The sequence below is a fragment of the Triturus cristatus genome, chromosome 10 (assembly GCF_964204655.1).
Source record: "Triturus cristatus chromosome 10, aTriCri1.1, whole genome shotgun sequence".
NCBI classification, from domain to species: Eukaryota; Metazoa; Chordata; class Amphibia; order Caudata; family Salamandridae; genus Triturus; species Triturus cristatus.
In genome coordinates, this window is record NC_140593.1 from 955,131,539 (window position 1) to 955,203,627 (window position 72,089).

Below are 72,089 nucleotides of genomic sequence, written 5' to 3' on the forward strand. Positions count from 1 at the left end.
CACACTGCCTCTGATGGAGTTTTTTTTTATTTCGTCTCAGGAACGCAGAGTCATTCTCTTCTGCAACACTGCCTCTGCTGGTCACTCAATATATTCTGCAGATGAAAGGCTGAGGAACGAGGTGTTTTTTTTTTTTGGTCTCAGGAACGCAGAGTCGTTCTCTTCTGCAACACTGCCTGCTGGTCATTCAATATATTCTGCAGATGAAAGGCTGATGAACAAGTTTTTTTTTTTTTTTTGGTCTCAGTAATGCACGGAAATTCTCTTCTGCACACTGCCTCTGCTGGTCACTCAATATATTCTGCAGATGAAAGGCTGAGGAACGAGGTTTTTTTTTTTGGGTCTCAGCAACGCAGGGAAATTCTCTTCTGCAAACTGCCTCAATATATTCTTTAGATGAAAGGCTGAGGAACGAGGTTCTTTTTTTTTTTTTTTGGTCTCAACAATGCAGGGAAATTCTCGTCTGCAAACTGCCTCTGCAGGTCACTAAATATATTCTGCAGATGAAAGGCTGAGGAACGAGGTTTTTTGGTCTCAGCAACGAAGGGAAATTCTCTTCTGCCCACTGCCTCTGCTGGTCACAATATAGTGTGCAGATGAAAGGCTGAGTAACAAGGTTTTTTTTGTTTTGTTTTTGGTCTCAGCAACGAAGGAAAATTCTCTTCTGCACACTGCCTCTGCTGGTCACTCAATATATTCTGCAGATGAAAGGCTGAGGAACGAGGTTTTTTTTTTTTTTGGTCTCAGGAACGCAGAGTCATTCTCTTCTGCAACACTGCCTGCTGGTCATTCAATATATTCTGCAGATGAAAGGCTGAGGAACGAGGTTCTTTTGTTTTTTTTTGGTCTCAGCAGCACATGGAAACTTGCTTCTGCACACTGCCTCTGCTGGTCATTCTATATATTCTGCAGATGGAAAAGTCCACTGTTAGTCAATTTTTAGAACTTGAATATTTCCAAAGTAATGTAACAACAAAAAACAGATCTTTATAAAGCATTGATAATTAATACTATGGAGTCTGTAATATTGTGAAAATCCACAGATCATTAAGAATTCTAAACTCAATTTTATTTTCCACCTAGCATACTCTCAATCCTAGGTCTTATTTGCTACCCCTCTCGAGACAACTCTAGCACCTATATTAGGACGTAGATAAAAAGATCTCATGGCCAGTCGAGTGACAGCATACCCTTCTCACTGAAAATCTTTTAGGTTATGGTACACCACTAGCAAATAAGTTATCTGATAAGTTGAGGTAGGAAGGTTTATGCTACGGTTAGTGGGAATAATAAAAACTATGAATAACAGATTCTAACATCTTCGTTTTTGCACATCCCTATCAGCTAACCTATAGAGAACTCAAGAATATTGGGATCGATCACACCTTCAAACAAATGTAGGAGCCTCAAATAATGCCCTAGTTTCTTTCATCTCAGAATGTTAATCTTCAGTTGGGCATCCTGTCTGGCCTGCTACCCATTTCAATACCATGATAAATATATTCCATTGTATGCTAGGCAATTGATTGTCCCTCATGTCAGATGACATCCTCCTGTAGCTTTATCGTGTTAGGGCACCACTTGACAAAGCGACCAGGGGGACGATTACGAAGGAGGATGAGACCTCAGCAATTACGCTCAATATATCTATCTAAAATAAACACTGCAAGGCAATTAGTAGGAGGTGTAATGGCAACGTCCTTTGCACCACTGAAAGCATTGGGCTCCTTTTGAAAGTTGGCTGGAGTTACAAGAACACAAGGTATCCTAAACAGAAATACATCTCTTGTACCAGAGTAACATGCAAAGTGCAGGGAACCACGTTAAATGAGCTTCCCTACATGTGAAACTAAGTCAATCGCTGTAACTTAAGAAAACTCATTCCAGCCTCAAAGAAAGTAATTTCCCCAGAGGAAATACTGCTAGCACAAGTCTCAAAAGAAAGTTTTCTTAGCCTTGTAGACATTCAAAGTGTTTGATAAACTATCATGACAATCATAGCGTCATACACATTGCTACAGTCTTCACAAATTCAATTTATACTGAAGACCCTACTAAAAGGTACTGAAAACCGTCAGATGCGATGAACTTCTTTTAATGACAAGCAAACTGAGTAAATCAGAGTTTGACTTACCATATAAATTGAAAACGGAGTAAAGAATGCTGATGGAGTTTTTTTTTTTTTGGTCTCAGGAACGCAGTCATTCTCTTCTGCAACACTGCCTGCTGGTCATTCAATATATTCTGCAGATGAAAGGCTGATGAACAAGTTTTTTTTTTTTTTTTGGTCTCAGTAATGCACGGAAATTCTCTTCTGCACACTGCCTCTGATGGAGTTTTTTTTTATTTCGTCTCAGGAACGCAGAGTCATTCTCTTCTGCAACACTGCCTCTGCTGGTCACTCAATATATTCTGCAGATGAAAGGCTGAGGAACGAGGTTTTTTTTTTTTTTGGTCTCAGGAACGCAGAGTCATTCTCTTCTGCAACACTGCCTGCTGGTCATTCAATATATTCTGCAGATGAAAGGCTGATGAACAAGTTTTTTTTTTTTTTTGGTCTCAGTAATGCACGGAAATTCTCTTCTGCACACTGCCTCTGCTGGTCACTCAATATATTCTGCAGATGAAAGGCTGAGGAACGAGGTTTTTTGGTCTCAGCAACGAAGGGAAATTCTCTTCTGCCCACTGCCTCTGCTGGTCACAATATAGTGTGCAGATGAAAGGCTGAGTAACAAGGTTTTTTTTGTTTTGTTTTTGGTCTCAGCAACGAAGGAAAATTCTCTTCTGCACACTGCCTCTGCTGGTCACTCAATATATTCTGCAGATGAAAGGCTGAGGAACGAGGTGTTTTTTATTTTTGGTCTCAGGAACGCAGAGTCGTTCTCTTCTGCAACACTGCCTGCTGGTCATTCAATATATTCTGCAGATGAAAGGCTGATGAACACGTTTTTTTTTTTTTTTTGGTCTCAGTAATGCACGGAAATTCTCTTCTGCACACTGCCTCTGCTGGTCACTCAATATATTCTGCAGATGAAAGGCTGAGGAACGAGGTTTTTTTTTTTGGGTCTCAGCAACGCAGGGAAATTCTCTTCTGCAAACTGCCTCAATATATTCTGCAGATGAAAGGCTGAGGAACGAGGTTCTTTTTTTTTTTTTGGTCTCAACAATGCAGGGAAATTCTCTTCTGCACACTGCCTCTGCTGGTCACTCAATATATTCTGCAGATGAAAGGCTGAGGAACGAGGTTCTTTTGTTTTTTTTTGGTCTCAGCAGCACATTGAAACTTGCTTCTGCACACTGCCTCTGCTGGTCATTCTATATATTCTGCAGATGGAAAAGTCCACTGTTAGTCAATTTTTAGAACTTGAATATTTCCAAAGTAATGTAACAACAAAAAACAGATCTTTATAAAGCATTGATAATTAATACTATGGAGTCTGTAATATTGTGAAAATCCACAGATCATTAAGAATTCTAAACTCAATTTTATTTTCCACCTAGCATACTCTCAATCCTAGGTCTTATTTGCTACCCCTCTCGAGACAACTCTAGCACCTATATTAGGACGTAGATAAAAAGATCTCATGGCCAGTCGAGTGACAGCATACCCTTCTCACTGAAAATCTTTTAGGTTATGGTACACCACTAGCAAATAAGTTATCTGATAAGTGGAGGTAGGAAGGTTTATGCTACGGTTAGTGGGAATAATAAAAACTATGAATAACAGATTCTAACATCTTCGTTTTTGCACATCCCTATCAGCTAACCTATAGAGAACTCAAGAATATTGGGATCGATCACACCTTCAAACAAATGTAGGAGCCTCAAATAATGCCCTAGTTTCTTTCATCTCAGAATGTTAATCTTCAGTTGGGCATCCTGTCTGGCCTGCTACCCATTTCAATACCATGATAAATATATTCCATTGTATGCTAGGCAATTGATTGTCCCTCATGTCAGATGACATCCTCCTGTAGCTTTATCGTGTTAGGGCACCACTTGACAAAGCGACCAGGGGGACGATTACGAAGGAGGATGAGACCTCAGCAATTACGCTCAATATATCTATCTAAAATAAACACTGCAAGGCAAGTAGTAGGAGGTGGAATGGCAACGTCCTTTGCACCACTGAAAGCATTGGGCTCCTTTTGAAAGTTGGCTGGAGTTACAAGAACACAAGGTATCCTAAACAGAAATACATCTCTTGTACCAGAGTAACATGCAAAGTGCAGGGAACCACGTTAAATGAGCTTCCCTACATGTGAAACTAAGTCAATCGCTGTAACTTAAGAAAACTCATTCCAGCCTCAAAGAAAGTAATTTCCCCAGAGGAAATACTGCTAGCACAAGTCTCAAAATAAAGTTTTCTTAGCCTTGTAGACATTCAAAGTGTTTGATAAACTATCATGACAATCATAGCGTCATACACATTGCTACAGTCTTCACAAATTCAATTTATACTGAAGACCCTTCTAAAAGGTACTGAAAACCGTCAGATGCGATGAACTTCTTTTAATGACAAGCAAACTGAGTAAATCAGAGTTTGACTTACCATATAAATTGAAAACGGAGTAAAGAATGCTGATGGAGTTTTTTTTTTTTTGGTCTCAGGAACGCAGTCATTCTCTTCTGCAACACTGCCTGCTGGTCATTCAATATATTCTGCAGATGAAAGGCTGATGAACAAGTTTCTTTTTTTTTTTTGGTCTCAGTAATGCACGGAATATCTCTTCTGCACACTGCCTCTGATGGAGTTTTTTTTTATTTCGTCTCAGGAACGCAGAGTCATTCTCTTCTGCAACACTGCCTCTGCTGGTCACTCAATATATTCTGCAGATGAAAGGCTGAGGAACGAGGTGTTTTTTTTTTTTGGTCTCAGGAACGCAGAGTCGTTCTCTTCTGCAACACTGCCTGCTGGTCATTCAATATATTCTGCAGATGAAAGGCTGATGAACAAGTTTTTTTTTTTTTTTTGGTCTCAGTAATGCACGGAAATTCTCTTCTGCACACTGCCTCTGCTGGTCACTCAATATATTCTGCAGATGAAAGGCTGAGGAACGAGGTTTTTTTTTTTGGGTCTCAGCAACGCAGGGAAATTCTCTTCTGCAAACTGCCTCAATATATTCTTTAGATGAAAGGCTGAGGAACGAGGTTCTTTTTTTTTTTTTTTGGTCTCAACAATGCAGGGAAATTCTCGTCTGCAAACTGCCTCTGCAGGTCACTAAATATATTCTGCAGATGAAAGGCTGAGGAACGAGGTTTTTTGGTCTCAGCAACGAAGGGAAATTCTCTTCTGCCCACTGCCTCTGCTGGTCACAATATAGTGTGCAGATGAAAGGCTGAGTAACAAGGTTTTTTTTGTTTTGTTTTTGGTCTCAGCAACGAAGGAAAATTCTCTTCTGCACACTGCCTCTGCTGGTCACTCAATATATTCTGCAGATGAAAGGCTGAGGAACGAGGTTTTTTTTTTTTTTGGTCTCAGGAACGCAGAGTCATTCTCTTCTGCAACACTGCCTGCTGGTCATTCAATATATTCTGCAGATGAAAGGCTGATGAACAAGTTTTTTTTTTTTTTTTTGGTCTCAGTAATGCACGGAAATTCTCTTCTGCACACTGCCTCTGCTGGTCACTCAATATATTCTGCAGATGAAAGGCTGAGGAACGAGGTTTTTTTTTTTGGGTCTCAGCAACGCAGGGAAAATTCTCTTCTGCAAACTGCCTCAATATATTCTGCAGATGAAAGGCTGAGGAACGAGGTTCTTTCTTTTTTTTTTGGTCTCAACAATGCAGGGAAATTCTCTTCTGCACACTGCCTCTGCTGGTCACTCAATATATTCTGCAGATGAAAGGCTGAGGAACGAGGTTCTTTTGTTTTTTTTTGGTCTCAGCAGCACATGGAAACTTGCTTCTGCACACTGCCTCTGCTGGTCATTTTATATATTCTGCAGATGGAAAAGTCCACTGTTAGTCAATTTTTAGAACTTGAATATTTCCAAAGTAATGTAACAACAAAAAACAGATCTTTATAAAGCATTGATAATTAATACTATGGAGTCTGTAAGATTGTGAAAATCCACAGATCATTAAGAATTCTAAACTCAATTTTATTTTCCACCTAGCATACTCTCAATCCTAGGTCTTATTTGCTACCCCTCTCGAGACAACTCTAGCACCTATATTAGGACGTAGATAAAAAGATCTCATGGCCAGTCGAGTGACAGCATACCCTTCTCACTGAAAATCTTTTAGGTTATGGTACACCACTAGCAAATAAGTTATCTGATAAGTTGAGGTAGGAAGGTTTATGCTACGGTTAGTGGGAATAATAAAAACTATGAATAACAGATTCTAACATCTTCGTTTTTGCACATCCCTATCAGCTAACCTATAGAGAACTCAAGAATATTGGGATCGATCACACCTTCAAACAAATGTAGGAGCCTCAAATAATGCCCTAGTTTCTTTCATCTCAGAATGTTAATCTTCAGTTGGGCATCCTGTCTGGCCTGCTACCCATTTCAATACCATGATAAATATATTCCATTGTATGCTAGGCAATTGATTGTCCCTCATGTCAGATGACATCCTCCTGTAGCTTTATCGTGTTAGGGCACCACTTGACAAAGCGACCAGGGGGACGATTACGAAGGAGGATGAGACCTCAGCAATTACGCTCAATATATCTATCTAAAATAAACACTGCAAGGCAAGTAGTAGGAGGTGTAATGGCAACGTCCTTTGCACCACTGAAAGCATTGGGCTCCTTTTGAAAGTTGGCTGGAGTTACAAGAACACAAGGTATCCTAAACAGAAATACATCTCTTGTACCAGAGTAACATGCAAAGTGCAGGGAACCACGTTAAATGAGCTTCCCTACATGTGAAACTAAGTCAATCGCTGTAACTTAAGAAAACTCATTCCAGCCTCAAAGAAAGTAATTTCCCCAGAGGAAATACTGCTAGCACAAGTCTCAAAAGAAAGTTTTCTTAGCCTTGTAGACATTCAAAGTGTTTGATAAACTATCATGACAATCATAGCGTCATACACATTGCTACAGTCTTCACAAATTCAATTTATACTGAAGACCCTACTAAAAGGTACTGAAAACCGTCAGATGCGATGAACTTCTTTTAATGACAAGCAAACTGAGTAAATCAGAGTTTGACTTACCATATAAATGGAAAACGGAGTAAAGAATGCTGATGGAGTTTTTTTTTTTTTGGTCTCAGGAAAGCAGTCATTCTCTTCTGCAACACTGCCTGCTGGTCATTCAATATATTCTGCAGATGAAAGGCTGATGAACAAGTTTTTTGTTTTTTTTTGGTCTCAGTAATGCACGGAAATTCTCTTCTGCACACTGCCTCTGATGGAGTTTTTTTTTATTTCGTCTCAGGAACGCAGAGTCATTCTCTTCTGCAACACTGCCTCTGCTGGTCACTCAATATATTCTGCAGATGAAAGGCTGAGGAACGAGGTGGTTTTTTTTTTGGTCTCAGGAACGCAGAGTCGTTCTCTTCTGCAACACTGCCTGCTGGTCATTCAATATATTCTGCAGATGAAAGGCTGATGAACAAGTTTTATTTGTTTTTTTGGTCTCAGTAATGCACGGAAATTCTCTTCTGCACACTGCCTCTGCTGGTCACTCAATATATTCTGCAGATGAAAGGCTGAGGAACGATGTTTTTTTTTTTGGGTCTCAGCAACGCAGGGAAATACTCTTCTGCAAACTGCCTCAATATATTCTTTAGATGAAAGGCTGAGGAACGAGGTTCTTTTTTTTTTTTTTTGGTCTCAACAATGCAGGGAAATTCTCGTCTGCAAACTGCCTCTGCAGGTCACTCAATATATTCTGCAGATGAAAGGCTGAGGAACGAGGTTTTTTGGTCTCAGCAACGAAGGGAAATTCTCTTCTGCCCACTGCCTCTGCTGGTCACAATATAGTGTGCAGATGAAAGGCTGAGTAACAAGGTTTTTTTTGTTTTGTTTTTGGTCTCAGCAACGAAGGAAAATTCTCTTCTGCCACTGCCTCTGCTGGTCACTCAATATATTCTGCAGATGAAAGGCTGAGGAACGAGGTTTTTTTTTTTTTTGGTCTCAGGAACGCAGAGTCATTCTCTTCTGCAACACTGCCTGCTGGTCATTCAATATATTCTGCAGATGAAAGGCTGAGGAACGAGGTTCTTTTGTTTTTTTTTGGTCTCAGCAGCACATGGAAACTTGCTTCTGCACACTGCCTCTGCTGGTCATTCTATATATTCTGCAGATGGAAAAGTCCACTGTTAGTCAATTTTTAGAACTTGAATATTTCCAAAGTAATGTAACAACAAAAAACAGATCTTTATAAAGCATTGATAATTAATACTATGGAGTCTGTAATATTGTGAAAATCCACAGATCATTAAGAATTCTAAACTCAATTTTATTTTCCACCTAGCATACTCTCAATCCTAGGTCTTATTTGCTACCCCTCTCGAGACAACTCTAGCACCTATATTAGGACGTAGATAAAAAGATCTCATGGCCAGTCGAGTGACAGCATACCCTTCTCACTGAAAATCTTTTAGGTTATGGTACACCACTAGCAAATAAGTTATCTGATAAGTTGAGGTAGGAAGGTTTATGCTACGGTTAGTGGGAATAATAAAAACTATGAATAACAGATTCTAACATCTTCGTTTTTGCACATCCCTATCAGCTAACCTATAGAGAACTCAAGAATATTGGGATCGATCACACCTTCAAACAAATGTAGGAGCCTCAAATAATGCCCTAGTTTCTTTCATCTCAGAATGTTAATCTTCAGTTGGGCATCCTGTCTGGCCTGCTACCCATTTCAATACCATGATAAATATATTCCATTGTATGCTAGGCAATTGATTGTCCCTCATGTCAGATGACATCCTCCTGTAGCTTTATCGTGTTAGGGCACCACTTGACAAAGCGACCAGGGGGACGATTACGAAGGAGGATGAGACCTCAGCAATTACGCTCAATATATCTATCTAAAATAAACACTGCAAGGCAAGTAGTAGGAGGTGTAATGGCAACGTCCTTTGCACCACTGAAAGCATTGGGCTCCTTTTGAAAGTTGGCTGGAGTTACAAGAACACAAGGTATCCTAAACAGAAATACATCTCTTGTACCAGAGTAACATGCAAAGTGCAGGGAACCACGTTAAATGAGCTTCCCTACATGTGAAACTAAGTCAATCGCTGTAACTTAAGAAAACTCATTCCAGCCTCAAAGAAAGTAATTTCCCCAGAGGAAATACTGCTAGCACAAGTCTCAAAAGAAAGTTTTCTTAGCCTTGTAGACATTCAAAGTGTTTGATAAACTATCATGACAATCATAGCGTCATACACATTGCTACAGTCTTCACAAATTCAATTTATACTGAAGACCCTACTAAAAGGTACTGAAAACCGTCAGATGCGATGAACTTCTTTTAATGACAAGCAAACTGAGTAAATCAGAGTTTGACTTACCATATAAATGGAAAACGGAGTAAAGAATGCTGATGGAGTTTTTTTTTTTTGGTCTCAGGAACGCAGTCATTCTCTTCTGCAACACTGCCTGCTGGTCATTCAATATATTCTGCAGATGAAAGGCTGATGAACAAGTTTTTTTTTTTTTTTTGGTCTCAGTAATGCACGGAAATTCTCTTCTGCACACTGCCTCTGATGGAGTTTTTTTTTATTTCGTCTCAGGAACGCAGAGTCATTCTCTTCTGCAACACTGCCTCTGCTGGTCACTCAATATATTCTGCAGATGAAAGGCTGAGGAACGAGGTGTTTTTTATTTTTGGTCTCAGGAACGCAGAGTCGTTCTCTTCTGCAACACTGCCTGCTGGTCATTCAATATATTCTGCAGATGAAAGGCTGATGAACAAGTTTTTTTTTTTTTTTTGGTCTCAGTAATGCACGGAAATTCTCTTCTGCACACTGCCTCTGCTGGTCACTCAATATATTCTGCAGATGAAAGGCTGAGGAACGAGGTTTTTTTTTTTGGGTCTCAGCAACGCAGGGAAATACTCTTCTGCAAACTGCCTCAATATATTCTTTAGATGAAAGGCTGAGGAACGAGGTTCTTTTTTTTTTTTTTTGGTCTCAACAATGCAGGGAAATTCTCGTCTGCAAACTGCCTCTGCAGGTCACTCAATATATTCTGCAGATGAAAGGCTGAGGAACAAGGTTTTTTGGTCTCAGCAACGAAGGGAAATTCTCTTCTGCCCACTGCCTCTGCTGGTCACAATATAGTGTGCAGATGAAAGGCTGAGTAACAAGGTTTTTTTTGTTTTGTTTTTGGTCTCAGCAACGAAGGAAAATTCTCTTCTGCACACTGCCTCTGCTGGTCACTCAATATATTCTGCAGATGAAAGGCTGAGGAACGAGGTTTTTTTTTTTGGGTCTCAGCAACGCAGGGAAAATTCTCTTCTGCAAACTGCCTCAATATATTCTGCAGATGAAAGGCTGAGGAACGAGGTTCTTTTTTTTTTTTTGGTCTCAACAATGCAGGGAAATTCTCTTCTGCACACTGCCTCTGCTGGTCACTCAATATATTCTGCAGATGAAAGGCTGAGGAACGAGGTTCTTTTGTTTTTTTTTGGTCTCAGCAGCACATTGAAACTTGCTTCTGCACACTGCCTCTGCTGGTCATTCTATATATTCTGCAGATGGAAAAGTCCACTGTTAGTCAATTTTTAGAACTTGAATATTTCCAAAGTAATGTAACAACAAAAAACAGATCTTTATAAAGCATTGATAATTAATACTATGGAGTCTGTAATATTGTGAAAATCCACAGATCATTAAGAATTCTAAACTCAATTTTATTTTCCACCTAGCATACTCTCAATCCTAGGTCTTATTTGCTACCCCTCTCGAGACAACTCTAGCACCTATATTAGGACGTAGATAAAAAGATCTCATGGCCAGTCGAGTGACAGCATACCCTTCTCACTGAAAATCTTTTAGGTTATGGTACACCACTAGCAAATAAGTTATCTGATAAGTTGAGGTAGGAAGGTTTATGCTACGGTTAGTGGGAATAATAAAAACTATGAATAACAGATTCTAACATCTTCGTTTTTGCACATCCCTATCAGCTAACCTATAGAGAACTCAAGAATATTGGGATCGATCACACCTTCAAACAAATGTAGGAGCCTCAAATAATGCCCTAGTTTCTTTCATCTCAGAATGTTAATCTTCAGTTGGGCATCCTGTCTGGCCTGCTACCCATTTCAATACCATGATAAATATATTCCATTGTATGCTAGGCAATTGATTGTCCCTCATGTCAGATGACATCCTCCTGTAGCTTTATCGTGTTAGGGCACCACTTGACAAAGCGACCAGGGGGACGATTACGAAGGAGGATGAGACCTCAGCAATTACGCTCAATATATCTATCTAAAATAAACACTGCAAGGCAATTAGTAGGAGGTGTAATGGCAACGTCCTTTGCACCACTGAAAGCATTGGGCTCCTTTTGAAAGTTGGCTGGAGTTACAAGAACACAAGGTATCCTAAACAGAAATACATCTCTTGTACAAGAGTAACATGCAAAGTGCAGGGAACCACGTTAAATGAGCTTCCCTACATGTGAAACTAAGTCAATCGCTGTAACTTAAGAAAACTCATTCCAGCCTCAAAGAAAGTAATTTCCCCAGAGGAAATACTGCTAGCACAAGTCTCAAAAGAAAGTTTTCTTAGCCTTGTAGACATTCAAAGTGTTTGATAAACTATCATGACAATCATAGCGTCATACACATTGCTACAGTCTTCACAAATTCAATTTATACTGAAGACCCTACTAAAAGGTACTGAAAACCGTCAGATGCGATGAACTTCTTTTAATGACAAGCAATCTGAGTAAATCAGAGTTTGACTTACCATATAAATTGAAAACGGAGTAAAGAATGCTGATGGAGTTTTTTTTTTTTTTGGTCTCAGGAACGCAGTCATTCTCTTCTGCAACACTGCCTGCTGGTCATTCAATATATTCTGCAGATGAAAGGCTGATGAACAAGTTTTTTTTTTTTTTTTGGTCTCAGTAATGCACGGAAATTCTCTTCTGCACACTGCCTCTGATGGAGTTTTTTTTTATTTCGTCTCAGGAACGCAGAGTCATTCTCTTCTGCAACACTGCCTCTGCTGGTCACTCAATATATTCTGCAGATGAAAGGCTGAGGAACGAGGTGTTTTTTATTTTTGGTCTCAGGAACGCAGAGTCGTTCTCTTCTGCAACACTGCCTGCTGGTCATTCAATATATTCTGCAGATGAAAGGCTGATGAACAAGTTTTTTTTTTTTTTTTGGTCTCAGTAATGCACGGAAATTCTCTTCTGCACACTGCCTCTGCTGGTCACTCAATATATTCTGCAGATGAAAGGCTGAGGAACGAGGTTTTTTGGTCTCAGCAACGAAGGGAAATTCTCTTCTGCCCACTGCCTCTGCTGGTCACAATATAGTGTGCAGATGAAAGGCTGAGTAACAAGGTTTTTTTTGTTTTGTTTTTGGTCTCAGCAACGAAGGAAAATTCTCTTCTGCACACTGCCTCTGCTGGTCACTCAATATATTCTGCAGATGAAAGGCTGAGGAACGAGGTTTTTTTTTTTTTTGGTCTCAGGAACGCAGAGTCATTCTCTTCTGCAACACTGCCTGCTGGTCATTCAATATATTCTGCAGATGAAAGGCTGATGAACAAGTTTTTTTTTTTTTTTTTGGTCTCAGTAATGCACGGAAATTCTCTTCTGCACACTGCCTCTGCTGGTCACTCAATATATTCTGCAGATGAAAGGCTGAGGAACGAGGTTTTTTTTTTTTGGGTCTCAGCAACGCAGGGAAAATTCTCTTCTGCAAACTGCCTCAATATATTCTGCAGATGAAAGGCTGAGGAACGAGGTTCTTTTTTTTTTTTTGGTCTCAACAATGCAGGGAAATTCTCTTCTGCACACTGCCTCTGCTGGTCACTCAATATATTCTGCAGATGAAAGGCTGAGGAACGAGGTTCTTTTGGTTTTTTTTTGGTCTCAGCAGCACATGGAAACTTGCTTCTGCACACTGCCTCTGCTGGTCATTCTATATATTCTGCAGATGGAAAAGTCCACTGTTAGTCAATTTTTAGAACTTGAATATTTCCAAATTAATGTAACAACAAAAAACAGATCTTTATAAAGCATTGATAATTAATACTATGGAGTCTGTAATATTGTGAAAATCCACAGATCATTAAGAATTCTAAACTCAATTTTATTTTCCACCTAGCATACTCTCAATCCTAGGTCTTATTTGCTACCCCTCTCGAGACAACTCTAGCACCTATATTAGGACGTAGATAAAAAGATCTCATGGCCAGTCGAGTGACAGCATACCCTTCTCACTGAAAATCTTTTAGGTTATGGTACGCCACTAGCAAATAAGTTATCTGATAAGTTGAGGTAGGAAGGTTTATGCTACGGTTAGTGGGAATAATAAAAACTATGAATAACAGATTCTAACATCTTCGTTTTTGCACATCCCTATCAGCTAACCTATAGAGAACTCAAGAATATTGGGATCGATCACACCTTCAAACAAATGTAGGAGCCTCAAATAATGCCCTAGTTTCTTTCATCTCAGAATGTTAATCTTCAGTTGGGCATCCTGTCTGGCCTGCTACCCATTTCAATACCATGATAAATATATTCCATTGTATGCTAGGCAATTGATTGTCCCTCATGTCAGATGACATCCTCCTGTAGCTTTATCGTGTTAGGGCACCACTTGACAAAGCGACCAGGGGGACGATTACGAAGGAGGATGAGACCTCAGCAATTACGCTCAATATATCTATCTAAAATAAACACTGCAAGGCAATTAGTAGGAGGTGTAATGGCAACGTCCTTTGCACCACTGAAAGCATTGGGCTCCTTTTGAAAGTTGGCTGGAGTTACAAGAACACAAGGTATCCTAAACAGAAATACATCTCTTGTACCAGAGTAACATGCAAAGTGCAGGGAACCACGTTAAATGAGCTTCCCTACATGTGAAACTAAGTCAATCGCTGTAACTTAAGAAAACTCATTCCAGCCTCAAAGAAAGTAATTTCCCCAGAGGAAATACTGCTAGCACAAGTCTCAAAAGAAAGTTTTCTTAGCCTTGTAGACATTCAAAGTGTTTGATAAACTATCATGACAATCATAGCGTCATACACATTGCTACAGTCTTCACAAATTCAATTTATACTGAAGACCCTACTAAAAGGTACTGAAAACCGTCAGATGCGATGAACTTCTTTTAATGACAAGCAAACTGAGTAAATCAGAGTTTGACTTACCATATAAATGGAAAACGGAGTAAAGAATGCTGATGGAGTTTTTTTTTTTTGGTCTCAGGAACGCAGTCATTCTCTTCTGCAACACTGCCTGCTGGTCATTCAATATATTCTGCAGATGAAAGGCTGATGAACAAGTTTTTTTTTTTTTTTGGTCTCAGTAATGCACGGAAATTCTCTTCTGCACACTGCCTCTGATGGAGTTTTTTTTTATTTCGTCTCAGGAACGCAGAGTCATTCTCTTCTGCAACACTGCCTCTGCTGGTCACTCAATATATTCTGCAGATGAAAGGCTGAGGAACGAGGTGGTTTTTTTTTTGGTCTCAGGAACGCAGAGTCGTTCTCTTCTGCAACACTGCCTGCTGGTCATTCAATATATTCTGCAGATGAAAGGCTGATGAACAAGTTTTTTTTTTTTTTTTGGTCTCAGTAATGCACGGAAATTCTCTTCTGCACACTGCCTCTGCTGGTCACTCAATATATTCTGCAGATGAAAGGCTGAGGAACGAGGTTTTTTTTTTTGGGTCTCAGCAACGCAGGGAAATTCTCTTCTGCAAACTGCCTCAATATATTCTTTAGATGAAAGGCTGAGGAACGAGGTTCTTTTTTTTTTTTTTTGGTCTCAACAATGCAGGGAAATTATCGTCTGCAAACTGCCTCTGCAGGTCACTAAATATATTCTGCAGATGAAAGGCTGAGGAACGAGGTTTTTTGGTCTCAGCAACGAAGGGAAATTCTCTTCTGCCCACTGCCTCTGCTGGACACAATATAATGTGCAGATGAAAGGCTGAGTAACAAGGTTTTTTTTGTTTTGTTTTTGGTCTCAGCAACGAAGGAAAATTCTCTTCTGCACACTGCCTCTGCTGGTCACTCAATATATTCTGCAGATGAAAGGCTGAGGAACGATGTTTTTTTTTTTTTGGTCTCAGGAACGCAGAGTCATTCTCTTCTGCAACACTGCCTGCTGGTCATTCAATATATTCTGCAGATGAAAGGCTGATGAACAAGTTTTTTTTTTTTTTTTTGGTCTCAGTAATGCACGGAAATTCTCTTCTGCACACTGCCTCTGCTGGTCACTCAATATATTCTGCAGATGAAAGGCTGAGGAACGAGGTTTTTTTTTTTGGGTCTCAGCAACGCAGGGAAAATTCTCTTCTGCAAACTGCCTCAATATATTCTGCAGATGAAAGGCTGAGGAACGAGGTTCTTTTTTTTTTTTTGGTCTCAACAATGCAGGGAAATTCTCTTCTGCACACTGCCTCTGCTGGTCACTCAATATATTCTGCAGATGAAAGGCTGAGGAACGAGGTTCTTTTGTTTTTTTTTGGTCTCAGCAGCACATGGAAACTTGCTTCTGCACACTGCCTCTGCTGGTCATTCTATATATTCTGCAGATGGAAAAGTCCACTGTTAGTCAATTTTTAGAACTTGAATATTTCCAAAGTAATGTAACAACAAAAAACAGATCTTTATAAAGCATTGATAATTAATACTATGGAGTCTGTAATATTGTGAAAATCCACAGATCATTAAGAATTCTAAACTCAATTTTATTTTCCACCTAGCATACTCTCAATCCTAGGTCTTATTTGCTACCCCTCTCGAGACAACTCTAGCACCTATATTAGGACGTAGATAAAAAGATCTCATGGCCAGTCGAGTGACAGCATACCCTTCTCACTGAAAATCTTTTAGGTTATGGTACACCACTAGCAAATAAGTTATCTGATAAGTTGAGGTAGGAAGGTTTATGCTACGGTTAGTGGGAATAATAAAAACTATGAATAACAGATTCTAACATCTTCGTTTTTGCACATCCCTATCAGCTAACCTATAGAGAACTCAAGAATATTGGGATCGATCACACCTTCAAACAAATGTAGGAGCCTCAAATAATGCCCTAGTTTCTTTCATCTCAGAATGTTAATCTTCAGTTGGGCATCCTGTCTGGCCTGCTACCCATTTCAATACCATGATAAATATATTCCATTGTATGCTAGGCAATTGATTGTCCCTCATGTCAGATGACATCCTCCTGTAGCTTTATCGTGTTAGGGCACCACTTGACAAAGCGACCAGGGGGACGATTGCGAAGGAGGATGAGACCTCAGCAATTACGCTCAATATATCTATCCAAAATAAACACTGCAAGGCAAGTAGTAGGAGGTGTAATGGCAACGTCCTTTGCACCACTGAAAGCATTGGGCTCCTTTTGAAAGTTGGCTGGAGTTACAAGAACACAAGGTATCCTAAACAGAAATACATCTCTTGTACCAGAGTAACATGCAAAGTGCAGGGAACCACGTTAAATGAGCTTCCCTACATGTGAAACTAAGTCAATCGCTGTAACTTAAGAAAACTCATTCCAGCCTCAAAGAAAGTAATTTCCCCAGAGGAAATACTGCTAGCACAAGTCTCAAAAGAAAGTTTTCTTAGCCTTGTAGACATTCAAAGTGTTTGATAAACTATCATGACAATCATAGCGTCATACACATTGCTACAGTCTTCACAAATTCAATTTATACTGAAGACCCTACTAAAAGGTACTGAAAACCGTCAGATGCGATGAACTTCTTTTAATGACAAGCAAACTGAGTAAATCAGAGTTTGACTTACCATATAAATTGAAAACGGAGTAAAGAATGCTGATGGAGTTTTTTTTAATTTTGTCTCAGGAACGCAGAGTCATTCTCTTCTGCAACACTGCCTCTGCTGGTCACTCAATATATTCTGCAGATGAAAGGCTGAGGAACGAGGTTCTTTCTTTTTTTTTTTGGTCTCAGCAATGCAGGGAAATTCTCGTCTGCAAACTGCCTCTGCTGGTCACTCAATATATTCTGCAGATGAAAGGCTGAGGAACGAGGTTTTTTGGTCTCAGCAACGCAGGGAAATTCTCTTCTGCCCACTGCCTCTGCTGGTCACAATATAGTGTGCAGATGAAAGGCTGAGTAACAAGGTTTTTTTTGTTTTGTTTTTGGTCTCAGCAACGAAGGAAAATTCTCTTCTGCACACTGCCTCTGCTGGTCACTCAATATATTCTGCAGATGAAAGGCTGAGGAACGAGGTTTTTTTTTTTTTGGTCTCAGGAACGCAGAGTCATTCTCTTCTGCAACACTGCCTGCTGGTCATTCAATATATTCTGCAGATGAAAGGCTGATGAACAAGTTTTTTTTTTTTTTGGTCTCAGTAATGCACGGAAATTCTCTTCTGCACACTGCCTCTGCTGGTCACTCAATATATTCTGCAGATGAAAGGCTGAGGAACGAGGTTTTTTTTTTTGGGTCTCAGCAACGCAGGGAAATTCTCTTCTGCAAACTGCCTCAATATATTCTGCAGATGAAAGGCTGAGGAACGAGGTTCTTTTTTTTTTTTTTTGGTCTCAACAATGCAGGGAAATTCTCTTCTGCACACTGCCTCTGCTGGTCACTCAATATATTCTGCAGATGGAAAAGTCCACTGTTAGTCAATTTTTAGAACTTGAATATTTCCAAAGTAATGTAACAACAAAAAACAGATCTTTATAAAGCATTGATAATTAATACTATGGAGTCTGTAATATTGTGAAAATCCACAGATCACTAAGAATTCTAAACTCAATTTTATTTTCCACCTAGCATACTCTCAATCCTAGGTCTTATTTGCTACCCCTCTCGAGACAACTCTAGCACCTATATTAGGACGTAGATAAAAAGATCTCATGGCCAGTCGAGTGACAGCATACCCTTCTCACTGAAAATCTTTTAGGTTATGGTACACCACTAGCAAATAAGTTATCTGATAAGTTGAGGTAGGAAGGTTTATGCTACGGTTAGTGGGAATAATAAAAACTATGAATAACAGATTCTAACATCTTCGTTTTTGCACATCCCTATCAGATAACCTATAGAGAACTCAAGAATATTATGATCGATCACACCTTCAAACAAATGTAGGAGCCTCAAATAATGCCCTAGTTTCTTTCATCTCAGAATGTTAATCTTCAGTTGGGCATCCTGTCTGGCCTGCTACCCATTTCAATACCATGATAAATATATTCCATTGTATGCTAGGCAATTGATTGTCCCCCATGTCAGATGACATCCTCCTGTAGCTTTATCGTGTTAGCGCACCACTTGACAAAGCGACCAGGGGGACGATTACGAAGGAGGATGAGACCTCAGCAATTACGCTCAATATATCTATCTAAAATAAACACTGCAAGGCAAGTAGTAGGAGGTGTAATGGCAACGTCCTTTGCACCACTGAAAGCATTGGGCTCCTTTTGAAAGTTGGCTGGAGTTACAAGAACACAAGGTATCCTAAACAGAAATACATCTCTTGTACCAGAGTAACATGCAAAGTGCAGGGAACCACGTTAAATGAGCTTCCCTACATGTGAAACTAAGTCAATCGCTCTAACTTATGAAAACTCATTCCAGCCTCAAAGAAAGTAATTTCCCCTGAGGAAATACTGCTAGCACAAGTCTCAAAAGAAAGTTTTCTCAGCCTTGCAGACATTCAAAGTGTTTGATAAACTATCATGACACTCATAGCATCATACACATTGCTACAGTCTACACAAATTCAATTTATACTGAAGACCCTACTAAAAGGTACTGAAAACCGTCAGATGCGACGAACTTATTTTAATGACAAGCAAACTGAGTAAATCATAGTTTGACTTACCATATAAATTGAAAACGGAGTAAAGAATGCTGATGGAGTTTTTTTTTATTTCGTCTCAGGAACGCAGTCATTCTCTTCTGCAGCACTGCCTGCTGGTCATTCAATATATTCTGCAGATGAAAGGCTGATGAACAAGTTTTTTTTTTTTTTTGGTCTCAGTAATGCACGGAAATTCTCTTCTGCACACTGCCTCTGCTGGTCACTCAATATATTCTGCAGATGAAAGGCTGAGGAACGAGGTTTTCTTTTTGGGTCTCAGCAACGCAGGGAAATTCTCTTCTGCAAACTGCCTCAATATATTCTGCAGATGAAAGGCTGAGGAACGAGGTTCTTTTTTTTTTTTTTGGTCTCAGCAATGCAGGGAAATTCTCGTCTGCAAACTGCCTCTGCTGGTCACTCAATATATTCTGCAGATGAAAGGCTGAGGAACGAGGTTTTTTGGTCTCAGCAACGCAGGGAAATTCTCTTCTGCACACTGCCTCTGCTGGTCATTCTATATATTCTGCAGATGGAAAAGTCCACTGTTAGTCAATTTTTAGAACTTGAATATTTTCAAAGTAATGTAACAACAAAAAACAGATCTTTATAAAGCATTGATAATTAATACTATGGAGTCTGTAATATTGTGAAAATCCACAGATCATTAAGAATTCTAAACTCAATTTTATTTTCCACCTAGCATACTCTCAATCCTAGGTCTTATTTGCTACCCCTCTTGAGACAACTCTAGCACCTATATTAGGACGTAGATAAAAAGATCTCATGGCCAGTCGAGTGACAGCATACCCTTCTCACTGAAAATCTTTTAGGTTATGGTACACCACTAGCAAATAAGTTATCTGATAAGTTGAGGTAGGAAGGTTTATGCTACGGTTAGTGGGAATAATAAAAACTATGAATAACAGATTCTAACATCTTCGTTTTTGCACATCCCTATCAGATAACCTATAGAGAACTCAAGAATATTAGGATCGATCACACCTTCAAACAAATGTAGGAGCCTCAAATAATGCCCTAGTTTCTTTCATCTCAGAATGTGAATCTTCAGTTGGGCATCCTGTCTGGCCTGCTACCCATTTCAATACCATGATAAATATATTCCATTGTATGCTAGGCAATTGATTGTCCCTCATGTCAGATGACATCCTCCTGTAGCTTTATCGTGTTAGGGCACCACTTGACAAAGCGACCAGGGGGACGATTACGAAGGAGGATGAGACCTCAGCAATTACGCTCAATATATCTATCTAAAATAAACACTGCAAGGCAAGTAGTAGGAGGTGTAATGGCAACGTCCTTTGCACCACTGAAAGCATTGGGCTCCTTTTGAAAGTTGGCTGGAGTTACAAGAACACAAGGTATCCTAAACAGAAATGCATCTCTTGTACCAGAGTAACATGCAAAGTGCAGGGAACCACGTTAAATGAGCTTCCCTACATGTGAAACTAAGTCAATCGCTCTAACTTATGAAAACTCATTCCAGCCTCAAAGAAAGTAATTTCCCCTGAGGAAATACTGCTAGCACAAGTCTCAAACGAAAGTTCTCAGCCTTGCAGACATTCAAAGTGTTTGATAAACTATCATGACACTCATAGCGTCATACACATTGCTACAGTCTTCACAAATTCAATTTATACTGAAGACCCTACTAAAAGGTACTGAAAACCGTCAGATGCGATGAACTTCTTTTAATGACAAGCAAACTGAGTAAAGAAGAGTTTGACTTACCATATAAATTGAAAACGGAGTAAAGAATGCTGATGGAGTTTTTTTTTATTTTGTCTCAGGAACGCAGAGTCATTCTCTTCTGCAACACTGCCTCTGCTGGTCACTCAATATATTCTGCAGATGAAAGGCTGATGAACAAGTTTATTTTTTTTTTTTGGTCTCAGTAATGCACGGAAATTCTCTTCTGCACACTGCCTCTGCTGGTCACTCAATATATTCTGCAGATGAAAGGCTGAGGAACGAGGTTTTTTTTTTGGGTCTCAGCAACGCAGGGAAATTCTCTTCTGCAAACTGCCTCAATATATTCTTTAGATGAAAGGCTGAGGAACGAGGTTCTTTTTTTTTTTTTTGGTCTCAGCAATGCAGGGAAATTCTCGTCTGCAAACTGCCTCTGCTGGTCACTCAATATATTCTGCAGATGAAAGGCTTAGGAACGAGGTTTTTTGGTCTCAGCAACGCAGGGAAATTCTCTTCTGCCCACTGCCTCTGCTGGTCACAATATAGTGTGCAGATGAAAGGCTGAGTAACAAGGTTTTTTTTGTTTTGTTTTTGGTCTCAGCAACGAAGGAAAATTCTCTTCTGCACACTGCCTCTGCTGGTCACTCAATATATTCTGCAGATGAAAGGCTGAGGAACGAGGTTTTTTTTTTTTTTGGTCTCAGGAACGCAGAGTCATTCTCTTCTGCAACACTGCCTGCTGGTCATTCAATATATTCTGCAGATGAAAGGCTGATGAACAAGTTTTTTTTTTTTTTTGGTCTCAGTAATGCACGGAAATTCTCTTCTGCACACTGCCTCTGCTGGTCACTCAATATATTCTGCAGATGAAAGGCTGAGGAACGAGGTTTTTTTTTTTGGGTCTCAGCAACGCAGGGAAATTCTCTTCTGCAAACTGCCTCAATATATTCTGCAGATGAAAGGCTGAGGAACGAGGTTCTTTTTTTTTTTTGGTCTCAACAATGCAGGGAAATTCTCTTCTGCACACTGCCTCTGCTGGTCACTCAATATATTCTGCAGATGAAAGGCTGAGGAACGAGGTTCTTTTGTTTTTTTTTTTGGTCTCAGCAGCACATGGAAACTTGCTTCTGCACACTGCCTCTGCTGGTCATTCTATATATTCTGCAGATGGAAAAGTCCACTGTTAGTCAATTTTTAGAACTTGAATATTTCCAAAGTAATGTAACAACAAAAAACAGATCTTTATAAAGCATTGATAATTAATACTATGGAGTCTGTAATATTGTGAAAATCCACAGATCATTAAGAATTCTAAACTCAATTTTATTTTCCACCTAGCATACTCTCAATCCTATGTCTTATTTGCTACCCCTCTCGAGACAACTCTAGCACCTATATTAGGACGTAGATAAAAAGATCTCATGGCCAGTCGAGTGACAGCATACCCTTCTCACTGAAAATCTTTTAGGTTATGGTACACCACTAGCAAATAAGTTATCTGATAAGTTGAGGTAGGAAGGTTTATGCTACGGTTAGTGGGAATAATAAAAACTATGAATAACAGATTCTAACATCTTCGTTTTTGCACATCCCTATCAGCTAACCTATAGAGAACTCAAGAATGTTAGGATCGATCACACCTTCAAACAAATGTAGGAGCCTCAAATAATGCCCTAGTTTCTTTCATCTCAGAATGTTAATCTTCAGTTGGGCATCCTGTCTGGCCTGCTACCCATTTCAATACCATGATAAATATATTCCATTGTATGCTAGGCAATTGATTGTCCCTCATGTCAGATGACATCCTCCTGTAGCTTTATCGTGTTAGGGCACCACTTGACAAAGCGACCAGGGGACGATTACGAAGGAGAATGAGACCTCAGCAATTACGCGCAATATATCTATCTAAAATAAACACTGCAAGGCAAGTAGTAGGAGGTGTAATGGCAATGTCCTTTGCACCACTGAAAGCATTGGGCTCCTTTTGAAAGTTGGCTGGAGTTACAAGAACACAAGGTATCCTAAACAGAAATACATCTCTAGTACCAGAGTAACATGCAAAGTGCAGGGAACCACGTTAAATGAGCTTCCCTACATGTGAAACTAAGTCAATCGCTCTAACTTAAGAAAACTCATTCCAGCCTCAAAGAAAGTAATTTCCCCTGAGGAAATACTGCTAGCACAAGTCTCAAAAGAAAGTTTTCTTAGCCTTGTAGACATTCAAAGTGTTTGATAAACTATCATGACACTCATAGCGTCATACACATTGCTACAGTCTTCACAAATTCAATTTATACTAAAGACCCTACTAAAAGGTACTGAAAACCGTCAGATGCGATGAACTTCTTTTAATGACAAGCAAACGGAGTAAATCATAGTTTGACTTACCATATAAATTGAAAACGGAGTAAAGAATGCTGATGGAGTTTTTTTTTATTTCGTCTCAGGAACGCAGAGTCATTCTCTTCTGCAACACTGCCTCTGCTGGTCACTCAATATATTCTGCAGATGAAAGGCTGAGGAACGAGGTGTTTTTTTTTTTGGTCTCAGGAACGCAGAGTCATTCTCTTCTGCAACACTGCCTGCTGGTCATTCAATATATTCTGCAGATGAAAGGCTGATGAACAAGTTTTTTTTTTTTTTTTGGTCTCAGTAATGCACGGAAATTCTCTTCTGCACACTGCCTCTGATGGAGTTTTTTTTTATTTTGTCTCAGGAACGCAGTCATTCTCTTCTGCAACACTGCCTGCTGGTCATTCAATATATTCTGCAGATGAAAGGCTGATGAACAAGTTTTTTTTTTTTTTGGTCTCAGTAATGCACGGAAATTCTCTTCTGCACACTGCCTCTGCTGGTCACTCAATATATTCTGCATAAAAGGCTGAGGAACGAGGTTTTTTTTTTGGGTCTCAGCAACGCGGGGAAATTCTCTTCTGCAAACTGCCTCAATATATTCTGCAGATGAAAGGCTGAGGAACGAGGTTCTTTTTTTTTTTTTTTTGGTCTCAGCAATGCAGGGAAATTCTCGTCTGCAAACTGCCTCTGCTGGTCACTCAATATATTCTGCAGATGAAAGGCTTAGGAACGAGTTTTTTTGGTCTCAGCAACGCAGGGAAATTCTCTTCTGCCCACTGCCTCTGCTGGTCACAATATAGTGTGCAGATGAAAGGCTGAGTAACAAGGTTTTTTTTGTTTTGTTTTTGGTCTCAGCAACGAAGGAAAATTCTCTTCTGCACACTGCCTCTGCTGGTCACTCAATATATTCTGCAGATGAAAGGCTGAGGAACGAGGTTTTTTTTTTTTTGGACTCAGGAACGCAGAGTCATTCTCTTCTGCAACACTGCCTGCTGGTCATTCAATATATTCTGCAGATGAAAGGCTGATGAACAAGTTTTTTTTTTTTTTTTGGTCTCAGTAATGCACGGAAATTCTCTTCTGCACACTGCCTCTGCTGGTCACTCAATATATTCTGCAGATGAAAGGCTGAGGAACTAGGTTTTTTTTTTGGGTCTCAGCAATGCAGGGAAATTCTCTTCTGCAAACTGCCTCAATATATTCTGCAGATGAAAGGCTGAGGAACGAGGTTCTTTTTTTTTTTTTGGTCTCAACAATGCAGGGAAATTGTCTTCTGCACACTGCCTCTGCTGGTCACTCAATATATTCTGCAGATGAAAGGCTGAGGAACGAGGTTCTTTTGTTTTTTTTTTTGGTCTCAGCAGCACATGGAAACTTGCTTCTGCACACTGCCTCTGCTGGTCATTCTATATATTCTGCAGATGGAAAAGTCCACTGTTAGTCAATTTTTAGAACTTGAATATTTCCAAAGTAATGTAACAAAAAAAAACAGATCTTTATAAAGCATTGATAATTAATACTATGGAGTCTGTAATATTGTGAAAATCCACAGATCATTAAGAATTCTAAACTCAATTTTATTTTCCACCTAGCATACTCTCAATCCTATGTCTTATTTGCTACCCCTCTCGAGACAACTCTAGCACCTATATTAGGACGTAGATAAAAAGATCTCATGGCCAGTCGAGTGACAGCATACCCTTCTCACTGAAAATCTTTTAGGTTATGGTACACCACTAGCAAATAAGTTATCTGATAAGTTGAGGTAGGAAGGTTTATGCTACGGTTAGTGGGAATAATAAAAACTATGAATAACAGATTCTAACATCTTCGTTTTTGCACATCCCTATCAGCTAACCTATAGAGAACTCAAGAATGTTAGGATCGATCACACCTTCAAACAAATGTAGGAGCCTCAAATAATGCCCTAGTTTCTTTCATCTCAGAATGTTAATCTTCAGTTGGGCATCCTGTCTGGCCTGCTACCCATTTCAATACCATGATAAATATATTCCATTGTATGCTAGGCAATTGATTGTCCCTCATGTCAGATGACATCCTCCTGTAGCTTTATCGTGTTAGGGCACCACTTGACAAAGCGACCAGGGGACGATTACGAAGGAGAATGAGACCTCAGCAATTACGCGCAATATATCTATCTAAAATAAACACTGCAAGGCAAGTAGTAGGAGGTGTAATGGCAATGTCCTTTGCACCACTGAAAGCATTGGGCTCCTTTTGAAAGTTGGCTGGAGTTACAAGAACACAAGGTATCCTAAACAGAAATACATCTCTAGTACCAGAGTAACATGCAAAGTGCAGGGAACCACGTTAAATGAGCTTCCCTACATGTGAAACTAAGTCAATCGCTCTAACTTAAGAAAACTCATTCCAGCCTCAAAGAAAGTAATTTCCCCTGAGGAAATACTGCTAGCACAAGTCTCAAAAGAAAGTTTTCTTAGCCTTGTAGACATTCAAAGTGTTTGATAAACTATCATGACACTCATAGCGTCATACACATTGCTACAGTCTTCACAAATTCAATTTATACTGAAGACCCTACTAAAAGGTACTGAAAACCGTCAGATGCGATGAACTTCTTTTAATGACAAGCAAACGGAGTAAATCAGAGTTTGACTTACCATATAAATTGAAAACGGAGTAAAGAATGCTGATGGAGTTTTTTTTTATTTCGTCTCAGGAACGCAGAGTCATTCTCTTCTGCAACACTGCCTCTGCTGGTCACTCAATATATTCTGCAGATGAAAGGCTGAGGAACGAGGTGTTTTTTTTTTTTGGTCTCAGAAACGCAGAGTCATTCTCTTCTGCAACACTGCCTGCTGGTCATTCAATATATTCTGCAGATGAAAGGCTGATGAACAAGTTTTTTTTTTTTTTTTGGTCTCAGTAATGCACGGAAATTCTCTTCTGCACACTGCCTCTGCTGGTCACTCAATATATTCTGCAGATGAAAGGCTGAGGAACGAGGTTTTTTTTTTGGGTCTCAGCAACGCAGGGAAATTCTCTTCTGCAAACTGCCTCAATATATTCTGCAGATGAAAGGCTGAGGAACGAGGTTCTTTTTTTTTTTTTGGTCTCAGCAATGCAGGGAAATTCTCGTCTGCAAACTGCCTCTGCTGGTCACTCAATATATTCTGCAGATGAAAGGCTTAGGAACGAGATTTTTTGGTCTCAGCAACGCAGGGAAATTCTCTTCTGCCCACTGCCTCTGCTGGTCACAATATAGTGTGCAGATGAAAGGCTGAGTAACAAGGTTTTTTTTGTTTTGTTTTTGGTCTCAGCAACGAAGGAAAATTCTCTTCTGCACACTGCCTCTGCTGGTCACTCAATATATTCTGCAGATGAAAGGCTGAGGAACGAGGTGTTTTTTTTTTTTGGTCTCAGAAACGCAGAGTCATTCTCTTCTGCAACACTGCCTGCTGGTCATTCAATATATTCTGCAGATGAAAGGCTGATGAACAAGTGTTTTTTTTTTTTTTGGTCTCAGTAATGCACGGAAATTCTCTTCTGCACACTGCCTCTGCTGGTCACTCAATATATTCTGCAGATGAAAGGCTGAGGAACGAGGTTTTTTTTTTTGGGTCTCAGCAATGCAGGGAAATTCTCTTCTGCAAACTGCCTCAATATATTCTGCAGATGAAAGGCTGAGGAACGAGGTTCTTTTTTTTTTTTTGGTCTCAACAATGCAGGGAAATTCTCTTCTGCACACTGCCTCTGCTGGTCACTCAATATATTCTGCAGATGAAAGGCTGAGGAACGAGGTTCTTTTGTTTTTTTTTTTGGTCTCAGCAGCACATGGAAACTTGCTTCTGCACACTGCCTCTGCTGGTCATTCTATATATTCTGCAGATGGAAAAGTCCTCTGTTAGTCAATTTTTAGAACTTGAATATTTCCAAAGTAATGTAACAACAAAAAACAGATCTTTATAAAGCATTGATAATTAATACTATGGAGTCTGTAATATTGTGAAAATCCACAGATCATTAAGAATTCTAAACTCAATTTTATTTTCCACCTAGCATACTCTCAATCCTATGTCTTATTTGCTACCCCTCTCGAGACAACTCTAGCACCTATATTAGGACGTAGATAAAAAGATCTCATGGCCAGTCGAGTGACAGCATACCCTTCTCACTGAAAATCTTTTAGGTTATGGTATACCACTAGCAAATAAGTTATCTGATAAGTTGAGGTAGGAAGGTTTATGCTACGGTTAGTGGGAATAATAAAAACTATGAATAACAGATTCTAACATCTTCGTTTTTGCACATCCCTATCAGCTAACCTATAGAGAACTCAAGAATATTGGGATCGATCACACCTTCAAACAAATGTAGGAGCCTCAAATAATGCCCTAGTTTCTTTCATCTCAGAATGTTAATCTTCAGTTGGGCATCCTGTCTGGCCTGCTACCCATTTCAATACCATGATAAATATATTCCATTGTATGCTAGGCAATTGATTGTCCCTCATGTCAGATGACATCCTCCTGTAGCTTTATCGTGTTAGGGCATCACTTGACAAAGCGACCAGGGGGACGATTACGAAGGAGGATGAGACCTCAGCAATTACGCGCAATATATCTATCTAAAATAAACACTGCAAGGCAAGTAGTAGGAGGTGTAATGGCAACGTCCTTTGCACCACTGAAAGCATTGGGCTCCTTTTGAAAGTTGGCTGGAGTTACAAGAACACAAGGTATCCTAAACAGAAATACATCTCTTGTACCAGAGTAACATGCAAAGTGCAGGGAACCACGTTAAATGAGCTTCCCTACATGTGAAACTAAGTCAATCGCTCTAACTTAAGAAAACTCATTCCAGCCTCAAAGAAAGTAATTTCCCCTGAGAAAATACTGCTAGCACAAGTCTCAAAAGAAAGCTTTCTCAGCCTTGCAGACATTCAAAGTGTTTGATAAACTATCATGACACTCATAGCATCATACATATTGCTACAGTCTACACAAATTCAATTTATACTGAAGACCCTACTAAAAGGTACTGAAAACCGTCAGATGGGATGAACTTATTTTAATGACAAGCAAACTGAGTAAATCATTGTTTGACTTACCATATAAATTGAAAACGGAGTAAAGAATGCTGATGGAGTTTTTTTTTATTTCGTCTCAGGAACGCAGTCATTCTCTTCTGCAACACTGCCTGCTGGTCATTCAATATATTCTGCAGATGAAAGGCTGATAAACAAGTTTTTTTTTTTTTTTTGGTCTCAGTAATGCACGGAAATTCTCTTCTGCACACTGCCTCTGCTGGTCACTCAATATATTCTGCAGATGAAAGGCTGAGGAACGAGGTTTTTTTTTTGGGTCTCAGCAACGCAGGGAAATTCTCTTCTGCAAACTGCCTCAATATATTCTGCAGATGAAAGGCTGAGGAACGAGGTTCTTTTTTTTTTTTTTGGTCTCAGCAATGCAGGGAAATTCTCGTCTGCAAACTGCCTCTGCTGGTCACTCAATATATTCTGCAGATGAAAGGCTTAGGAACGAGGTTTTTTGGTCTCAGCAACGCAGGGAAATTCTCTTCTGCCCACTGCCTCTGCTGGTCACAATATAGTGTGCAGATGAAAGGCTGAGTAACAAGGTTTTTTTTGTTTTGTTTTTGGTCTCAGCAACGAAGGAAAATTCTCTTCTGCACACTGCCTCTGCTGGTCACTCAATATATTCTGCAGATGAAAGGCTGAGGAACGAGGTTCTTTTGGTTTTTTTTTTGGTCTCAGGAACGCAGAGTCATTCTCTTCTGCAACACTGCCTGCTGGTCATTCAATATATTCTGCAGATGAAAGGCTGATGAACAAGTTTTTTTTTTTTTTTGGTCTCAGTAATGCACGGAAATTCTCTTCTGCACACTGCCTCTGCTGGTCACTCAATATATTCTGCAGATGAAAGGCTGAGGAACGAGGTTTTTTTTTTTGGGTCTCAGCAATGCAGGGAAATTCTCTTCTGCAAACTGCCTCTGCTGGTCACTCAATATTTTCTGCAGATGAAAGGCTTAGGAACGAGGTTTTTTGGTCTCAGCAACGCAGGGAAATTCTCTTCTGCCCACTGCCTCTGCTGGTCACAATATAGTGTGCAGATGAAAGGCTGAGTAACAAGGTTTTTTTTGTTTTGTTTTTGGTCTCAGCAACGAAGGAAAATTCTCTTCTGCACACTGCCTCTGCTGGTCACTCAATATATTCTGCAGATGAAAGGCTGAGGAACGAGGTTTTTGTTTTTTTTGGACTCAGGAACGCAGAGTCATTCTCTTCTGCAACACTGCCTGCTGGTCATTCAATATATTCTGCAGATGAAAGGCTGATGAACAAGTTTTTTTTTTTTTTTGGTCTCAGTAATGCACGGAAATTCTCTTCTGCACACTGCCTCTGCTGGTCACTCAATATATTCTGCAGATGAAAGGCTGAGGAACGAGGTTTTTTTTTTTGGGTCTCAGCAACGCAGGGAAATTCTCTTCTGCAAACTGCCTCAATATATTCTGCAGATGAAAGGCTGAGGAGAGAGGCTCTTTTTTTTTTTTTGGTCTCAACAATGCAGGGAAATTCTCTTCTGCACACTGCCTCTGCTGGTCACTCAATATATTCTGCAGATGAAAGGCTGAGGAACGAGGTTCTTTTGTTTTTTTTTGTTGGTCTCAGCAGCACATGGAAACTTGCTTCTGCACACTGCCTCTGCTGGTCATTCTATATATTCTGCAGATGGAAAAGTCCACTGTTAGTCAATTTTTAGAACTTGAATATTTCCAAAGTAATGTAACAACAAAAAACAGATCTTTATAAAGCATTGATAATTAATACTATGGAGTCTGTAATATTGTGAAAATCCACAGATCATTAAGAATTCTAAACTCAATTTTATTTTCCACCTAGCATACTCTCAATCCTATGTCTTATTTGCTACCCCTCTCGAGACAACTCTAGCACCTATATTAGGACGTAGATAAAAAGATCTCATGGCCAGTCGAGTGACAGCATACCCTTCTCACTGAAAATCTTTTAGGTTATGGTACACCACTAGCAAATAAGTTGTCTGATAAGTTGAGGTAGGAAGGTTTATGCTACGGTTAGTGGGAATAATAAAAACTATGAATAACAGATTCTAACATCTTCGTTTTTGCACATCCCTATCAGCTAACCTATAGAGAACTCAAGAATATTAGGATCAATCACACCTTCAAACAAATGTAGGAGCCTCAAATAATGCCCTAGTTTCTTTCATCTCAGAATGTTAATCTTCAGTTGGGCATCCTGTCTGGCCTGCTACCCATTTCAATACCATGATAAATATATTCCATTGTATGCTAGGCAATTGATTGTCCCTCATGTCAGATGACATCCTCCTGTAGCTTTATCGTGTTAGGGCACCACTTGACAAAGCGACCAGGGGACGATTACGAAGGAGAATGAGACCTCAGCAATTACGCGCAATATATCTATCTAAAATAAACACTGCAAGGCAAGTAGTAGGAGGTGTAATGGCAATGTCCTTTGCACCACTGAAAGCATTGGGCTCCTTTTGAAAGTTGGCTGGAGTTACAAGAACACAAGGTATCCTAAACAGAAATACATCTCTTGTACCAGAGTAACATGCAAAGTGCAGGGAACCACGTTAAATGAGCTTCCCTACATGTGAAACTAAGTCAATCGCTCTAACTTAAGAAAACTCATTCCAGCCTCAAAGAAAGTAATTTCCCCTGAGGAAATACTGCTAGCACAAGTCTCAAAAGAAAGTTTTCTTAGCCTTGTAGACATTCAAAGTGTTTGATAAACTATCATGACACTCATAGCGTCATACACATTGCTACAGTCTTCACAAATTCAATTTATACTGAAGACCCTACTAAAAGGTACTGAAAACCGTCAGATGCGATGAACTTCTTTTAATGACAAGCAAACGGAGTAAATCAGAGTTTGACTTACCATATAAATTGAAAACGGAGTAAAGAATGCTGATGGAGTTTTTTTTTATTTCGTCTCAGGAACGCAGAGTCATTCTCTTCTGCAACACTGCCTCTGCTGGTCACTCAATATATTCTGCAGATGAAAGGCTGAGGAACGAGGTGTTTTTTTTTTTTGGTCTCAGAAACGCAGAGTCATTCTCTTCTGCAACACTGCCTGCTGGTCATTCAATATATTCTGCAGATGAAAGGCTGATGAACAAGTTTTTTTTTTTTTTGGTCTCAGTAATGCACGGAAATTCTCTTCTGCACACTGCCTCTGCTGGTCACTCAATATATTCTGCAGATGAAAGGCTGAGGAACGAGGTTTTTTTTTTGGGTCTCAGCAACGCAGGGAAATTCTCTTCTGCAAACTGCCTCAATATATTCTGCAGATGAAAGGCTGAGGAACGAGGTTCTTTTTTTTTTTTTTGGTCTCAGCAATGCAGGGAAATTCTCGTCTGCAAACTGCCTCTGCTGGTCACTCAATATATTCTGCAGATGAAAGGCTTAGGAACGAGGTTTTTTGGTCTCAGCAACGCAGGGAAATTCTCTTCTGCCCACTGCCTCTGCTGGTCACAATATAGTGTGCTGATGAAAGGCTGAGTAACAAGGTTTTTTTTGTTTTGTTTTTGGTCTCAGCAACGAAGGAAAATTCTCTTCTGCACACTGCCTCTGCTGGTCACTCAATATATTCTGCAGATGAAAGGCTGAGGAACGAGGTTTTTTTTTTTTTTGGTCTCAGGAACGCAGAGTCATTCTCTTCTGCAACACTGCCTGCTGGTCATTCAATATATTCTGCAGATGAAAGGCTGATGAACAAGTTTTTTTTTTTTTTTGGTCTCAGTAATGCACGGAAATTCTCTTCTGCACACTGCCTCTGCTGGTCACTCAATATATTCTGCAGATGAAAGGCTGAGGAACGAGGTTTTTTTTTTTGGGTCTCAGCAATGCAGGGAAATTCTCTTCTGCAAACTGCCTCAATATATTCTGCAGATGAAAGGCTGAGGAACGAGGTTCTTTTTTTTTTTTTGGTCTCAACAATGCAGGGAAATTCTCTTCTGCACACTGCCTCTGCTGGTCACTCAATATATTCTGCAGATGAAAGGCTGAGGAACGAGGTTCTTTTGTTTTTTTTTTTGGTCTCAGCAGCACATGGAAACTTGCTTCTGCACACTGCCTCTGCTGGTCATTCTATATATTCTGCAGATGGAAAAGTCCACTGTTAGTCAATTTTTAGAACTTGAATATTTCCAAAGTAATGTAACAACAAAAAACAGATCTTTATAAAGCATTGATAATTAATACTATGGAGTCTGTAATATTGTGAAAATCCACAGATCATTAAGAATTCTAAACTCAATTTTATTTTCCACCTAGCATACTCTCAATCCTAGGTCTTATTTGCTACCCCTCTCGAGACAACTCTAGCACCTATATTAGGACGTAGATAAAAAGATCTCATGGCCAGTCGAGTGACAGCATACCCTTCTCACTGAAAATCTTTTAGGTTATGGTACACCACTAGCAAATAAGTTATCTGATAAGTTGAGGTAGGAAGGTTTATGCTACGGTTAGTGGGAATAATAAAAACTATGAATAACAGATTCTAACATCTTCGTTTTTGCACATCCCTATCAGCTAACCTATAGAGAACTCAAGAATATTGGGATCGATCACACCTTCAAACAAATGTAGGAGCCTCAAATAATGCCCTAGTTTCTTTCATCTCAGAATGTTAATCTTCAGTTGGGCATCCTGTCTGGCCTGCTACCCATTTCAATACCATGATAAATATATTCCATTGTATGCTAGGCAATTGATTGTCCCTCATGTCAGATGACATCCTCCTGTAGCTTTATCGTGTTAGGGCATCACTTGACAAAGCGACCAGGGGGACGATTATGAAGGAGGATGAGACCTCAGCAATTACGCTCAATATATCTATCTAAAATAAACACTGCAAGGCAAGTAGTAGGAGGTGTAATGGCAACGTCCTTTGCACCACTGAAAGCATTGGGCTCCTTTTGAAAGTTGGCTGGAGTACAAGAACACAAGGTATCCTAAACAGAAATACATCTCTTGTACCAGAGTAACCTGCAAAGTGCAGGGAACCACGTTAAATGAGCTTCCCTACATGTGAAACTAAGTCAATCGCTCTAACTTAAGAAAACTCATTCCAGCCTCAAAGAAAGTAATTTCCCCTGAGGAAATACTGCTAGCACAAGTCTCAAAAGAAAGTTTTCTCAGCCTTGCAGACATTCAAAGTGTTTGATAAACTATCATGACACTCATAGCATCATACACATTGCTACAGTCTACACAAATTCAATTTATACTGAAGACCCTACTAAAAGGTACTGAAAACCGTCAGATGGGATGAACGTATTTTAATGACAAGCAAACTGAGTAAATCATAGTTTGACTTACCATATAAATTGAAAACGGAGTAAAGAATGCTGATGGAGTTTTTTTTTATTTCGTCTCAGGAACGCAGTCATTCTCTTCTGCAACACTGCCTGCTGGTCATTCAATATATTCTGCAGATGAAAGGCTGATGAACAAGTTTTTTTTTTTTTTTGGTCTCAGTAATGCACGGAAATCCTCTTCTGCACACTGCCTCTGCTGGTCACTCAATATATTCTGCAGATGAAAGGCTGAGGAACGAGGTTTTTTTTTTGTGTCTCAGCAACGCAGGGAAATTCTCTTCTGCAAACTGCCTCAATATATTCTGCAGATGAAAGGCTGAGGAACGAGGTTCTTTTTTTTTTTTTGGTCTCAGCAATGCAGGGAAATTCTCGTCTGCAAACTGCCTCTGCTGGTCACTCAATATATTCTGCAGATGAAAGGCTGAGGAACGAGGTTTTTTGGTCTCAGCAACGCAGGGAAATTCTCTTCTGCCCACTGCCTCTGCTGGTCACAATATAGTGTGCAGATGAAAGGCTGAGTAACAAGGTTTTTTTTGTTTTGTTTTTAATCTCAGCAACGAAGGAAAATTCTCTTCTGCACACTGCCTCTGCTGGTCACTCAATATATTCTGCAGATGAAAGGCTGAGGAACGAGGTTTTTTTTTTTTTGGTCTCAGGAACGCAGAGTCATTCTCTTCTGCAACACTGCCTGCTGGTCATTCAATATATTCTGCAGATGAAAGGCTGATGAACAAGTTTTTTTTTTTTTTTTGGTCTCAGTAATGCACGGAAATTTTCTTCTGCACACTGCCTCTGCTGGTCACTCAATATATTCTGCAGATGAAAGGCTGAGGAACGAGGTTTTTTTTTTTGGGTCTCAGCAACGCAGGGAAATTCTCTTCTGCAAACTGCCTCAATATATTCTGCAGATGAAAGGCTGAGGAACGAGGTTCTTTTTTTTTTTTGGGTCTCAACAATGCAGGGAAATTCTCTTCTGCACACTGCCTCTGCTGGTCACTCAATATATTCTGCAGATGAAAGGCTGAGGAACGAGGTTCTTTTGGGTTTTTTTTTGGTCTCAGCAACACATGGAAACTTGCTTCTGCACACTGCCTCTGCTGGTCATTCTATATATTCTGCAGATGGAAAAGTCCACTGTTAGTCAATTTTTAGAACTTGAATATTTCCAAAGTAATGTAACAACAAAAAACAGATCTTTATAAAGCATTGATAATTAATACTATGGAGTCTGTAATATTGTGAAAATCCACAGATCATTAAGAATTCTAAACTCAATTTTATTTTCCACCTAGCATACTCTCAATCCTAGGTCTTATTTGCTACCCCTCTCGAGACAACTCTAGCACCTATATTAGGACGTAGATAAAAAGATCTCATGGCCAGTCGAGTGACAGCATACCCTTCTCACTGAAAATCTTTTAGGTTATGGTACACCACTAGCAAATAAGTTATCTGATAAGTTGAGGTAGGAAGGTTTATGCTACGGTTAGTGGGAATAATAAAAACTATGAATAACAGATTCTAACATCTTCGTTTTTGCACATCCCTATCAGCTAACCTATAGAGAACTCAAGAATATTGGGATCGATCACACCTTCAAACAAATGTAGGAGCCTCAAATAATGCCCTAGTTTCTTTCATCTCAGAATGTTAATCTTCAGTTGGGCATCCTGTCTGGCCTGCTACCCATTTCAATACCATGATAAATATATTCCATTGTATGCTAGGCAATTGATTGTCCCTCATGTCAGATGACATCCTCCTGTAGCTTTATCGTGTTAGGGCATCACTTGACAAAGCGACCAGGGGGACGATTACGAAGGAGGATGAGACCTCAGCAATTACGCTCAATATATCTATCTAAAATAAACACTGCAAGGCAAGTAGTAGGAGGTGTAATGGCAACGTCCTTTGCACCACTGAAAGCATTGGGCTCCTTTTGAAAGTTGGCTGGAGTTACAAGAACACAAGGTATCCTAAACAGAAATACATCTCTTGTACCAGAGTAACCTGCAAAGTGCAGGGAACCACGTTAAATGAGCTTCCCTACATGTGAAACTAAGTCACTCGCTCTAACTTAAGAAAACTCATTCCAGCCTCAAAGAAAGTAATTTCTCCTGAGGAAATACTGCTAGCACAAGTCTCAAAAGAAAGTTTTCTCAGCCTTGCAGACATTCAAAGTGTTTGATAAACTATCATGACACTCATAGCATCATACACATTGCTACAGTCTACACAAATTCAATTTATACTGAAGACCCTACTAAAAGGTACTGAAAACCGTCCGATGGGATGAACTTATTTTAATGACAAGCAAACTGAGTAAATCATAGTTTGACTTACCATATAAATTGAAAACGGAGTAAAGAATGCTGATGGAGTTTTTTTTTATTTCGTCTCAGGAACGCAGTCATTCTCTTCTGCAACACTGCCTCAATATATTCTGCAGATGAAAGGCTGATGAACAAGTTTTTTTTTTTTTTTTGTCTCAGTAATGCACGGAAATTCTCTTCTGCACACTGCCTCTGATGGAGTTTTTTTTTATTTCGTCTCAGGAACGCAGAGTCATTCTCTTCTGCAACACTGCCTGCTGGTCATTCAATATATTCTGCAGATGAAAAGCTGATGAACAAGTTTTTTTTTTTTTTTTGGTCTCAGTAATGCACGGAAATTCTCTTCTGCACACTGCCTCTGCTGGTCACTCAATATATTCTGCAGATGAAAGGCTGAGGAACGAGGTGTTTTTTTTTTTTGGTCTCAGGAACGCAGAGTCATTCTCCTCTGCAACACTGCCTGCTGGTCATTCAATATATTCTGCAGATGAAAGGCTGATGAACAAGTTTTTTTTTTTTTTTTGGTCTCAGTAATGCACGGAAATTCTCTTCTGCACACTGCCTCTGCTGGTCACTCAATATGTTCTGCAGATGAAAGGCTGAGGAACGAGGTTTTTTTTTTTGGGTCTCAGCAACGCAGGGAAATTCTCTTCTGCAAACTGCCTCAATATATTCTGCAGATGAAAGGCTGAGGAACTAGGTTCTTTTTTTTTTTTTTGGTCTCAACAATGCAGGGAAATTCTCTTCTGCACACTGCCTCTGCTGGTCACTCAATATATTCTGCAGATGAAAGGCTGAGGAACGAGGTTCTTTTGTTTTTTATTTTGGTCTCAGCAACACATGGAAACTTGCTTCTGCACACTGCCTCTGCTGGTCATTCTATATATTCTGCAGATGGAAAAGTCCACTGTTAGTCAATTTTTAGAACTTGAATATTTCCAAAGTAATGTAACAACAAAAAACAGATCTTTATAAAGCATTGATAATTAATACTATGGAGTCTGTAATATTGTGAAAATCCACAGATCATTAAGAATTCTAAACTCAATTTTATTTTCCACCTAGCATACTCTCAATCCTAGGTCTTATTTGCTACCCCTCTCGAGACAACTCTAGCACCTATATTAGGACGTAGATAAAAAGATCTCATGGCCAGTCGAGTGACAGCATACCCTTCTCACTGAAAATCTTTTAGGTTATGGTACACCACTAGCAAATAAGTTATCTGATAAGTTGAGGTAGGAAGGTTTATGCTACGGTTAGTGGGAATAATAAAAACTATGAATAACAGATTCTAACATCTTCGTTTTTGCACATCCCTATCAGCTAACCTATAGAGAACTCAAGAATATTGGGATCGATCACACCTTCAAACAAATGTAGGAGCCTCAAATAATGCCCTAGTTTCTTTCATCTCAGAATGTTAATCTTCAGTTGGGCATCCTGTCTGGCCTGCTACCCATTTCAATACCATGATAAATATATTCCATTGTATGCTAGGCAATTGATTGTCCCTCATGTCAGATGACATCCTCCTGTAGCTTTATCGTGTTAGGGCATCACTTGACAAAGCGACCAGGGGGACGATTACGAAGGAGGATGAGACCTCAGCAATTACGCTCAATATATCTATCTAAAATAAACACTGCAAGGCAAGTAGTAGGAGGTGTAATGGCAACGTCCTTTGCACCACTGAAAGCATTGGGCTCCTTTTGAAAGTTGGCTGGAGTTACAAGAACACAAGGTATCCTAAACAGAAATACATCTCTTGTACCAGAGTAACCTGCAAAGTGCAGGGAACCACGTTAAATGAGCTTCCCTACATGTGAAACTAAGTCAATCGCTCTAACTTAAGAAAACTCATTCCAGCCTCAAAGAAAGTAATTTCCCCTGAGGAAATACTGCTAGCACAAGTCTCAAAAGAAAGTTTTCTCCGCCTTGCAGACATTCAAAGTGTTTGATAAACTATCATGACACTCATAGCATCATACACATTGCTACAGTCTACACAAATTCAATTTATACTGAAGACCCTACTAAAAGGTACTGAAAACCGTCAGATGGGATGAACGTATTTTAATGACAAGCAAACTGAGTAAATCATAGTTTGACTTACCATATAAATTGAAAACGGAGTAAAGAATGCTGATGGAGTTTTTTTTTTATTTCGTCTCAGGAACGCAGTCATTCTCTTCTGCAACACTGCCTGCTGGTCATTCAATATATTCTGCAGATGAAAGGCTGATGAACAAGTTTTTTTTTTTTTTTGGTCTCAGTAATGCACGGAAATCCTCTTCTGCACACTGCCTCTGCTGGTCACTCAATATATTCTGCAGATGAAAGGCTGAGGAACGAGGTTTTTTTTTTGTGTCTCAGCAACGCAGGGAAATTCTCTTCTGCAAACTGCCTCAATATATTCTGCAGATGAAAGGCTGAGGAACGAGGTTCTTTTTTTTTTTTTGGTCTCAGCAATGCAGGGAAATTCTCGTCTGCAAACTGCCTCTGCTGGTCACTCAATATATTCTGCAGATGAAAGGCTGAGGAACGAGGTTTTCTGGTCTCAGCAACGCAGGGAAATTCTCTTCTGCCCACTGCCTCTGCTGGTCACAATATAGTGTGCAGATGAAAGGCTGAGTAACAAGGTTTTTTTTGTTTTGTTTTTAATCTCAGCAACGAAGGAAAATTCTCTTCTGCACACTGCCTCTGCTGGTCACTCAATATATTCTGCAGATGAAAGGCTGAGGAACGAGGTTTTTTTTTTTTTGGTCTCAGGAACGCAGAGTCATTCTCTTCTGCAACACTGCCTGCTGGTCATTCAATATATTCTGCAGATGAAAGGCTGATGAACAAGTTTTTTTTTTTTTTTTGGTCTCAGTAATGCACGGAAATTTTCTTCTGCACACTGCCTCTGCTGGTCACTCAATATATTCTGCAGATGAAAGGCTGAGGAACGAGGTTTTTTTTTTTGGGTCTCAGCAACGCAGGGAAATTCTCTTCTGCAAACTGCCTCAATATATTCTGCAGATGAAAGGCTGAGGAACGAGGTTCTTTTTTTTTTTTGGGTCTCAACAATGCAGGGAAATTCTCTTCTGCACACTGCCTCTGCTGGTCACTCAATATATTCTGCAGATGAAAGGCTGAGGAACGAGGTTCTTTTGGGTTTTTTTTTGGTCTCAGCAACACATGGAAACTTGCTTCTGCACACTGCCTCTGCTGGTCATTCTATATATTCTGCAGATGGAAAAGTCCACTGTTAGTCAATTTTTAGAACTTGAATATTTCCAAAGTAATGTAACAACAAAAAACAGATCTTTATAAAGCATTGATAATTAATACTATGGAGTCTGTAATATTGTGAAAATCCAGAGATCATTAAGAATTCTAAACTCAATTTTATTTTCCACCTAGCATACTCTCAATCCTAGGTCTTATTTGCTACCCCTCTCGAGACAACTCTAGCACCTATATTAGGACGTAGATAAAAAGATCTCATGGCCAGTCGAGTGACAGCATACCCTTCTCACTGAAAATCTTTTAGGTTATGGTACACCACTAGCAAATAAGTTATCTGATAAGTTGAGGTAGGAAGGTTTATGCTACGGTTAGTGGGAATAATAAAAACTATGAATAACAGATTCTAACATCTTCGTTTTTGCACATCCCTATCAGCTAACCTATAGAGAACTCAAGAATATTGGGATCGATCACACCTTCAAACAAATGTAGGAGCCTCAAATAATGCCCTAGTTTCTTTCATCTCAGAATGTTAATCTTCAGTTGGGCATCCTGTCTGGCCTGCTACCCATTTCAATACCATGATAAATATATTCCATTGTATGCTAGGCAATTGATTGTCCCTCATGTCAGATGACATCCTCCTGTAGCTTTATCGTGTTAGGGCATCACTTGACAAAGCGACCAGGGGGACGATTACGAAGGAGGATGAGACCTCAGCAATTACGCTCAATATATCTATCTAAAATAAACACTGCAAGGCAAGTAGTAGGAGGTGTAATGGCAACGTCCTTTGCACCACTGAAAGCATTGGGCTCCTTTTGAAAGTTGGCTGGAGTTACAAGAACACAAGGTATCCTAAACAGAAATACATCTCTTGTACCAGAGTAACCTGCAAAGTGCAGGGAACCACGTTAAATGAGCTTCCCTACATGTGAAACTAAGTCAATCGCTCTAACTTAAGAAAACTCATTCCAGCCTCAAAGAAAGTAATTTCCCCTGAGGAAATACTGCTAGCACAAGTCTCAAAAGAAAGTTTTCTCAGCCTTGCAGACATTCAAAGTGTTTGATAAACTATCATGACACTCATAGCATCATACACATTGCTACAGTCTACACAAATTCAATTTATACTGAAGACCCTACTAAAAGGTACTGAAAACCGTCAGATGGGATGAACGTATTTTAATGACAAGCAAACTGAGTAAATCATAGTTTGACTTACCATATAAATTGAAAACGGAGTAAAGAATGCTGATGGAGTTTTTTTTTATTTCGTCTCAGGAACGCAGTCATTCTCTTCTGCAACACTGCCTGCTGGTCATTCAATATATTCTGCAGATGAAAGGCTGATGAACAAGTTTTTTTTTTTTTTTGGTCTCAGTAATGCACGGAAATCCTCTTCTGCACACTGCCTCTGCTGGTCACTCAATATATTCTGCAGATGAAAGGCTGAGGAACGAGGTTTTTTTTTTGTGTCTCAGCAACGCAGGGAAATTCTCTTCTGCAAACTGCCTCAATATATTCTGCAGATGAAAGGCTGAGGAACGAGGTTTTTTGGTCTCAGCAACGCAGGGAAATTCTCTTCTGCCCACTGCCTCTGCTGGTCACAATATAGTGTGCAGATGAAAGGCTGAGTAACAAGGTTTTTTTTGTTTTGTTTTTAATCTCAGCAACGAAGGAAAATTCTCTTCTGCACACTGCCTCTGCTGGTCACTCAATATATTCTGCAGATGAAAGGCTGAGGAACGAGGTTTTTTTTTTTTTGGTCTCAGGAACGCAGAGTCATTCTCTTCTGCAACACTGCCTGCTGGTCATTCAATATATTCTGCAGATGAAAGGCTGATGAACAAGTTTTTTTTTTTTTTTTGGTCTCAGTAATGCACGGAAATTTTCTTCTGCACACTGCCTCTGCTGGTCACTCAATATATTCTGCAGATGAAAGGCTGAGGAACGAGGTTTTTTTTTTTGGGTCTCAGCAACGCAGGGAAATTCTCTTCTGCAAACTGCCTCAATATATTCTGCAGATGAAAGGCTGAGGAACGAGGTTCTTTTTTTTTTTTGGGTCTCAACAATGCAGGGAAATTCTCTTCTGCACACTGCCTCTGCTGGTCACTCAATATATTCTGCAGATGAAAGGCTGAGGAACGAGGTTCTTTTGGTTTTTTTTTTGGTCTCAGCAACACATGGAAACTTGCTTCTGCACACTGCCTCTGCTGGTCATTCTATATATTCTGCAGATGGAAAAGTCCACTGTTAGTCAATTTTTAGAACTTGAATATTTCCAAAGTAATGTAACAACAAAAAACAGATCTTTATAAAGCATTGATAATTAATACTATGGAGTCTGTAATATTGTGAAAATCCACAGATCATTAAGAATTCTAAACTCAATTTTATTTTCCACCTAGCATACTCTCAATCCTAGGTCTTATTTGCTACCCCTCTCGAGACAACTCTAGCACCTATATTAGGACGTAGATAAAAAGATCTCATGGCCAGTCGAGTGACAGCATACCCTTCTCACTGAAAATCTTTTAGGTTATGGTACACCACTAGCAAATAAGTTATCTGATAAGTTGAGGTAGGAAGGTTTATGCTACGGTTAGTGGGAATAATAAAAACTATGAATAACAGATTCTAACATCTTCGTTTTTGCACATCCCTATCAGCTAACCTATAGAGAACTCAAGAATATTGGGATCGATCACACCTTCAAACAAATGTAGGAGCCTCAAATAATGCCCTAGTTTCTTTCATCTCAGAATGTTAATCTTCAGTTGGGCATCCTGTCTGGCCTGCTACCCATTTCAATACCATGATAAATATATTCCATTGTATGCTAGGCAATTGATTGTCCCTCATGTCAGATGACATCCTCCTGTAGCTTTATCGTGTTAGGGCATCACTTGACAAAGCGACCAGGGGGACGATTACGAAGGAGGATGAGACCTCAGCAATTACGCTCAATATATCTATCTAAAATAAACACTGCAAGGCAAGTAGTAGGAGGTGTAATGGCAACGTCCTTTGCACCACTGAAAGCATTGGGCTCCTTTTGAAAGTTGGCTGGAGTTACAAGAACACAAGGTATCCTAAACAGAAATACATCTCTTGTACCAGAGTAACCTGCAAAGTGCAGGGAACCACGTTAAATGAGCTTCCCTACATGTGAAACTAAGTCACTCGCTCTAACTTAAGAAAACTCATTCCAGCCTCAAAGAAAGTAATTTCTCCTGAGGAAATACTGCTAGCACAAGTCTCAAAAGAAAGTTTTCTCAGCCTTGCAGACATTCAAAGTGTTTGATAAACTATCATGACACTCATAGCATCATACACATTGCTACAGTCTACACAAATTCAATTTATACTGAAGACCCTACTAAAAGGTACTGAAAACCGTCCGATGGGATGAACTTATTTTAATGACAAGCAAACTGAGTAAATCATAGTTTGACTTACCATATAAATTGAAAACGGAGTAAAGAATGCTGATGGAGTTTTTTTTTATTTCGTCTCAGGAACGCAGTCATTCTCTTCTGCAACACTGCCTCAATATATTCTGCAGATGAAAGGCTGATGAACAAGTTTTTTTTTTTTTTGTCTCAGTAATGCACGGAAATTCTCTTCTGCACACTGCCTCTGATGGAGTTTTTTTTTATTTCGTCTCAGGAACGCAGAGTCATTCTCTTCTGCAACACTGCCTGCTGGTCATTCAATATATTCTGCAGATGAAAAGCTGATGAACAAGTTTTTTTTTTTTTTTGGTCTCAGTAATGCACGGAAATTCTCTTCTGCACACTGCCTCTGCTGGTCACTCAATATATTCTGCAGATGAAAGGCTGAGGAACGAGGTGTTTTTTTTTTTTGGTCTCAGGAACGCAGAGTCATTCTCCTCTGCAACACTGCCTGCTGGTCATTCAATATATTCTGCAGATGAAAGGCTGATGAACAAGTTTTTTTTTTTTTTTTGGTCTCAGTAATGCACGGAAATTCTCTTCTGCACACTGCCTCTGCTGGTCACTCAATATGTTCTGCAGATGAAAGGCTGAGGAACGAGGTTTTTTTTTTTGGGTCTCAGCAACGCAGGGAAATTCTCTTCTGCAAACTGCCTCAATATATTCTGCAGATGAAAGGCTGAGGAACTAGGTTCTTTTTTTTTTTTTTTGGTCTCAACAATGCAGGGAAATTCTCTTCTGCACACTGCCTCTGCTGGTCACTCAATATATTCTGCAGATGAAAGGCTGAGGAACGAGGTTCTTTTGTTTTTTATTTTGGTCTCAGCATCACATGGAAACTTGCTTCTGCACACTGCCTCTGCTGGTCATTCTATATATTCTGCAGATGGAAAAGTCCACTGTTAGTCAATTTTTAGAACTTGAATATTTCCAAAGTAATGTAACAACAAAAAACAGATCTTTATAAAGCATTGATAATTAATACTATGGAGTCTGTAATATTGTGAAAATCCACAGATCATTAAGAATTCTAAACTCAATTTTATTTTCCACCTAGCATACTCTCAATCCTAGGTCTTATTTGCTACCCCTCTCGAGACAACTCTAGCACCTATATTAGGACGTAGATAAAAAGATCTCATGGCCAGTCGAGTGACAGCATACCCTTCTCACTGAAAATCTTTTAGGTTATGGTACACCACTAGCAAATAAGTTATCTGATAAGTTGAGGTAGGAAGGTTTATGCTACGGTTAGTGGGAATAATAAAAACTATGAATAACAGATTCTAACATCTTCGTTTTTGCACATCCCTATCAGCTAACCTATAGAGAACTCAAGAATATTGGGATCGATCACACCTTCAAACAAATGTAGGAGCCTCAAATAATGCCCTAGTTTCTTTCATCTCAGAATGTTAATCTTCAGTTGGGCATCCTGTCTGGCCTGCTACCCATTTCAATACCATGATAAATATATTCCATTGTATGCTAGGCAATTGATTGTCCCTCATGTCAGATGACATCCTTCTGTAGCTTTATCGTGTTAGGGCATCACTTGACAAAGCGACCAGGGGGACGATTACGAAGGAGGATGAGACCTCAGCAATTACGCTCAATATATCTATCTAAAATAAACACTGCAAGGCAAGTAGTAGGAGGTGTAATGGCAACGTCCTTTGCACCACTGAAAGCATTGGGCTCCTTTTGAAAGTTGGCTGGAGTTACAAGAACACAAGGTATCCTAAACAGAAATACATCTCTTGTACCAGAGTAACCTGCAAAGTGCAGGGAACCACGTTAAATGAGCTTCCCTACATGTGAAACTAAGTCAATCGCTCTAACTTAAGAAAACTCATTCCAGCCTCAAAGAAAGTAATTTCCCCTGAGGAAATACTGCTAGCACAAGTCTCAAAAGAAAGTTTTCTCAGCCTTGCAGACATTCAAAGTGTTTGATAAACTATCATGACACTCATAGCATCATACACATTGCTACAGTCTACACAAATTCAATTTATACTGAAGACCCTACTAAAAGGTACTGAAAACCGTCAGATGGGATGAACGTATTTTAATGACAAGCAAACTGAGTAAATCATAGTTTGACTTACCATATAAATTGAAAACGGAGTAAAGAATGCTGATGGAGTTTTTTTTTATTTCGTCTCAGGAACGCAGTCATTCTCTTCTGCAACACTGCCTGCTGGTCATTCAATATATTCTGCAGATGAAAGGCTGATGAACAAGTTTTTTTTTTTTTTTGGTCTCAGTAATGCACGGAAATCCTCTTCTGCACACTGCCTCTGCTGGTCACTCAATATATTCTGCAGATGAAAGGCTGAGGAACGAGGTTTTTTTTTTGTGTCTCAGCAACGCAGGGAAATTCTCTTCTGCAAACTGCCTCAATATATTCTGCAGATGAAAGGCTGAGGAACGAGGTTCTTTTTTTTTTTTTGGTCTCAGCAATGCAGGGAAATTCTCGTCTGCAAACTGCCTCTGCTGGTCACTCAATATATTCTGCAGATGAAAGGCTGAGGAACGAGGTTTTCTGGTCTCAGCAACGCAGGGAAATTCTCTTCTGCCCACTGCCTCTGCTGGTCACAATATAGTGTGCAGATGAAAGGCTGAGTAACAAGGTTTTTTTTGTTTTGTTTTTAATCTCAGCAACGAAGGAAAATTCTCTTCTGCACACTGCCTCTGCTGGTCACTCAATATATTCTGCAGATGAAAGGCTGAGGAACGAGGTTTTTTTTTTTTTGGTCTCAGGAACGCAGAGTCATTCTCTTCTGCAACACTGCCTGCTGGTCATTCAATATATTATGCAGATGAAAGGCTGATGAACAAGTTTTTTTTTTTTTTTTGGTCTCAGTAATGCACGGAAATTTTCTTCTGCACACTGCCTCTGCTGGTCACTCAATATATTCTGCAGATGAAAGGCTGAGGAACGAGGTTTTTTTTTTTGGGTCTCAGCAACGCAGGGAAATTCTCTTCTGCAAACTGCCTCAATATATTCTGCAGATGAAAGGCTGAGGAACGAGGTTCTTTTTTTTTTTTGGGTCTCAACAATGCAGGGAAATTCTCTTCTGCACACTGCCTCTGCTGGTCACTCAATATATTCTGCAGATGAAAGGCTGAGGAACGAGGTTCTTTTGGGTTTTTTTTTGGTCTCAGCAACACATGGAAACTTGCTTCTGCACACTGCCTCTGCTGGTCATTCTATATATTCTGCAGATGGAAAAGTCCACTGTTAGTCAATTTTTAGAACTTGAATATTTCCAAAGTAATGTAACAACAAAAAACAGATCTTTATAAAGCATTGATAATTAATACTATGGAGTCTGTAATATTGTGAAAATCCACAGATCATTAAGAATTCTAAACTCAATTTTATTTTCCACCTAGCATACTCTCAATCCTAGGTCTTATTTGCTACCCCTCTCGAGACAACTCTAGCACCTATATTAGGACGTAGATAAAAAGATCTCATGGCCAGTCGAGTGACAGCATACCCTTCTCACTGAAAATCTTTTAGGTTATGGTACACCACTAGCAAATAAGTTATCTGATAAGTTGAGGTAGGAAGGTTTATGCTACGGTTAGTGGGAATAATAAAAACTATGAATAACAGATTCTAACATCTTCGTTTTTGCACATCCCTATCAGCTAACCTATAGAGAACTCAAGAATATTGGGATCGATCACACCTTCAAACAAATGTAGGAGCCTCAAATAATGCCCTAGTTTCTTTCATCTCAGAATGTTAATCTTCAGTTGGGCATCCTGTCTGGCCTGCTACCCATTTCAATACCATGATAAATATATTCCATTGTATGCTAGGCAATTGATTGTCCCTCATGTCAGATGACATCCTCCTGTAGCTTTATCGTGTTAGGGCATCACTTGACAAAGCGACCAGGGGGACGATTACGAAGGAGGATGAGACCTCAGCAATTACGCTCAATATATCTATCTAAAATAAACACTGCAAGGCAAGTAGTAGGAGGTGTAATGGCAACGTCCTTTGCACCACTGAAAGCATTGGGCTCCTTTTGAAAGTTGGCTGGAGTTACAAGAACACAAGGTATCCTAAACAGAAATACATCTCTTGTACCAGAGTAACCTGCAAAGTGCAGGGAACCACGTTAAATGAGCTTCCCTACATGTGAAACTAAGTCACTCGCTCTAACTTAAGAAAACTCATTCCAGCCTCAAAGAAAGTAATTTCTCCTGAGGAAATACTGCTAGCACAAGTCTCAAAAGAAAGTTTTCTCAGCCTTGCAGACATTCAAAGTGTTTGATAAACTATCATGACACTCATAGCATCATACACATTGCTACAGTCTACACAAATTCAATTTATACTGAAGACCCTACTAAAAGGTACTGAAAACCGTCAGATGGGATGAACGTATTTTAATGACAAGCAAACTGAGTAAATCATAGTTTGACTTACCATATAAATTGAAAACGGAGTAAAGAATGCTGATGGAGTTTTTTTTTATTTCGTCTCAGGAACGCAGTCATTCTCTTCTGCAACACTGCCTGCTGGTCATTCAATATATTCTGCAGATGAAAGGCTGATGAACAAGTTTTTTTTTTTTTTTGGTCTCAGTAATGCACGGAAATCCTCTTCTGCACACTGCCTCTGCTGGTCACTCAATATATTCTGCAGATGAAAGGCTGAGGAACGAGGTTTTTTTTTTGTGTCTCAGCAACGCAGGGAAATTCTCTTCTGCAAACTGCCTCAATATATTCTGCAGATGAAAGGCTGAGGAACGAGGTTCTTTTTTTTTTTTTGGTCTCAGCAATGCAGGGAAATTCTCGTCTGCAAACTGCCTCTGCTGGTCACTCAATATATTCTGCAGATGAAAGGCTGAGGAACGAGGTTTTTTGGTCTCAGCAACGCAGGGAAATTCTCTTCTGCCCACTGCCTCTGCTGGTCACAATATAGTGTGCAGATGAAAGGCTGAGTAACAAGGTTTTTTTTGTTTTGTTTTTAATCTCAGCAACGAAGGAAAATTCTCTTCTGCACACTGCCTCTGCTGGTCACTGAATATATTCTGCAGATGAAAGGCTGAGGAACGAGGTTTTTTTTTTTTTGGTCTCAGGAACGCAGAGTCATTCTCTTCTGCAACACTGCCTGCTGGTCATTCAATATATTCTGCAGATGAAAGGCTGATGAACAAGTTTTTTTTTTTTTTTGGTCTCAGTAATGCACGGAAATTTTCTTCTGCACACTGCCTCTGCTGGTCACTCAATATATTCTGCAGATGAAAGGCTGAGGAACGAGGTTTTTTTTTTTGGGTCTCAGCAACGCAGGGAAATTCTCTTCTGCAAACTGCCTCAATATATTCTGCAGATGAAAGGCTGAGGAACGAGGTTCTTTTTTTTTTTTGGGTCTCAACAATGCAGGGAAATTCTCTTCTGCACACTGCCTCTGCTGGTCACTCAATATATTCTGCAGATGAAAGGCTGAGGAACGAGGTTCTTTTGGGTTTTTTTTTGGTCTCAGCAACACATGGAAACTTGCTTCTGCACACTGCCTCTGCTGGTCATTCTATATATTCTGCAGATGGAAAAGTCCACTGTTAGTCAATTTTTAGAACTTGAATATTTCCAAAGTAATGTAACAACAAAAAACAGATCTTTATAAAGCATTGATAATTAATACTATGGAGTCTGTAATATTGTGAAAATCCACAGATCATTAAGAATTCTAAACTCAATTTTATTTTCCACCTAGCATACTCTCAATCCTAGGTCTTATTTGCTACCCCTCTCGAGACAACTCTAGCACCTATATTAGGACGTAGATAAAAAGATCTCATGGCCAGTCGAGTGACAGCATACCCTTCTCACTGAAAATCTTTTAGGTTATGGTACACCACTAGCAAATAAGTTATCTGATAAGTTGAGGTAGGAAGGTTTATGCTACGGTTAGTGGGAATAATAAAAACTATGAATAACAGATTCTAACATCTTCGTTTTTGCACATCCCTATCAGCTAACCTATAGAGAACTCAAGAATATTGGGATCGATCACACCTTCAAACAAATGTAGGAGCCTCAAATAATGCCCTAGTTTCTTTCATCTCAGAATGTTAATCTTCAGTTGGGCATCCTGTCTGGCCTGCTACCCATTTCAATACCATGATAAATATATTCCATTGTATGCTAGGCAATTGATTGTCCCTCATGTCAGATGACATCCTCCTGTAGCTTTATCGTGTTAGGGCATCACTTGACAAAGCGACCAGGGGGACGATTACGAAGGAGGATGAGACCTCAGCAATTACGCTCAATATATCTATCTAAAATAAACACTGCAAGGCAAGTAGTAGGAGGTGTAATGGCAACGTCCTTTGCACCACTGAAAGCATTGGGCTCCTTTTGAAAGTTGGCTGGAGTTACAAGAACACAAGGTATCCTAAACAGAAATACATCTCTTGTACCAGAGTAACCTGCAAAGTGCAGGGAACCACGTTAAATGAGCTTCCCTACATGTGAAACTAAGTCACTCGCTCTAACTTAAGAAAACTCATTCCAGCCTCAAAGAAAGTAATTTCTCCTGAGGAAATACTGCTAGCACAAGTCTCAAAAGAAAGTTTTCTCAGCCTTGCAGACATTCAAAGTGTTTGATAAACTATCATGACACTCATAGCATCATACACATTGCTACAGTCTACACAAATTCAATTTATACTGAAGACCCTACTAAAAGGTACTGAAAACCGTCAGATGGGATGAACGTATTTTAATGACAAGCAAACTGAGTAAATCATAGTTTGACTTACCATATAAATTGAAAACGGAGTAAAGAATGCTGATGGAGTTTTTTTTTATTTCGTCTCAGGAACGCAGTCATTCTCTTCTGCAACACTGCCTGCTGGTCATTCAATATATTCTGCAGATGAAAGGCTGATGAACAAGTTTTTTTTTTTTTTTGGTCTCAGTAATGCACGGAAATCCTCTTCTGCACACTGCCTCTGCTGGTCACTCAATATATTCTGCAGATGAAAGGCTGAGGAACGAGGTTTTTTTTTTGTGTCTCAGCAACGCAGGGAAATTCTCTTCTGCAAACTGCCTCAATATATTCTGCAGATGAAAGGCTGAGGAACGAGGTTCTTTTTTTTTTTTTGGTCTCAGCAATGCAGGGAAATTCTCGTCTGCAAACTGCCTCTGCTGGTCACTCAATATATTCTGCAGATGAAAGGCTGAGGAACGAGGTTTTTTGGTCTCAGCAACGCAGGGAAATTCTCTTCTGCCCACTGCCTCTGCTGGTCACAATATAGTGTGCAGATGAAAGGCTGAGTAACAAGGTTTTTTTTGTTTTGTTTTTAATCTCAGCAACGAAGGAAAATTCTCTTCTGCACACTGCCTCTGCTGGTCACTCAATATATTCTGCAGATGAAAGGCTGAGGAACGAGGTTTTTTTTTTTTTGGTCTCAGGAACGCAGAGTCATTCTCTTCTGCAACACTGCCTGCTGGTCATTCAATATATTCTGCAGATGAAAGGCTGATGAACAAGTTTTTTTTTTTTTTTTGGTCTCAGTAATGCACGGAAATTTTCTTCTGCACACTGCCTCTGCTGGTCACTCAATATATTCTGCAGATGAAAGGCTGAGGAACGAGGTTTTTTTTTTTGGGTCTCAGCAACGCAGGGAAATTCTCTTCTGCAAACTGCCTCAATATATTCTGCAGATGAAAGGCTGAGGAACGAGGTTCTTTTTTTTTTTTGGGTCTCAACAATGCAGGGAAATTCTCTTCTGCACACTGCCTCTGCTGGTCACTCAATATATTCTGCAGATGAAAGGCTGAGGAACGAGGTTCTTTTGGGTTTTTTTTTGGTCTCAGCAACACATGGAAACTTGCTTCTGCACACTGCCTCTGCTGGTCATTCTATATATTCTGCAGATGGAAAAGTCCACTGTTAGTCAATTTTTAGAACTTGAATATTTCCAAAGTAATGTAACAACAAAAAACAGATCTTTATAAAGCATTGATAATTAATACTATGGAGTCTGTAATATTGTGAAAATCCACAGATCATTAAGAATTCTAAACTCAATTTTATTTTCCACCTAGCATACTCTCAATCCTAGGTCTTATTTGCTACCCCTCTCGAGACAACTCTAGCACCTATATTAGGACGTAGATAAAAAGATCTCATGGCCAGTCGAGTGACAGCATACCCTTCTCACTGAAAATCTTTTAGGTTATGGTACACCACTAGCAAATAAGTTATCTGATAAGTTGAGGTAGGAAGGTTTATGCTACGGTTAGTGGGAATAATAAAAACTATGAATAACAGATTCTAACATCTTCGTTTTTGCACATCCCTATCAGCTAACCTATAGAGAACTCAAGAATATTGGGATCGATCACACCTTCAAACAAATGTAGGAGCCTCAAATAATGCCCTAGTTTCTTTCATCTCAGAATGTTAATCTTCAGTTGGGCATCCTGTCTGGCCTGCTACCCATTTCAATACCATGATAAATATATTCCATTGTATGCTAGGCAATTGATTGTCCCTCATGTCAGATGACATCCTCCTGTAGCTTTATCGTGTTAGGGCATCACTTGACAAAGCGACCAGGGGGACGATTACGAAGGAGGATGAGACCTCAGCAATTACGCTCAATATATCTATCTAAAATAAACACTGCAAGGCAAGTAGTAGGAGGTGTAATGGCAACGTCCTTTGCACCACTGAAAGCATTGGGCTCCTTTTGAAAGTTGGCTGGAGTTACAAGAACACAAGGTATCCTAAACAGAAATACATCTCTTGTACCAGAGTAACCTGCAAAGTGCAGGGAACCACGTTAAATGAGCTTCCCTACATGTGAAACTAAGTCACTCGCTCTAACTTAAGAAAACTCATTCCAGCCTCAAAGAAAGTAATTTCTCCTGAGGAAATACTGCTAGCACAAGTCTCAAAAGAAAGTTTTCTCAGCCTTGCAGACATTCAAAGTGTTTGATAAACTATCATGACACTCATAGCATCATACACATTGCTACAGTCTACACAAATTCAATTTATACTGAAGACCCTACTAAAAGGTACTGAAAACCGTCAGATGGGATGAACGTATTTTAATGACAAGCAAACTGAGTAAATCATAGTTTGACTTACCATATAAATTGAAAACGGAGTAAAGAATGCTGATGGAGTTTTTTTTTATTTCGTCTCAGGAACGCAGTCATTCTCTTCTGCAACACTGCCTGCTGGTCATTTAATATATTCTGCAGATGAAAGGCTGATGAACAAGTTTTTTTTTTTTTTTGGTCTCAGTAATGCACGGAAATCCTCTTCTGCACACTGCCTCTGCTGGTCACTCAATATATTCTGCAGATGAAAGGCTGAGGAACGAGGTTTTTTTTTTGTGTCTCAGCAACGCAGGGAAATTCTCTTCTGCAAACTGCCTCAATATATTCTGCAGATGAAAGGCTGAGGAACGAGGTTCTTTTTTTTTTTTTGGTCTCAGCAATGCAGGGAAATTCTCGTCTGCAAACTGCCTCTGCTGGTCACTCAATATATTCTGCAGATGAAAGGCTGAGGAACGAGGTTTTCTGGTCTCAGCAACGCAGGGAAATTCTCTTCTGCCCACTGCCTCTGCTGGTCACAATATAGTGTGCAGATGAAAGGCTGAGTAACAAGGTTTTTTTTGTTTTGTTTTTAATCTCAGCAACGAAGGAAAATTCTCTTCTGCACACTGCCTCTGCTGGTCACTCAATATATTCTGCAGATGAAAGGCTGAGGAACGAGGTTTTTTTTTTTTTGGTCTCAGGAACGCAGAGTCATTCTCTTCTGCAACACTGCCTGCTGGTCATTCAATATATTCTGCAGATGAAAGGCTGATGAACAAGTTTTTTTTTTTTTTTTGGTCTCAGTAATGCACGGAAATTTTCTTCTGCACACTGCCTCTGCTGGTCACTCAATATATTCTGCAGATGAAAGGCTGAGGAACGAGGTTTTTTTTTTTGGGTCTCAGCAAAGCAGGGAAATTCTCTTCTGCAAACTGCCTCAATATATTCTGCAGATGAAAGGCTGAGGAACGAGGTTCTTTTTTTTTTTGGGTCTCAACAATGCAGGGAAATTCTCTTCTGCACACTGCCTCTGCTGGTCACTCAATATATTCTGCAGATGGAAGGCTGAGGAACGAGGTTCTTTTGGGTTTTTTTTTGGTCTCAGCAACACATGGAAACTTGCTTCTGCACACTGCCTCTGCTGGTCATTCTATATATTCTGCAGATGGAAAAGTCCACTGTTAGTCAATTTTTAGAACTTGAATATTTCCAAAGTAATGTAACAACAAAAAACAGATCTTTATAAAGCATTGATAATTAATACTATGGAGTCTGTAATATTGTGAAAATCCACAGATCATTAAGAATTCTAAACTCAATTTTATTTTCCACCTAGCATACTCAATCCTAGGTCTTATTTGCTACCCCTCTCGAGACAACTCTAGCACCTATATTAGGACGTAGATAAAAAGATCTCATGGCCAGTCGAGTGACAGCATACCCTTCTCACTGAAAATCTTTTAGGTTATGGTACACCACTAGCAAATAAGTTATCTGATAAGTTGAGGTAGGAAGGTTTATGCTACGGTTAGTGGGAATAATAAAAACTATGAATAACAGATTCTAACATCTTCGTTTTTGCACATCCCTATCAGCTAACCTATAGAGAACTCAAGAATATTGGGATCGATCACACCTTCAAACAAATGTAGGAGCCTCAAATAATGCCCTAGTTTCTTTCATCTCAGAATGTTAATCTTCAGTTGGGCATCCTGTCTGGCCTGCTACCCATTTCAATACCATGATAAATATATTCCATTGTATGCTAGGCAATTGATTGTCCCTCATGTCAGATGACATCCTCCTGTAGCTTTATCGTGTTAGGGCATCACTTGACAAAGCGACCAGGGGGACGATTACGAAGGAGGATGAGACCTCAGCAATTACGCTCAATATATCTATCTAAAATAAACACTGCAAGGCAAGTAGTAGGAGGTGTAATGGCAACGTCCTTTGCACCACTGAAAGCATTGGGCTCCTTTTGAAAGTTGGCTGGAGTTACAAGAACACAAGGTATCCTAAACAGAAATACATCTCTTGTACCAGAGTAACCTGCAAAGTGCAGGGAACCACGTTAAATGAGCTTCCCTACATGTGAAACTAAGTCACTCGCTCTAACTTAAGAAAACTCATTCCAGCCTCAAAGAAAGTAATTTCTCCTGAGGAAATACTGCTAGCACAAGTCTCAAAAGAAAGTTTTCTCAGCCTTGCAGACATTCAAAGTGTTTGATAAACTATCATGACACTCATAGCATCATACACATTGCTACAGTCTACACAAATTCAATTTATACTGAAGACCCTACTAAAAGGTACTGAAAACCGTCCGATGGGATGAACTTATTTTAATGACAAGCAAACTGAGTAAATCATAGTTTGACTTACCATATAAATTGAAAACGGAGTAAAGAATGCTGATGGAGTTTTTTTTTATTTCGTCTCAGGAACGCAGTCATTCTCTTCTGCAACACTGCCTCAATATATTCTGCAGATGAAAGGCTGATGAACAAGTTTTTTTGTTTTTTTTGTCTCAGTAATGCACGGAAATTCTCTTCTGCACACTGCCTCTGATGGAGTTTTTTTTTATTTCGTCTCAGGAACGCAGAGTCATTCTCTTCTGCAACACTGCCTGCTGGTCATTCAATATATTCTGCAGATGAAAAGCTGATGAACAAGTTTTTTTTTTTTTTTGGTCTCAGTAATGCACGGAAATTCTCTTCTGCACACTGCCTCTGCTGGTCACTCAATATATTCTGCAGATGAAAGGCTGAGGAACGAGGTGTTTTTTTTTTTTGGTCTCAGGAACGCAGAGTCATTCTCCTCTGCAACACTGCCTGCTGGTCATTCAATATATTCTGCAGATGAAAGGCTGATGAACAAGTTTTTTTTTTTTTTTTGGTCTCAGTAATGCACGGAAATTCTCTTCTGCACACTGCCTCTGCTGGTCACTCAATATGTTCTGCAGATGAAAGGCTGAGGAACGAGGTTTTTTTTTTTGGGTCTCAGCAACGCAGGGAAATTCTCTTCTGCAAACTGCCTCAATATATTCTGCAGATGAAAGGCTGAGGAACTAGGTTCTTTTTTTTTTTTTTTGGTCTCAACAATGCAGGGAAATTCTCTTCTGCACACTGCCTCTGCTGGTCACTCAATATATTCTGCAGATGAAAGGCTGAGGAACGAGGTTCTTTTGTTTTTTATTTTGGTCTCAGCAACACATGGAAACTTGCTTCTGCACACTGCCTCTGCTGGTCATTCTATATATTCTGCAGATGGAAAAGTCCACTGTTAGTCAATTTTTAGAACTTGAATATTTCCAAAGTAATGTAACAACAAAAAACAGATCTTTATAAAGCATTGATAATTAATACTATGGAGTCTGTAATATTGTGAAAATCCACAGATCATTAAGAATTCTAAACTCAATTTTATTTTCCACCTAGCATACTCTCAATCCTAGGTCTTATTTGCTACCCCTCTCGAGACAACTCTAGCACCTATTAGGACGTAGATAAAAAGATCTCATGGCCAGTCGAGTGACAGCATACCCTTCTCACTGAAAATCTTTTAGGTTATGGTACACCACTAGCAAATAAGTTATCTGATAAGTTGAGGTAGGAAGGTTTATGCTACGGTTAGTGGGAATAATAAAAACTATGAATAACAGATTCTAACATCTTCGTTTTTGCACATCCCTATCAGCTAACCTATAGAGAACTCAAGAATATTGGGATCGATCACACCTTCAAACAAATGTAGGAGCCTCAAATAATGCCCTAGTTTCTTTCATCTCAGAATGTTAATCTTCAGTTGGGCATCCTGTCTGGCCTGCTACCCATTTCAATACCATGATAAATATATTCCATTGTATGCTAGGCAATTGATTGTCCCTCATGTCAGATGACATCCTCCTGTAGCTTTATCGTGTTAGGGCATCACTTGACAAAGCGACCAGGGGGACGATTACGAAGGAGGATGAGACCTCAGCAATTACGCTCAATATATCTATCTAAAATAAACACTGCAAGGCAAGTAGTAGGAGGTGTAATGGCAACGTCCTTTGCACCACTGAAAGCATTGGGCTCCTTTTGAAAGTTGGCTGGAGTTACAAGAACACAAGGTATCCTAAACAGAAATACATCTCTTGTACCAGAGTAACCTGCAAAGTGCAGGGAACCACGTTAAATGAGCTTCCCTACATGTGAAACTAAGTCACTCGCTCTAACTTAAGAAAACTCATTCCAGCCTCAAAGAAAGTAATTTCTCCTGAGGAAATACTGCTAGCACAAGTCTCAAAAGAAAGTTTTCTCAGCCTTGCAGACATTCAAAGTGTTTGATAAACTATCATGACACTCATAGCATCATACACATTGCTACAGTCTACACAAATTCAATTTATACTGAAGACCCTACTAAAAGGTACTGAAAACCGTCAGATGGGATGAACGTATTTTAATGACAAGCAAACTGAGTAAATCATAGTTTGACTTACCATATAAATTGAAAACGGAGTAAAGAATGCTGATGGAGTTTTTTTTTATTTCGTCTCAGGAACGCAGTCATTCTCTTCTGCAACACTGCCTGCTGGTCATACAATATATTCTGCAGATGAAAGGCTGATGAACAAGTTTTTTTTTTTTTTTGGTCTCAGTAATGCACGGAAATCCTCTTCTGCACACTGCCTCTGCTGGTCACTCAATATATTCTGCAGATGAAAGGCTGAGGAACGAGGTTTTTTTTTTGTGTCTCAGCAACGCAGGGAAATTCTCTTCTGCAAACTGCCTCAATATATTCTGCAGATGAAAGGCTGAGGAACGAGGTTCTTTTTTTTTTTTTGGTCTCAGCAATGCAGGGAAATTCTCGTCTGCAAACTGCCTCTGCTGGTCACTCAATATATTCTGCAGATGAAAGGCTGAGGAACGAGGTTTTCTGGTCTCAGCAACGCAGGGAAATTCTCTTCTGCCCACTGCCTCTGCTGGTCACAATATAGTGTGCAGATGAAAGGCTGAGTAACAAGGTTTTTTTTGTTTTGTTTTTAATCTCAGCAACGAAGGAAAATTCTCTTCTGCACACTGCCTCTGCTGGTCACTCAATATATTCTGCAGATGAAAGGCTGAGGAACGAGGTTTTTTTTTTTTTGGTCTCAGGAACGCAGAGTCATTCTCTTCTGCAACACTGCCTGCTGGTCATTCAATATATTCTGCAGATGAAAGGCTGATGAACAAGTTTTTTTTTTTTTTTTGGTCTCAGTAATGCACGGAAATTTTCTTCTGCACACTGCCTCTGCTGGTCACTCAATATATTCTGCAGATGAAAGGCTGAGGAACGAGGTTTTTTTTTTTGGGTCTCAGCAACGCAGGGAAATTCTCTTCTGCAAACTGCCTCAATATATTCTGCAGATGAAAGGCTGAGGAACGAGGTTCTTTTTTTTTTTTGGGTCTCAACAATGCAGGGAAATTCTCTTCTGCACACTGCCTCTGCTGGTCACTCAATATATTCTGCAGATGAAAGGCTGAGGAACGAGGTTCTTTTGGGTTTTTTTTTGGTCTCAGCAACACATGGAAACTTGCTTCTGCACACTGCCTCTGCTGGTCATTCTATATATTCTGCAGATGGAAAAGTCCACTGTTAGTCAATTTTTAGAACTTGAATATTTCCAAAGTAATGTAACAACAAAAAACAGATCTTTATAAAGCATTGATAATTAATACTATGGAGTCTGTAATATTGTGAAAATCCACAGATCATTAAGAATTCTAAACTCAATTTTATTTTCCACCTAGCATACTCTCAATCCTAGGTCTTATTTGCTACCCCTCTCGAGACAACTCTAGCACCTATATTAGGATGTAGATAAAAAGATCTCATGGCCAGTCGAGTGACAGCATACCCTTCTCACTGAAAATCTTTTAGGTTATGGTACACCACTAGCAAATAAGTTATCTGATAAGTTGAGGTAGGAAGGTTTATGCTACGGTTAGTGGGAATAATAAAAACTATGAATAACAGATTCTAACATCTTCGTTTTTGCACATCCCTATCAGCTAACCTATAGAGAACTCAAGAATATTGGGATCGATCACACCTTCAAACAAATGTAGGAGCCTCAAATAATGCCCTAGTTTCTTTCATCTCAGAATGTTAATCTTCAGTTGGGCATCCTGTCTGGCCTGCTACCCATTTCAATACCATGATAAATATATTCCATTGTATGCTAGGCAATTGATTGTCCCTCATGTCAGATGACATCCTCCTGTAGCTTTATCGTGTTAGGGCATCACTTGACAAAGCGACCAGGGGGACGATTACGAAGGAGGATGAGACCTCAGCAATTACGCTCAATATATCTATCTAAAATAAACACTGCAAGGCAAGTAGTAGGAGGTGTAATGGCAACGTCCTTTGCACCACTGAAAGCATTGGGCTCCTTTTGAAAGTTGGCTGGAGTTACAAGAACACAAGGTATCCTAAACAGAAATACATCTCTTGTACCAGAGTAACCTGCAAAGTGCAGGGAACCACGTTAAATGAGCTTCCCTACATGTGAAACTAAGTCAATCGCTCTAACTTAAGAAAACTCATTCCAGCCTCAAAGAAAGTAATTTCCCCTGAGGAAATACTGCTAGCACAAGTCTCAAAAGAAAGTTTTCTCAGCCTTGCAGACATTCAAAGTGTTTGATAAACTATCATGACACTCATAGCATCATACACATTGCTACAGTCTACACAAATTCAATTTATACTGAAGACCCTACTAAAAGGTACTGAAAACCGTCAGATGGGATGAACGTATTTTAATGACAAGCAAACTGAGTAAATCATAGTTTGACTTACCATATAAATTGAAAACGGCGTAAAGAATGCTGATGGAGTTTTTTTTATTTCGTCTCAGGAACGCAGTCATTCTCTTCTGCAACACTGCCTGCTGGTCATTCAATATATTCTGCAGATGAAAGGCTGATGAACAAGTTTTTTTTTTTTTTTGGTCTCAGTAATGCACGGAAATCCTCTTCTGCACACTGCCTCTGCTGGTCACTCAATATATTCTGCAGATGAAAGGCTGAGGAACGAGGTTTTTTTTTTGTGTCTCAGCAACGCAGGGAAATTCTCTTCTGCAAACTGCCTCAATATATTCTGCAGATGAAAGGCTGAGGAACGAGGTTCTTTTTTTTTTTTTGGTCTCAGCAATGCAGGGAAATTCTCGTCTGCAAACTGCCTCTGCTGGTCACTCAATATATTCTGCAGATGAAAGGCTGAGGAACGAGGTTTTTTGGTCTCAGCAACGCAGGGAAATTCTCTTCTGCCCACTGCCTCTGCTGGTCACAATATAGTGTGCAGATGAAAGGCTGAGTAACAAGGTTTTTTTTGTTTTGTTTTTAATCTCAGCAACGAAGGAAAATTCTCTTCTGCACACTGCCTCTGCTGGTCACTCAATATATTCTGCAGATGAAAGGCTGAGGAACGAGGTTTTTTTTTTTTTGGTCTCAGGAACGCAGAGTCATTCTCTTCTGCAACACTGCCTGCTGGTCATTCAATATATTCTGCAGATGAAAGGCTGATGAACAAGTTTTTTTTTTTTTTTTGGTCTCAGTAATGCACGGAAATTTTCTTCTGCACACTGCCTCTGCTGGTCACTCAATATATTCTGCAGATGAAAGGCTGAGGAACGAGGTTTTTTTTTTTGGGTCTCAGCAACGCAGGGAAATTCTCTTCTGCAAACTGCCTCAATATATTCTGCAGATGAAAGGCTGAGGAACGAGGTTCTTTTTTTTTTTTGGGTCTCAACAATGCAGGGAAATTCTCTTCTGCACACTGCCTCTGCTGGTCACTCAATATATTCTGCAGATGAAAGGCTGAGGAACGAGGTTCTTTTGGGTTTTTTTTTGGTCTCAGCAACACATGGAAACTTGCTTCTGCACACTGCCTCTGCTGGTCATTCTATATATTCTGCAGATGGAAAAGTCCACTGTTAGTCAATTTTTAGAACTTGAATATTTCCAAAGTAATGTAACAACAAAAAACAGATCTTTATAAAGCATTGATAATTAATACTATGGAGTCTGTAATATTGTGAAAATCCACAGATCATTAAGAATTCTAAACTCAATTTTATTTTCCACCTAGCATACTCTCAATCCTAGGTCTTATTTGCTACCCCTCTCGAGACAACTCTAGCACCTATATTAGGACGTAGATAAAAAGATCTCATGGCCAGTCGAGTGACAGCATACCCTTCTCACTGAAAATCTTTTAGGTTATGGTACACCACTAGCAAATAAGTTATCTGATAAGTTGAGGTAGGAAGGTTTATGCTACGGTTAGTGGGAATAATAAAAACTATGAATAACAGATTCTAACATCTTCGTTTTTGCACATCCCTATCAGCTAACCTATAGAGAACTCAAGAATATTGGGATCGATCACACCTTCAAACAAATGTAGGAGCCTCAAATAATGCCCTAGTTTCTTTCATCTCAGAATGTTAATCTTCAGTTGGGCATCCTGTCTGGCCTGCTACCCATTTCAATACCATGATAAATATATTCCATTGTATGCTAGGCAATTGATTGTCCCTCATGTCAGATGACATCCTCCTGTAGCTTTATCGTGTTAGGGCATCACTTGACAAAGCGACCAGGGGGACGATTACGAAGGAGGATGAGACCTCAGCAATTACGCTCAATATATCTATCTAAAATAAACAATGCAAGGCAAGTAGTAGGAGGTGTAATGGCAACGTCCTTTGCACCACTGAAAGCATTGGGCTCCTTTTGAAAGTTGGCTGGAGTTACAAGAACACAAGGTATCCTAAACAGAAATACATCTCTTGTACCAGAGTAACCTGCAAAGTGCAGGGAACCACGTTAAATGAGCTTCCCTACATGTGAAACTAAGTCACTCGCTCTAACTTAAGAAAACTCATTCCAGCCTCAAAGAAAGTAATTTCTCCTGAGGAAATACTGCTAGCACAAGTCTCAAAAGAAAGTTTTCTCAGCCTTGCAGACATTCAAAGTGTTTGATAAACTATCATGACACTCATAGCATCATACACATTGCTACAGTCTACACAAATTCAATTTATACTGAAGACCCTACTAAAAGGTACTGAAAACCGTCCGATGGGATGAACTTATTTTAATGACAAGCAAACTGAGTAAATCATAGTTTGACTTACCATATAAATTGAAAACGGAGTAAAGAATGCTGATGGAGTTTTTTTTTATTTCGTCTCAGGAACGCAGTCATTCTCTTCTGCAACACTGCCTCAATATATTCTGCAGATGAAAGGCTGATGAACAAGTTTTTTTTTTTTTTTTGTCTCAGTAATGCACGGAAATTCTCTTCTGCACACTGCCTCTGATGGAGTTTTTTTTTATTTCGTCTCAGGAACGCAGAGTCATTCTCTTCTGCAACACTGCCTGCTGGTCATTCAATATATTCTGCAGATGAAAAGCTGATGAACAAGTTTTTTTTTTTTTTTGGTCTCAGTAATGCACGGAAATTCTCTTCTGCACACTGCCTCTGCTGGTCACTCAATATATTCTGCAGATGAAAGGCTGAGGAACGAGGTGTTTTTTTTTTTTGGTCTCAGGAACGCAGAGTCATTCTCCTCTGCAACACTGCCTGCTGGTCATTCAATATATTCTGCAGATGAAAGGCTGATGAACAAGTTTTTTTTTTTTTTTTGGTCTCAGTAATGCACGGAAATTCTCTTCTGCACACTGCCTCTGCTGGTCACTCAATATGTTCTGCAGATGAAAGGCTGAGGAACGAGGTTTTTTTTTTTGGGTCTCAGCAACGCAGGGAAATTCTCTTCTGCAAACTGCCTCAATATATTCTGCAGATGAAAGGCTGAGGAACTAGGTTCTTTTTTTTTTTTTTTGGTCTCAACAATGCAGGGAAATTCTCTTCTGCACACTGCCTCTGCTGGTCACTCAATATATTCTGCAGATGAAAGGCTGAGGAACGAGGTTCTTTTGTTTTTTATTTTGGTCTCAGCAACACATGGAAACTTGCTTCTGCACACTGCCTCTGCTGGTCATTCTATATATTCTGCAGATGGAAAAGTCCACTGTTAGTCAATTTTTAGAACTTGAATATTTCCAAAGTAATGTAACAACAAAAAACAGATCTTTATAAAGCATTGATAATTAATACTATGGAGTCTGTAATATTGTGAAAATCCACAGATCATTAAGAATTCTAAACTCAATTTTATTTTCCACCTAGCATACTCTCAATCCTAGGTCTTATTTGCTACCCCTCTCGAGACAACTCTAGCACCTATATTAGGACGTAGATAAAAAGATCTCATGGCCAGTCGAGTGACAGCATACCCTTCTCACTGAAAATCTTTTAGGTTATGGTACACCACTAGCAAATAAGTTATCTGATAAGTTGAGGTAGGAAGGTTTATGCTACGGTTAGTGGGAATAATAAAAACTATGAATAACAGATTCTAACATCTTCGTTTTTGCACATCCCTATCAGCTAACCTATAGAGAACTCAAGAATATTGGGATCGATCACACCTTCAAACAAATGTAGGAGCCTCAAATAATGCCCTAGTTTCTTTCATCTCAGAATGTTAATCTTCAGTTGGGCATCCTGTCTGGCCTGCTACCCATTTCAATACCATGATAAATATATTCCATTGTATGCTAGGCAATTGATTGTCCCTCATGTCAGATGACATCCTCCTGTAGCTTTATCGTGTTAGGGCATCACTTGACAAAGCGACCAGGGGGACGATTACGAAGGAGGATGAGACCTCAGCAATTACGCTCAATATATCTATCTAAAATAAACACTGCAAGGCAAGTAGTAGGAGGTGTAATGGCAACGTCCTTTGCACCACTGAAAGCATTGGGCTCCTTTTGAAAGTTGGCTGGAGTTACAAGAACACAAGGTATCCTAAACAGAAATACATCTCTTGTACCAGAGTAACCTGCAAAGTGCAGGGAACCACGTTAAATGAGCTTCCCTACATGTGAAACTAAGTCAATCGCTCTAACTTAAGAAAACTCATTCCAGCCTCAAAGAAAGTAATTTCCCCTGAGGAAATACTGCTAGCACAAGTCTCAAAAGAAAGTTTTCTCAGCCTTGCAGACATTCAAAGTGTTTGATAAACTATCATGACACTCATAGCATCATACACATTGCTACAGTCTACACAAATTCAATTTATACTGAAGACCCTACTAAAAGGTACTGAAAACCGTCAGATGGGATGAACGTATTTTAATGACAAGCAAACTGAGTAAATCATAGTTTGACTTACCATATAAATTGAAAACGGAGTAAAGAATGCTGATGGAGTTTTTTTTTATTTTGTCTCAGGAACGCAGTCATTCTCTTCTGCAACACTGCCTGCTGGTCATTCAATATATTCTGCAGATGAAAGGCTGATGAACAAGTTTTTTTTTTTTTTTGGTCTCAGTAATGCACGGAAATCCTCTTCTGCACACTGCCTCTGCTGGTCACTCAATATATTCTGCAGATGAAAGGCTGAGGAACGAGGTTTTTTTTTTGTGTCTCAGCAACGCAGGGAAATTCTCTTCTGCAAACTGCCTCAATATATTCTGCAGATGAAAGGCTGAGGAACGAGGTTCTTTTTTTTTTTTTTTGGTCTCAGCAATGCAGGGAAATTCTCGTCTGCAAACTGCCTCTGCTGGTCACTCAATATATTCTGCAGATGAAAGGCTGAGGAACGAGGTTTTCTGGTCTCAACAACGCAGGGAAATTCTCTTCTGCCCACTGCCTCTGCTGGTCACAATATAGTGTGCAGATGAAAGGCTGAGTAACAAGGTTTTTTTTGTTTTGTTTTTAATCTCAGCAACGAAGGAAAATTCTCTTCTGCACACTGCCTCTGCTGGTCACTCAATATATTCTGCAGATGAAAGGCTGAGGAACGAGGTTTTTTTTTTTTTGGTCTCAGGAACGCAGAGTCATTCTCTTCTGCAACACTGCCTGCTGGTCATTCAATATATTCTGCAGATGAAAGGCTGATGAACAAGTTTTTTTTTTTTTTTGGTCTCAGTAATGCACGGAAATTTTCTTCTGCACACTGCCTCTGCTGGTCACTCAATATATTCTGCAGATGAAAGGCTGAAGAACGAGGTTTTTTTTTTTGGGTCTCAGCAACGCAGGGAAATTCTCTTCTGCAAACTGCCTCAATATATTCTGCAGATGAAAGGCTGAGGAACGAGGTTCTTTTTTTTTTTTGGGTCTCAACAATGCAGGGAAATTCTCTTCTGCACACTGCCTCTGCTGGTCACTCAATATATTCTGCAGATGAAAGGCTGAGGAACGAGGTTCTTTTGGGTTTTTTTTTGGTCTCAGCAACACATGGAAACTTGCTTCTGCACACTGCCTCTGCTGGTCATTCTATATATTCTGCAGATGGAAAAGTCCACTGTTAGTCAATTTTTAGAACTTGAATATTTCCAAAGTAATGTAACAACAAAAAACAGATCTTTATAAAGCATTGATAATTAATACTATGGAGTCTGTAATATTGTGAAAATCCACAGATCATTAAGAATTCTAAACTCAATTTTATTTTCCACCTAGCATACTCTCAATCCTAGGTCTTATTTGCTACCCCTCTCGAGACAACTCCGGCACCTATATTAGGACGTAGATAAAAAGATCTCATGGCCAGTCGAGTGACAGCATACCCTTCTCACTGAAAATCTTTTAGGTTATGGTACACCACTAGCAAATAAGTTATCTGATAAGTTGAGGTAGGAAGGTTTATGCTACGGTTAGTGGGAATAATAAAAACTATGAATAACAGATTCTAACATCTTCGTTTTTGCACATCCCTATCAGCTAACCTATAGAGAACTCAAGAATATTGGGATCGATCACACCTTCAAACAAATGTAGGAGCCTCAAATAATGCCCTAGTTTCTTTCATCTCAGAATGTTAATCTTCAGTTGGGCATCCTGTCTGGCCTGCTACCCATTTCAATACCATGATAAATATATTCCATTGTATGCTAGGCAATTGATTGTCCCTCATGTCAGATGACATCCTCCTGTAGCTTTATCGTGTTAGGGCATCACTTGACAAAGCGACCAGGGGGACGATTACGAAGGAGGATGAGACCTCAGCAATTACGCTCAATATATCTATCTAAAATAAACACTGCAAGGCAAGTAGTAGGAGGTGTAATGGCAACGTCCTTTGCACCACTGAAAGCATTGGGCTCCTTTTGAAAGTTGGCTGGAGTTACAAGAACACAAGGTATCCTAAACAGAAATACATCTCTTGTACCAGAGTAACCTGCAAAGTGCAGGGAACCACGTTAAATGAGCTTCCCTACATGTGAAACTAAGTCACTCGCTCTAACTTAAGAAAACTCATTCCAGCCTCAAAGAAAGTAATTTCTCCTGAGGAAATACTGCTAGCACAAGTCTCAAAAGAAAGTTTTCTCAGCCTTGCAGACATTCAAAGTGTTTGATAAACTATCATGACACTCATAGCATCATACACATTGCTACAGTCTACACAAATTCAATTTATACTGAAGACCCTACTAAAAGGTACTGAAAACCGTCCGATGGGATGAACTTATTTTAATGACAAGCAAACTGAGTAAATCATAGTTTGACTTACCATATAAATTGAAAACGGAGTAAAGAATGCTGATGGAGTTTTTTTTTATTTCGTCTCAGGAACGCAGTCATTCTCTTCTGCAACACTGCCTCAATATATTCTGCAGATGAAAGGCTGATGAACAAGTTTTTTTTTTTTTTTTGTCTCAGTAATGCACGGAAATTCTCTTCTGCACACTGCCTCTGATGGAGTTTTTTTTTATTTCGTCTCAGGAACGCAGAGTCATTCTCTTCTGCAACACTGCCTGCTGGTCATTCAATATATTCTGCAGATGAAAAGCTGATGAACAAGTTTTTTTTTTTTTTTGGTCTCAGTAATGCACGGAAATTCTCTTCTGCACACTGCCTCTGCTGGTCACTCAATATATTCTGCAGATGAAAGGCTGAGGAACGAGGTGTTTTTTTTTTTTGGTCTCAGGAACGCAGAGTCATTCTCCTCTGCAACACTGCCTGCTGGTCATTCAATATATTCTGCAGATGAAAGGCTGATGAACAAGTTTTTTTTTTTTTTTTGGTCTCAGTAATGCACGGAAATTCTCTTCTGCACACTGCCTCTGCTGGTCACTCAATATGTTCTGCAGATGAAAGGCTGAGGAACGAGGTTTTTTTTTTTGGGTCTCAGCAACGCAGGGAAATTCTCTTCTGCAAACTGCCTCAATATATTCTGCAGATGAAAGGCTGAGGAACTAGGTTCTTTTTTTTTTTTTTTGGTCTCAACAATGCAGGGAAATTCTCTTCTGCACACTGCCTCTGCTGGTCACTCAATATATTCTGCAGATGAAAGGCTGAGGAACGAGGTTCTTTTGTTTTTTATTTTGGTCTCAGCAACACATGGAAACTTGCTTCTGCACACTGCCTCTGCTGGTCATTCTATATATTCTGCAGATGGAAAAGTCCACTGTTAGTCAATTTTTAGAACTTGAATATTTCCAAAGTAATGTAACAACAAAAAACAGATCTTTATAAAGCATTGATAATTAATACTATGGAGTCTGTAATATTGTGAAAATCCACAGATCATTAAGAATTCTAAACTCAATTTTATTTTCCACCTAGCATACTCTCAATCCTAGGTCTTATTTGCTACCCCTCTCGAGACAACTCTAGCACCTATTAGGACGTAGATAAAAAGATCTCATGGCCAGTCGAGTGACAGCATACCCTTCTCACTGAAAATCTTTTAGGTTATGGTACACCACTAGCAAATAAGTTATCTGATAAGTTGAGGTAGGAAGGTTTATGCTACGGTTAGTGGGAATAATAAAAACTATGAATAACAGATTCTAACATCTTCGTTTTTGCACATCCCTATCAGCTAACCTATAGAGAACTCAAGAATATTGGGATCGATCACACCTTCAAACAAATGTAGGAGCCTCAAATAATGCCCTAGTTTCTTTCATCTCAGAATGTTAATCTTCAGTTGGGCATCCTGTCTGGCCTGCTACCCATTTCAATACCATGATAAATATATTCCATTGTATGCTAGGCAATTGATTGTCCCTCATGTCAGATGACATCCTCCTGTAGCTTTATCGTGTTAGGGCATCACTTGACAAAGCGACCAGGGGGACGATTACGAAGGAGGATGAGACCTCAGCAATTACGCTCAATATATCTATCTAAAATAAACACTGCAAGGCAAGTAGTAGGAGGTGTAATGGCAACGTCCTTTGCACCACTGAAAGCATTGGGCTCCTTTTGAAAGTTGGCTGGAGTTACAAGAACACAAGGTATCCTAAACAGAAATACATCTCTTGTACCAGAGTAACCTGCAAAGTGCAGGGAACCACGTTAAATGAGCTTCCCTACATGTGAAACTAAGTCACTCGCTCTAACTTAAGAAAACTCATTCCAGCCTCAAAGAAAGTAATTTCTCCTGAGGAAATACTGCTAGCACAAGTCTCAAAAGAAAGTTTTCTCAGCCTTGCAGACATTCAAAGTGTTTGATAAACTATCATGACACTCATAGCATCATACACATTGCTACAGTCTACACAAATTCAATTTATACTGAAGACCCTACTAAAAGGTACTGAAAACCGTCAGATGGGATGAACGTATTTTAATGACAAGCAAACTGAGTAAATCATAGTTTGACTTACCATATAAATTGAAAACGGAGTAAAGAATGCTGATGGAGTTTTTTTTTATTTCGTCTCAGGAACGCAGTCATTCTCTTCTGCAACACTGCCTGCTGGTCATTCAATATATTCTGCAGATGAAAGGCTGATGAACAAGTTTTTTTTTTTTTTTGGTCTCAGTAATGCACGGAAATCCTCTTCTGCACACTGCCTCTGCTGGTCACTCAATATATTCTGCAGATGAAAGGCTGAGGAACGAGGTTTTTTTTTTGTGTCTCAGCAACGCAGGGAAATTCTCTTCTGCAAACTGCCTCAATATATTCTGCAGATGAAAGGCTGAGGAACGAGGTTCTTTTTTTTTTTTTGGTCTCAGCAATGCAGGGAAATTCTCGTCTGCAAACTGCCTCTGCTGGTCACTCAATATATTCTGCAGATGAAAGGCTGAGGAACGAGGTTTTCTGGTCTCAGCAACGCAGGGAAATTCTCTTCTGCCCACTGCCTCTGCTGGTCACAATATAGTGTGCAGATGAAAGGCTGAGTAACAAGGTTTTTTTTGTTTTGTTTTTAATCTCAGCAACGAAGGAAAATTCTCTTCTGCACACTGCCTCTGCTGGTCACTCAATATATTCTGCAGATGAAAGGCTGAGGAACGAGGTTTTTTTTTTTTTGGTCTCAGGAACGCAGAGTCATTCTCTTCTGCAACACTGCCTGCTGGTCATTCAATATATTCTGCAGATGAAAGGCTGATGAACAAGTTTTTGTTTTTTTTTTGGTCTCAGTAATGCACGGAAATTTTCTTCTGCACACTGCCTCTGCTGGTCACTCAATATATTCTGCAGATGAAAGGCTGAGGAACGAGGTTTTTTTTTTTGGGTCTCAGCAACGCAGGGAAATTCTCTTCTGCAAACTGCCTCAATATATTCTGCAGATGAAAGGCTGAGGAACGAGGTTCTTTTTTTTTTTTGGGTCTCAACAATGCAGGGAAATTCTCTTCTGCACACTGCCTCTGCTGGTCACTCAATATATTCTGCAGATGAAAGGCTGAGGAACGAGGTTCTTTTGGGTTTTTTTTTGGTCTCAGCAACACATGGAAACTTGCTTCTGCACACTGCCTCTGCTGGTCATTCTATATATTCTGCAGATGGAAAAGTCCACTGTTAGTCAATTTTTAGAACTTGAATATTTCCAAAGTAATGTAACAACAAAAAACAGATCTTTATAAAGCATTGATAATTAATACTATGGAGTCTGTAATATTGTGAAAATCCACAGATCATTAAGAATTCTAAACTCAATTTTATTTTCCACCTAGCATACTCTCAATCCTAGGTCTTATTTGCTACCCCTCTCGAGACAACTCTAGCACCTATATTAGGACGTAGATAAAAAGATCTCATGGCCAGTCGAGTGACAGCATACCCTTCTCACTGAAAATCTTTTAGGTTATGGTACACCACTAGCAAATAAGTTATCTGATAAGTTGAGGTAGGAAGGTTTATGCTACGGTTAGTGGGAATAATAAAAACTATGAATAACAGATTCTAACATCTTCGTTTTTGCACATCCCTATCAGCTAACCTATAGAGAACTCAAGAATATTGGGATCGATCACACCTTCAAACAAATGTAGGAGCCTCAAATAATGCCCTAGTTTCTTTCATCTCAGAATGTTAATCTTCAGTTGGGCATCCTGTCTGGCCTGCTACCCATTTCAATACCATGATAAATATATTCCATTGTATGCTAGGCAATTGATTGTCCCTCATGTCAGATGACATCCTCCTGTAGCTTTATCGTGTTAGGGCATCACTTGACAAAGCGACCAGGGGGACGATTACGAAGGAGGATGAGACCTCAGCAATTACGCTCAATATATCTATCTAAAATAAACACTGCAAGGCAAGTAGTAGGAGGTGTAATGGCAACGTCCTTTGCACCACTGAAAGCATTGGGCTCCTTTTGAAAGTTGGCTGGAGTTACAAGAACACAAGGTATCCTAAACAGAAATACATCTCTTGTACCAGAGTAACCTGCAAAGTGCAGGGAACCACGTTAAATGAGCTTCCCTACATGTGAAACTAAGTCAATCGCTCTAACTTAAGAAAACTCATTCCAGCCTCAAAGAAAGTAATTTCCCCTGAGGAAATACTGCTAGCACAAGTCTCAAAAGAAAGTTTTCTCAGCCTTGCAGACATTCAAAGTGTTTGATAAACTATCATGACACTCATAGCATCATACACATTGCTACAGTCTACACAAATTCAATTTATACTGAAGACCCTACTAAAAGGTACTGAAAACCGTCAGATGGGATGAACGTATTTTAATGACAAGCAAACTGAGTAAATCATAGTTTGACTTACCATATAAATTGAAAACGGCGTAAAGAATGCTGATGGAGTTTTTTTTTATTTCGTCTCAGGAACGCAGTCATTCTCTTCTGCAACACTGCCTGCTGGTCATTCAATATATTCTGCAGATGAAAGGCTGATGAACAAGTTTTTTTTTTTTTTTGGTCTCAGTAATGCACGGAAATCCTCTTCTGCACACTGCCTCTGCTGGTCACTCAATATATTCTGCAGATGAAAGGCTGAGGAACGAGGTTTTTTTTTTGTGTCTCAGCAACGCAGGGAAATTCTCTTCTGCAAACTGCCTCAATATATTCTGCAGATGAAAGGCTGAGGAACGAGGTTCTTTTTTTTTTTTTGGTCTCAGCAATGCAGGGAAATTCTCGTCTGCAAACTGCCTCTGCTGGTCACTCAATATATTCTGCAGATGAAAGGCTGAGGAACGAGGTTTTTTGGTCTCAGCAACGCAGGGAAATTCTCTTCTGCCCACTGCCTCTGCTGGTCACAATATAGTGTGCAGATGAAAGGCTGAGTAACAAGGTTTTTTTTGTTTTGTTTTTAATCTCAGCAACGAAGGAAAATTCTCTTCTGCACACTGCCTCTGCTGGTCACTCAATATATTCTGCAGATGAAAGGCTGAGGAACGAGGTTTTTTTTTTTTTGGTCTCAGGAACGCAGAGTCATTCTCTTCTGCAACACTGCCTGCTGGTCATTCAATATATTCTGCAGATGAAAGGCTGATGAACAAGTTTTTTTTTTTTTTTTGGTCTCAGTAATGCACGGAAATTTTCTTCTGCACACTGCCTCTGCTGGTCACTCAATATATTCTGCAGATGAAAGGCTGAGGAACGAGGTTTTTTTTTTTGGGTCTCAGCAACGCAGGGAAATTCTCTTCTGCAAACTGCCTCAATATATTCTGCAGATGAAAGGCTGAGGAACGAGGTTCTTTTTTTTTTTTGGGTCTCAACAATGCAGGGAAATTCTCTTCTGCACACTGCCTCTGCTGGTCACTCAATATATTCTGCAGATGAAAGGCTGAGGAACGAGGTTCTTTTGGGTTTTTTTTTGGTCTCAGCAACACATGGAAACTTGCTTCTGCACACTGCCTCTGCTGGTCATTCTATATATTCTGCAGATGGAAAAGTCCACTGTTAGTCAATTTTTAGAACTTGAATATTTCCAAAGTAATGTAACAACAAAAAACAGATCTTTATAAAGCATTGATAATTAATACTATGGAGTCTGTAATATTGTGAAAATCCACAGATCATTAAGAATTCTAAACTCAATTTTATTTTCCACCTAGCATACTCTCAATCCTAGGTCTTATTTGCTACCCCTCTCGAGACAACTCTAGCACCTATATTAGGACGTAGATAAAAAGATCTCATGGCCAGTCGAGTGACAGCATACCCTTCTCACTGAAAATCTTTTAGGTTATGGTACACCACTAGCAAATAAGTTATCTGATAAGTTGAGGTAGGAAGGTTTATGCTACGGTTAGTGGGAATAATAAAAACTATGAATAACAGATTCTAACATCTTCGTTTTTGCACATCCCTATCAGCTAACCTATAGAGAACTCAAGAATATTGGGATCGATCACACCTTCAAACAAATGTAGGAGCCTCAAATAATGCCCTAGTTTCTTTCATCTCAGAATGTTAATCTTCAGTTGGGCATCCTGTCTGGCCTGCTACCCATTTCAATACCATGATAAATATATTCCATTGTATGCTAGGCAATTGATTGTCCCTCATGTCAGATGACATCCTCCTGTAGCTTTATCGTGTTAGGGCATCACTTGACAAAGCGACCAGGGGGACGATTACGAAGGAGGATGAGACCTCAGCAATTACGCTCAATATATCTATCTAAAATAAACACTGCAAGGCAAGTAGTAGGAGGTGTAATGGCAACGTCCTTTGCACCACTGAAAGCATTGGGCTCCTTTTGAAAGTTGGCTGGAGTTACAAGAACACAAGGTATCCTAAACAGAAATACATCTCTTGTACCAGAGTAACCTGCAAAGTGCAGGGAACCACGTTAAATGAGCTTCCCTACATGTGAAACTAAGTCAATCGCTCTAACTTAAGAAAACTCATTCCAGCCTCAAAGAAAGTAATTTCCCCTGAGGAAATACTGCTAGCACAAGTCTCAAAAGAAAGTTTTCTCAGCCTTGCAGACATTCAAAGTGTTTGATAAACTATCATGACACTCATAGCATCATACACATTGCTACAGTCTACACAAATTCAATTTATACTGAAGACCCTACTAAAAGGTACTGAAAACCGTCAGATGGGATGAACGTATTTTAATGACAAGCAAACTGAGTAAATCATAGTTTGACTTACCATATAAATTGAAAACGGAGTAAAGAATGCTGATGGAGTTTTTTTTTATTTTGTCTCAGGAACGCAGTCATTCTCTTCTGCAACACTGCCTGCTGGTCATTCAATATATTCTGCAGATGAAAGGCTGATGAACAAGTTTTTTTTTTTTTTTGG

At 39.5% G+C, this 72,089-nt stretch overlaps 1 long non-coding RNA gene across 1 annotated transcript; it reads right to left on the reverse strand.

Annotated features, from left to right (window-relative positions):
• Window positions 1-33,567: 33,567 nt before the first annotated feature.
• LOC146796301 (uncharacterized) lies at window positions 33,568-38,344 on the reverse strand. Its single transcript, XR_014969918.1, has 3 exons — window positions 37,865-38,344; window positions 35,759-36,636; window positions 33,568-34,530 (listed from the first exon to the last, which is right to left on the reverse strand). It is a non-coding gene; the product is annotated as an uncharacterized LOC146796301 (long non-coding RNA).
• Between the last annotated feature and the right edge of the window lie 33,745 nt (window positions 38,345-72,089).